Source organism: Cololabis saira, chromosome 8 (genome assembly GCF_033807715.1).
Source record: "Cololabis saira isolate AMF1-May2022 chromosome 8, fColSai1.1, whole genome shotgun sequence".
NCBI lineage: Eukaryota > Metazoa > Chordata > Actinopteri > Beloniformes > Belonidae > Cololabis > Cololabis saira.
Genome location: NC_084594.1, coordinates 8112529 through 8184617, shown reverse-complemented (window position 1 = coordinate 8184617; position 72089 = coordinate 8112529). Strand labels below are relative to the sequence as shown.

At 39.4% G+C, this 72089-nt stretch overlaps 2 protein-coding genes across 6 annotated transcripts in view; both read left to right on the top strand.

Moving 5' to 3' along the window:
- Window positions 1-15156: 15156 nt before the first annotated feature.
- Window positions 15157-49826, top strand: LOC133448281 (rho guanine nucleotide exchange factor 3-like). Of its 4 annotated transcripts, XM_061726662.1 has the most exons (11): window positions 15157-15527; window positions 18156-18218; window positions 38164-38271; window positions 38378-38647; window positions 39654-39716; window positions 39808-39904; window positions 41228-41304; window positions 41388-41645; window positions 44392-44562; window positions 45393-45582; window positions 46384-49826. In XM_061726662.1, the coding sequence occupies exons 1-11, from the start codon at window positions 15495-15497 to the stop codon at window positions 46974-46976; spliced, it is 1923 nt and encodes a 640-aa protein (XP_061582646.1). In that variant the 5' UTR covers window positions 15157-15494; the 3' UTR covers window positions 46977-49826. The 4 variants fall into 4 exon arrangements, with proteins under 4 accessions (XP_061582646.1, XP_061582644.1, XP_061582645.1 ...); XM_061726660.1 differs by lacking the exons at window positions 15157-15527; window positions 18156-18218 and adding an exon at window positions 26656-27387; XM_061726661.1 differs by lacking the exons at window positions 15157-15527; window positions 18156-18218 and adding an exon at window positions 26656-27393 and having other exon boundaries at window positions 38393-38647.
- A 9850-nt stretch (window positions 49827-59676) lies between these two features.
- The window catches only part of LOC133448279 (uncharacterized), a 57536-nt gene continuing 45123 nt past the window's right edge, over window positions 59677-72089 (top strand). For both annotated transcript variants that reach the window (XM_061726657.1, XM_061726656.1), the window contains exon 1: window positions 59677-60024. In XM_061726657.1, the coding sequence (XP_061582641.1) occupies window positions 59808-60024 (217 nt within the window). In that variant the 5' untranslated portion in view covers window positions 59677-59807. The remainder of the gene's footprint in view (window positions 60025-72089) is intronic.

Here is a 72089-nt window from a genome sequence, read left to right as displayed (position 1 = left end):
GTAATTAATTATTTTTCTATCTTTTCCCCATTTTCCTTGCCCTCCCCTTTCTTTTTTCCATCTTATTTTTCTTTTTCCCCCCTCAGGTCGAAGTTGCAGAAGAAACCGTCTTCCTTCTCTCTCCTGTCCCCCGACACCTGGTCGCTCAGAGGGGTAAGAACGAATCCTCCGATAGATACGTGATCAGTCATGTGAAGGGAGAAGGTTCTGTCACGAGGCAATAATCACACCTGGCATAAGAATAAAAAGTAAAGAACAAAGGGATCACAGAGGACTGACGGGGGTTGTGATGATATTTAAGCAAGGGCGTGTATTTGCATGTGTGCATCCCCGATAACAGAGGTGTCCAAAGTCCAGAGGTGTCAAAAGTATTCCCATTCATTACTCAGGTAGAAGTATAGATACTAGAGTTTAAAAATAAAGTTGAAGTATCAACTCAAGTTTTTTACTCAAGTAAAAGTATAAAAGTACTGGTTTCAAAACTACTTAAAGTATAAAAGTAAAAGTAATGTAAGGGGGAAAAAAGCCATTAAGGACAAAAGCCATTGAAAATGAATGCATGTTAGTATAATGTAAATATATTAAAGAACCATATATGTGTACTATTGAGCATTAACATGTTTCAGAGAGCAGGAGATATGATGACTAGTTGCCTATAAGTATTGTAATGGTGCAAAAAGTCAAACTTCAGAGGCGTGTTATCATTTATCCTAACCTTTATTGGAATGTACATCCAAGTTTAGTTGCAGGAATCTGAGGGAACGGATGTAAGAACAAAACTGGACAAGAACATCTGAAACAACCACAACCAAATTCACTCTATCCGGATGGAGCAATTTAACTGGATAGTTTTTTTTTAAAGGCCGAAATGAAATAGAGTAACGAGGCTGTTTTTAAAATGTAAGGAGTAAAAAGTACAGATAATTGCGTGAAAATGTAAGGAGTAAAAGTAAAAAGTCGTCTGAAAAATAATTACTCCAGTGAAGTATAGATAACCAAAATTTCTACTAAAGTAAGGTAACAAAGTATTTGTACTTTGTTACTTGACACCTCTGCCAAAGTCTGCTGTCCTGCATGTTTTAGATGTTTCCCTGCATCAACACACTGGTTTCCACTTAAAGGATCATTAACACTCTGTTCAAGTCTGTTAATGATACAATCGTTTGTATTGGGATTGAGGAGGGAACTAAAACCTGCAGGACACCAGCCCTCGAGGACACATGACATCATAAAGGGATCTCCTTTATCATGTTATAAGGGATAAACGTTAAACTAGTTAACATTAAGGCAAGTTGCCTTCAGGTTGACGGTACTGAGTAATAAAAACAAGCATGACCCGATTCAGAGACAGTTTTTATCCTCCAGCTGTAACAAAACTTAAATCTACTCAAAAAACAAACTTTAAACTGATATAAATGATTGTTTGCATGTGTAGGCTATTTTTAATTATTTATTGGTTTGTTTATTTAGTTTTGTGTGTATATGTTTTATATTTTATAGTTAGTTTTTTAGCACTGACTGATGGCACTTTTAATTTTGTTGTTATATAACAATGACTAATAAAGACGTAATCTAATTATTCCAATTATGAATATAACAATGTTAAAGGATGAATTATGTCATGTTAAGTAAAAATGATGACTGACAGATCAGGAAGATGATATCAGGTCGGTGCCATCAGGAGGAAAAGTTCCTGTTTTTCTGCTGGCTCATCATTTTCTTGGAAATGACTGCAGTTTTTCCGACAGTTTTAACAGAAGTCGCCTCCTGAGGGACTGGAGAGCCCCGTTGCCACTGAGCGCTTCAGTCCGGTCTAGTCCAGCTCAGTACGGTCTAGAATGGTCCAGTCAATTTTAGCTGATCGTTTCCAAAGTGGGGTGAAGGCCAAATGTCGAGAGTGGCGTCATCATAGTGCAACGACAACAAAAGCAAGATTAGATTAATCTTATGATGATTTTTTTTTTCCCACTTTTTGATATAAAACCAAGGCAAAAGTGTAGCATGGCATCATATGGTTTATTCAGAATAATCTCCATCAATCTAAAATAACTAATTCAAAGTGCAAACACTGTTTAAGAGGTCACTTTTCTGTAAAAGTCCGTAATTCTGACACAAATTGTGCCCAAAGTCATGTTGTGGAGCAGAAGCTTCTTATAAATGATCAGAACGTGTGGCTTTAAAAACGGACATTTATTATCCTAGAACAAGTTGTTTACAAAGAAAAACGGGAGAAAACCGATCTTTCTCCGTCAAATCAGCTGTTCGCTGTCAGCTGTCAGTTAGAGTCTAAAGCTTACGGTCGACACACGTTAGACCACTTCCTGTAGACTTCAAAATAAAAGCGAAACCGGAAATAGCGTATTTTCAGTACAATCCATTTAAACGTTTATGTTCATGTTCACTTTACTGTAAATAGCTGTAAATAAACTGTAAATACTAAATGTAAATAAACTGTAAATAATGTAAATAGTGCATCTTACACATTTTAACTTCTAACATTTTAACATTTAACAGCTCTAAGTAAACAGGAATTATCTGTTTAAATCCCTAAAATTAAAACAATTCACAACATTCTCCCGCCCGATGAACAACTGTTCATCACTACTCAGTCCCCTTTAACTTATTTCTAAAGGATATATTAACTGAACAGGTCTCTTCAGCAAACTGCCTGTTGTTGTACGAACAGTGCAGGAACGAATGAGTCCATCTCTCCCTGGAAACAGCTCTATGATCCTGCCCATTTTCCAGATCTGCCTGGGTATGTTGTCCTCTCCGATCAGAACGACCTCTCCCACTTTCAACACAGTGGGTACAGGTAACTCACACCTGTGAGCTGATTTTAAGTCCATCAGGTAGTCCTTTTTCCAGCTGTTCCAGAAGCTGGTTAACAGTCTCTGCCGGTACCTCCATCTCCGGCCGATGTCCTCTCTGCCCACGTTGGTTGCCTGAGATGGTGGAAGCATAGTCTTTGGTGGTAAGGAAGTTAGTCTTTTCCCAACCAGGAAATGAGAGGGTGTAAGTGGCTGGGGCTCTGAAGCATCACTGTCCACATAAGAAAGAGGCCTGGAGTTTAACACAGCCTCTATTTCAGCAAGCATAGTTGTCAACTCCTCGAAGCTTAGTGATGCCCTCCCCATGATCCTCTTCAGACATGTTTTTACAGATCTCACAAGTCTTTCCCAGAAGCCGCCCCACCAAGCAGCTCGCTCTGCAATAAACTTCCAGGTGATCCCTTTGTCAGCGAAAAACTCTGTAAGCTCTGACCCTCTGATAGACTTCCATAGTTCTTTTAGGTCTTGGTCTGCTCTCTTGAATGTTTTAGCATTGTCAGAGTAAATAACTTTACACAGTCCTCGTCTTGCAATAAATCTCTTTAAGGCTAAGAGAAACTTTTCAGTAGTCTGATCTGAGACTAGCTCTAAATGCACGGCTCTAGTGACAGCGCATGTGAATAGTGCAATATATGCCTTTGACTGGCCCCTAGACTTGACATATAATGGTCCTGCAAAATCTACCCCTGTAACTTCAAAGGGTGGTGACTCAGTAACTCTGTCTCTAGGTAGCGGAGCTGTGATTTGCTGTGCTGCTTTCACCTTAAGTCTCTTACAAATGTAACAATGTGAGACTGTTTTCTTCACCAGCTGTCTCCCCTTCAAAACCCAGTATTTTTCCCGCATCTGCACTAGAGTATCTCTGACCCCAGAGTGCATCACTCTCTCATGACAGTACTGAGCTAGTAACTCAGAGTATCTGTGTTTTGTAGGCAGCACCCATGGGTGTTGCTCCCTGAAACTGAGATCTGAGTGCTGTAGTCTACCTCCTACACTAATAAGGTTATTTTCATCCAAGAATGGTTTCAAGTCTCTGATTTTCGAATCTTTCTTAAGCTCTTGTCCGGATTTCAGCTGACTGATTTCTTGGTTAAAGCTATGCTCTTGTGTCACTTTAACCCAGTACACTTCTGCAGCAGTGAGCTCTTCTGCAGTTAGCTCTCCCTGAGTTTTTTGACTAGAACGAACATTAGTTATGAACCTTTTCACCCATGCAGTTGTTCTCAGCACTGTTTTTAACCTGCTGTACTTGTCTAGATCTAACAGTGGCTCAGCTTGTTCTGTGCTGGTAAACTGTACTACAGTCTGATATTTAGACCTAAGCTCAGTGTTTACCTCATTTGCGACACAGTCCTCATCAGTGCTTTCTGTAACATCAGTTGGTGAGAGCGAAGCGGGTCCGCTCCACCACAGCTGGCTCTGGATGAGGGTTTCTACGCTCTGGCCTCTGGTTGGTAGATCAGCAGGATTGGTTTTGCCGCTGCAGTGTGCCCACGACTCAGGATTTGTGAGAGCTTGTATTTCAGTCACTCTGTTAGCCACAAATGGCTTCCACCTTTGTGCTGTGCTGCGTATCCAGTGAAAGACAATCATTGAATCTGTCCACATGTTAAGCTGATTTACTTGCAGGTTCAGCGGCTGGAGAAGATTGTTCCCTAACCTCGCTCCGATCAATGCACCCATCAGCTCCAAGCGTGGTAATGTCATTTTCTTTAATGGAGCCACCTTTGACTTGGATGCTACAAAGCTTGTCACAACTTCTCCTTCTTTGTTCTGTCCTTGCAGATAGGCAACAGCACTGTATGCTTTTTCGCTAGCATCACAATAGACATGTAGCTTGATATTCTTTGAATTTGGTAGAATCTCAATTCGGTACCACCTTGGAATGGCCACCAGGTGGAGCTTTGGCAGCTCTGCACACCACTGATTCCAATTTTCAGCCAGGTCTGGAGGAAGCTGCTCATCCCAACTGACTCCTCTCTCCCACAGTTCTTGAAACAGACACTTTGCACGTATGGTGAATGGAGTCAGGAAGCCAATAGGATCAAAGATACGAGCTGATGTCTGCAGCACATTTCTCTTTGTGTTTTTTTTGCTCTTCAAAATGTCCAACAGTCCTTTCATATCAAACACAAAGTCATCCTTCTCTGGTCTCCACACTAACCCCAACACTTTCAGCACATTTCCAACATTGTCTGTCTCGCTTGCATGCTCCACTCCATTTTCTTTCCACTTGGCTCTCAGGTCCGGTGAATTTGTCACCCATTTACACAGGTTCATGCCCGCATGGGACAGGATCTCTTTTGCTGTCTTGGTGACTGAAAAGGCATCATCCACATCCCTTGAGCTGGAGATAAAATCATCAACGTAGAGCGACTCTCTCAGCGCCTCCACTGTCCTCGGCTGCTCCGTTTCATACTGCTTGATGTGTTTTCTTATTGTCGCAGCTAACAGGAAGGGGCTGGGTGAGACTCCAAATACCACCCTACTCATTCTCATGATGCGCAGCTCATTTTCACAGTCTTTGGCTGGAGGTCCATGTAGCCACAGGAACCTAACAGCATCTTTATCCTTTTCTGCCAGAGCTATCTGCAGGAAAGCCTTGGTAATATCTGCAGTAAAGGCTATCTGGTGGAGTCTGAATTTGATTAGCACATCTAGCAGATTTGGGTTCAGGTTTGGCCCGGTCAGTAAACAGTCATTTAGGGATGGGCAGCCCTCCTCGTGTGATGATGCATCAAAAACTACTCTCAGTTTAGTAGTTACCTTATCCTCTCGAAGAACAGCATGATGCGGCATGTAGTATTCCACTGTGTCAGGTGTCTCTGCCGCTGAAGTGCCCTCTGGTACGTCCTCACAGATGCCTTGCTGCAGGTAATCCTGTATGACATCATTGTACCTCATGTACAGAGTTGCATCCGTCTTGAATTTCCTCTTGAGGCTTTCAAACCGTCTTTTTGCGACTCTGAAGTTGTCTGGAAGATGCGATCTGTCAGGTCGCCACGGTAGCTCAACTTGATAGCGGCCATCTTTGTGTGTGGTAGTCTGTTCAAAGCTCTGAAGAGCCTCGGTTTCGTCTGGGCTCTGAATTTGCTCATTAACAATGCCCAGTGACTCCACCTCCCAGAAGGCATGTAGCTGTTTTGCGATCTGGGTGTCCTCACTTAAGCTGATGTGCATGCAGGTGGCGTTGGTGACACTGGATGTTGAGACTGGCCCTTGCAAAACCCAGCCAAAGATGCTTTCTATGACTACTAGTGTCTCTGTGATTCTATGGACCTTGCCGGACACTGTCTTCCAGTAATAGTCTGCTCCAATTAATACTGACAGTTCTGGATCATCAGCACTTTCTAGTGGAAAATCAGCAAGCTGCAGACCATTTCTCTTTAACTCCTCCTGCATGGGTAAGCCTGGGATCTTTATTACAGCACTGCACACTTGAGGGGTTTCCACAGCTTCGATTTCAACTTTTTGCTGCGTGTTCCACACATTTTCCAGTGAAACTCGCACAATATTGCGCTGTGCCTTTACAGGAGTTGTAGATCCGAATACATGTAGCTGCAGTGTCTCTTGTCTCACCACTGGCAGTCTTAGTGCTTTCACTACACCTTCATGAATGAAGCTTCTCTGGCTGCCTCCATCTAACAGACAGCGCACGATTTTTCTCCCTGCTGGGCCCTCTGTCCATGCCTTAACTGTCTGGAGCAGTACTGTGTTCTGAACATTAGCTTTCAGTTTTACTGTGCTGGACACAGAGGATACCACAGCGTCTGTACTGCCACTATCAGCATCTGCTTTAGCTTCACCTTGTTCACAAACTGACTGGTGATGTCTGCGACTACACAGTGCACATGAAACCCCCTTAGCTTTGCAGAATTTAGCTATGTGTTTTGGGCCTAGGCACACGTAGCATCTTCCCAGTTTTCTCAGTTTCTCCTTACGAGCGGCTACAGAGTTGTCTGGACAATGTTCTGGTTTGTGGTTAGCACTGTCACAATATACACATGTCTGAGGACCAGTACTCATTGTGTGCAATGCAGCTGCTGAGGGCATACTCCATTTTTTAGGTCTGGTTTCACTGAAAGATGCTGGCTTGCTGAATGACCTATTATTTGGCGGAATGTCCCTTTGATCGTTACCTGGTCTTGTAAGCTGAAGTGCTCTCTCTCTGCTTTGGACTTCATTTTGCAGGAACTGGATGAGCTCAAGCACTTTCCATTCACCGCTGGGGTCTGAATTGCGCGTGTAGGCTAATGCAATGTCGTCTGGTATGAGCTGCAGTAGTACTGGGCATAGCAGGCAGCCATATGTGTCACTGTAAACCCCTAAGGATTCCAGACTGCGGATCTGTATTTCACATTCATCGTACAGGTGCCTGAGTGCTACAATATCTGAAGACCTTTTCACAGGTGTCAGGTTCAGCAGTTTGGACATGTGTGCACTGACTACAATGTCTTTTCTCCCAAAGCGGGTTTGAAGCATCTTTATTGCTGCATCATAGTTGCCATCTGTCATAGTTAATCCTGCAATAGCTCTTGCTGCTGCTCCAGTCAAATAGGATTTCAGGTAAGTGAATTTTTCCTTCTTACACAGTGTGTCGTTGTTATGAATAGCCGTTTCATATTGTGACCAGAACTCTTGCCACTGGCTAACTTCTCCACCATATTTCTCTATCACGAGCTTTGGTAGCTTAACAGTCTGTTGATTTAGTGATCTGACTGAGCTTAAACTTGCATTGCTCACCCGCAGACTCACAGTCTCCCGTTCTTTCTGAATAAGCCTGGTGGCACGAGATTTCCATGTGAGAATGCGTTCCTGATAGTCCTGAGCGGCTGCAACTTCTGCTTCCAGGTCATCCAAAGGCATTTCATCCTCAATGCCTTTGTCCAAGTCTGTTAAACTCTCTTCTTTTGTTGATAATACTGAAAGCATTTCACAAAGCTTCTCACAGTCTGGTGGATCCTTGTTAACCTCCTCTTCAAGGCGAGTTAACAACTTTGTTGTGGAGGAGCGGATTGTCCTCCGCTTCAGCTTCATCCGTTGACAGCGTTCGGTCATTTCTGCCGTTAGCATTAGCTACAGTTAGCTTCACACTCCAACTTCGTCTAAAGTCTCTGAATTATCTTGACTTTCCCGGGTTTCGGCACCAAAATGTTGTGGAGCAGAAGCTTCTTATAAATGATCAGAACGTGTGGCTTTAAAAACGGACATTTATTATCCTAGAACAAGTTGTTTACAAAGAAAAACGGGAGAAAACCGATCTTTCTCCGTCAAATCAGCTGTTCGCTGTCAGCTGTCAGTTAGAGTAAAGCTTACGGTCGACACACGTTAGACCACTTCCTGTAGACTTCAAAATAAAAGCGAAACCGGAAATAGCGTATTTTCAGTACAATCCATTTAAACGTTTATGTTCATGTTCACTTTACTGTAAATAGCTGTAAATAAACTGTAAATACTAAATGTAAATAAACTGTAAATAATGTAAATAGTGCAAGTCGTAAGTCTGAATTGTTTTCCATCACAAGCGTTGAATACGTTACTTTTTTAATCCTAAATCCTTTTACTAGCTGACAGCACATAAAGGGATGAATATTTCCCAGCTCTTATTATATTGACAGACGGCACAAACATGACATTAGTAGAAATCAATATTGTTTAGTTTTAAGGGTTCAAAAAGAATGATCAAGCCACGACTTACGATTGAAAACCATAAAATAACAAACTACATCTAATGTATTTACTCTCACTTAATAATGAGGTAAATACTTGTATTGTAGTGTCTCACTCTAAGGTTTGAGGACCGCAGTATTTTTTCTTTTTTAGATGTTGCTGTGATGCGCTAGAGCAACACTTTGTTGGGTTTCTCCCTGAAAAAGTTCCAAACTTGATGCTCGAATCTAGTTTTTTTTTTTTTTTTTTTTTATAACTTTTTATTTTTTCCTTTTTCACAAATAACAGAACATTTCCCCCTACACAGACAATCAAAAAGTGCATATTAAGTCGACATTAATACAGACAGCAAGATTACTTATTAAGACAATTCCCCTTCTTTTACTACAACCCATTTCTATCAGTATCCAAATACAACACAACATCTCCCCATCTTTGGTCAAAAGTGTCCATTTTCATTTGTAGCCTTGCGGTCATCTGTTCCATGATGTAGACCTGCTTCAGTCTCTGCTTCCACTGTGTTACTGTCGGTGATTTACTGTCCTTCCAATTCACAGTAATCATTTTCTTGGCAATCAGTAACAAAATCCGCAGTATATATCGCTGTTCTGCGTTATACGTTTCCTTTGCTACAGCACCCAACAAATACACTATAGGATCCAGAGGAACATTTACCTTGACAATATTTTTTATTTCTGCTTCGACATTTTTCCAAAACGCCTGAATTATTGGACAATCCCAAAAGATATGTGTGTAATCCCCAATTCCTCCACAATTCCTCCAACACATTTCAATCAAAGGTGTCTTGACAAACAAAGAAATATTCAGGGGAGTGTTAAAATATCTCATTTTTAATTTCCAATCAAACTCTTTCCATAATTGACTATTTAATCCCTTGTGACTGTCCATACATAATTCTTCCCACAGACTATCTTCGATTATAATATTTAGTTCCAATTCCCATTTTTCCTTAATATTCAGTGTGTTTTGTGTATCCGTTGAGATTCTTTTATATATCTGAGATACATGCTTTTTATTTGGGATACCCTTCTCTATTATAGAAATAAAATATTGTTCAATTTTATTTGGACTTTTACTAACTGTCTCTCTCTCCGTGTGGCTTGTCAGATAGTGTCTTATTTGGAAATATCTGTATAAATCATTTAATACAAGTCCAAATTGTTCCTGAAGTTGTTTAAATGATTTAATCACTGTACCATCAAATAATTGATTTATTGTGATAAGTCCCCTATTGGCCCATATTCGGTACCCACCATCCCCTATTGAAGGGGGGAACTCTGGATTACCTAAAATCGGCATGGCTCTCGAGATTGAATTTGGGCCCCCTAACCATTTTTTAACTGTATCCCACACTTTCAGGGTGTGTTTGATCCATTCATTCTCAATCTTAAGTCTGTTAATAGATTTAATACTAATAAACGGCAGTACACCTAATGTGATCCCCTTTGTCGTACTTTGCTCTATCTTAACCCAACCCGTTTCCTCGTCTTTCGTTATCCAAGACACTATTGCAGCCACCTGAGCAGCCCAATAATAGTTTTTTAAATCGGGCAAGCCCAAACCCCCCTTATCTTTTGCTAAGGTCAAGGTTTTCAGTCTTATTCTGGGTCTTTTGTTCTGCCAAATGAATTTAGAGATCAATTTATTTAATGTCTTGAAGAAAGAGACTGGAACTTTTACTGGTAAAGCTTGAAATAAAAACAGGAGTCTCGGAAGTATATTCATTTTTGTTGTCTCAACCCTACCAAATAGAGAAAGAGGAAGGATCTCCCAACGTGTCATGTCACCTCTTATTTGTGTAAGTAGTTTATCATAATTGGCTTTGAATAGTTGCGTGGGATGGGGTGTGATGACAATTCCCAAGTATCGAAATCCTTGCTTGGACCAACGAAAAGAGACAACATTATTTAGTTGCACGGGCCAATTTCCCGAGATCATCATTGCCTCTGATTTATTTTGATTAATTTTGTAACCTGAGATTTCCCCATATTCACCAAGACAACGCATGAGTGCTGGAATAGAGTTAAGTGGGTGTTTTATCATAACCAAAATGTCATCCGCAAAAAGTGCTATTTTATGAACCGACCCTTCCTCATCCGTCAGCCCTTGAATCTCTTCATTTTGGCGAATAGCCTCTGCTAGAGGTTCAATGCTAATCGCAAAAAGGATCGGCGACAGCGAGTCTCCCTGTCTCACACCCCTCTCCACCCTGAAGAAATCAGAACAATGACCATTAATCTTCACTCTCGACTTGGGATCTTTATAAAGCAAACGAATCCAACTGGTAAATTTTTCTCCAAAGCCCATTTCCAATAGCGTATGTTCAAGAAATTCCAGATCAATTCTATCAAATGCTTTCTCAGCGTCCAGGCTGAGAAGCATCGAAGACTGTCTATTTTTAATTGCTATTGACTGCATATTTAAAACCCTCCTTATATTACTTGTTCCATGGCGTCCTGTAATAAATCCTGTCTGGTCCGGTTTAATTAATTTCTTTATGTATTTTTGTATTCTGGTTGCTATAATTGACGTTAATATTTTATAGTCCACACACAAAAGGCTTATGGGACGATAACTAGGACACTGCAAGGGATCCTTCCCCTCTTTATGTAGTACTGTGATAATAGCTTCCGACCACGAGTCTGGGGGATCTCCTGATTTCAGAACATAGTTATATACCTTACATAACACCGGGGCGAGGTCACTCACTAAAACTTTATAATATTCTCCCGTAAAACCATCTACTCCCGGTGATTTGTTGTTTTTGAGTTTAGCTATAGTTTCTTTTATTTCATCTTCTCTAATTGGCTCCACTAATTTTGTCGCTTCTTCATCTGTCAATTTGGTCATTTTTAAGGGGCTTAAAAATCCCTTAATTTTCTCTGTCTTTGATTCTAGGATCAGACATTTATATAGTTGTTCATAATATTTTGCAAAAGCTTGTGATATTTCTTTTGGGTGTGTTTCAATCTGATTGTTTTCTGGGTGTCTAATTCTTGGGATTACGCGACTGGACTGGGCCTTTCGAAGCTGAAAAGCCAGTAGTCTACTTGCCTTATTTCCCATTTCGTAATATTTTCTACTCATGTACCTGAAAGCCCCCTCTGCTTTGTATGTTAATACCTCATCCAGTTTCAACCTGACCTCTTTCAACTTTTTGAGCGTCTCCTCTTTTCTATTTTCTTTGTGTTCTCTCTCTAATCTTTTTATCTCATCCTCAAATTCAAGTTGTTTCGCTAGTCTTTGTTTTTTAAGTTGCGACCCTATAGATATAATTTTCCCTCTTATTGTGGCTTTTCCTGCATCCCATAACACCGAAGGAGAGACAGTGTTCGAATCTAGTTTTAAGAGGTAAAAGTTTGATTTGATGAATGTATTGCTACTTATACTTGGTTTTGTCAGGGTGTTGTGTGTGTTGATCGGTGATGAACCAATCATGATACCGCATGTGACCAGCAGGGGGAACTACTGAGTGAATCAGAATCAGAAATCGCTTTATTTCACCAAATGTAAAATGTACACAGGAATTTAACCCAGTAAAAACAGAACCACTGAACAATAAAATAACAAATTAGAAATGATAATAGAAAAATAATTTAATAAGTAAGTAAAAAAATATATAATATGTATTTAATATGTAAAATTACCAGAATAATTTACAGGATGGCAGGAATGAAAAATGAAGTAAAGTGTTATTTAAGTGTCTTTTAGAAGTTGGGAGACAAGAGATGAACAAGAGCAGCTACAGGCGAGGGTTTGCTGGATGATGTTCGTTCATACATTTTAAGTTTGAGAACGAGCTCATTATGAATTAAAATCAAGTCTCATCTTTTAAGACTCAAACAACACGTTGTGTTGTTCTAGTGTTGACCTCTAATCGTTGGCTGGTATTTGAAGGTATTTTCAGATTTACTGCGTGATAATGGTACATACAATCCTGATAAACTCCAGTATTTTGTTATTATTATTATTATTATTATTATTATTATTATTATTATTATTATTATTATTATTATTGCCTTTATTTAAGCAGGTCAGTGCCGTTGGGATACAACAACCTCTTTTCCGAGGGAAGCCTGGCCAAGACAGCCGCATAGAAAAGTTTCAACAATTACAAAACACAAAGGAATCCCAAAGCTGTACAGATATAAAATAATTTACAGAATAAAAGCAACAAGACTACGGCTCCGGATTCACATCAAAACAAGAACAAGTGCGGTATCAAACTGCTCCGATTTCTCTCACGCAGGTTTTTAGAGATACAAGGTTGATGAGCCTCCTTCAACTCCAGTTAGAAGTTAAATTTGTCCCGAAGGCCGAGCTTCACCTCTGAGTACAGTCACTGCTTTTTCTTTGCATCAATGTTGTATAAAACCTCAGCGTTCATGTGCTTAGTGCACAACTTGATGATGCAGATTCTCAGTCACACGCAGTACTCGAGTTGTAAAAGAAAATCAGGGGGGATGGTGGATTTTATCATATGGGGACAGATAATTTGTGCTGATTACAAATAATATAATATATTACAAATAATATAATATATTACAAATAACACCTGCAGAAATACTGAAGGAATGACATAGCAGCAGTTAAATGCAGCCTTCTGTAAGCTTTAAATATCCACTGGGCTTACATCAAATACATCAAAACACAAAAATAAAGAACAGTTTTCTGAACTTATCAATATGACTCTGTCCTTCACAGGATAAGTAAAATGGATCACTGCAAAAACCCAAAATAAGAATATTTGTCCCATTTCTAGTTAAAGGAGCATGAGGCTCCTTTTAAGAAATGAGACTCTCTAGCGCCACCCTTCGCCACGACGGCCGTCAGGGGTACTGCAGCCAACAGTGAAGCCGGCACGGAAGAACGCACATGCAGCGTCATTTGACGTCACATCCGCAGGACAGCGTGGGAAATTCCGGTCACAATTGCAGCACATTTTGCAGCACACAGCCTGTTCAAGGCAACGGAGAGATACGCTGGAGGGCTCATTCTTTTTGGTTTGGAACGCTTCATCTAACATTATTACTAGAAAACTTAAAACGTATACGAATTTTTTTCATAAATCCTGCCTCAATCCTGCCTCATGCTCCTTTAAAATGTCTCATTTTAGTAAAAAAATCTTATTACACTTAAAACAAGACTCATCACTGGAAAAAACAACAATTTTCACCTGTTTCAACTAGATTTTCACTTGAAATGAGTAGAAAAATCTGCCAGTGGGACAAGATTTATCTTCTCATTCCAATCAAAAAATCTTGTTCCACTGGCAGATTTTTTATTTCAATTGAAAATCTACTTGAAACAGGTGAAAATTGTCAAGTTATTTTTCTGGTGATGACTCTAAATGTTGAAATAGCAGTAAAACCACATTCATTGATGAAATGACATAAGGGATGGAAAGGAGGGGTAGCAGTTTTACAGGGGGGATGATTTTGACCGTTTTTATTTCAGGGGGGATGCCGTCCCCCTCATCCCCCCTCAACTCCAGTACTGGTCACACGTCTCATGGTCGTCCCACAAACCTTCGGGGTTGTTGGAGGGTTTCTCTCACCCAGAAAGCTTCTGCAGAAGCTAGCGGGGAGTTTCACGTTCACGAGCCGTCGTAAGTCTGAGTCGTTGAAGTCTGGGCGGGTCGCCGGGTCGTTTGTGACTCCTGCTTCAGCTTCCTTCTATTCAAGCTTCTCTACTCCTGGGGAGTTATTTTGGGAGTTTATATGAAGCGGCTCAGAGGATCAAACTGTGTTCCTCCGACTCGTCTGTTAGTTTTAAACTTCAGCTACTGATTAAAAATAAAAAAGGCTCCCATTCGTCAGCATAGTTAGAGGTGGAAGCAACTATTGTCTGTCAATGATATACAAGGATGGAGAGAAAGATAAATAGGAGATAAACATAAACTTTGTACCACCATCCTCGCGATCTTTAAAGAAATTGTTTTTGTTATATGCCACTGTTTTAATTTTCATAGTTTTTAGTGTTTGTCTTAACTTTGACCTGCAATTAAGTTATTTTATTTCTTTCATTCACGGCATTTTTTTAATCAAATTATGCTTTTATACATCTAGCGACATCTATTGATCGATTTCATAGATATAAATGTTTTATAACATTTGACATTATTGTCCTTATTATTAATTATTACCAGTTATATAGTTGTATTTTACAATAGTGACATTTACTTTGAAGCTCTTCTGCCCAAACTAACTTTATTGTACTGCAACTATAACGTATAACGAAGGATTTAAACGGTTAAATAACAGTTTAATTCAGTTTTCTAAATGCTAACTGGGTTGTGTAACATATTGTGCTTTTTTTTTTTTTTAAATCTAAAAGATAAGAATTTCCTTTTTATCTCGTTAAATATGCCGACAATTACTGAAGTATTGTAGTTTTTCTCTGCATGACCTTTTATAAGACAGATTTATTCCTCTTCTGGTGTCTCAGTGTCTCCTTTAGCTCCTAATTATAGACACTTGTTTGCCCCGACGTCCGTCACTTCCTGTTTGTCCAGTTGAACTGAGTGGACACACACACACACACACACTTTCTCACACACACACACACACACACACACATTGTGAAGGGTTCCTGTTCCTGCGAGTCTGTGGATCCACTCAGGGAGGTGCTGAAGTTGAGGAGGAGAGGGAGCCGAGAGCGGCGGGAGAGCGGACGGCGAGCCAGGACAAGGTTGGAAGGAAAACCGGAGGAGAAAACCAGGAGAGCAAAGTTAAAACGACGCAGACGAGGTGCAACACAATGTGACTGTGAAGGAGGTGGAAGGAGTAAACGAGAGCTTCTTGCAAGAGTTCACTTGCATATATGTAGGAGAAGTGAAAGGGGACCAAATGTGACTTTGGGGCAAGAAGCAGGTGGAGGACGAGGAGAAAAGGAACAAAGAAGAAGAAGAAAAAGAAGAATAGGAGGGAGAGTAAAGACCTGAAGTGTGTTTGAGGAGCAGATCCGATCCAGATGATGGGCTGCTGTCTGTTTGTGTACTACCGGGTGAGTTGGCTCTCCTCTGCACCTCCAGGCGGCATTTCAGCTTTAATCAGAGTCACATTCACTTCAATAAATTCCCGAAGCGTCACGTTTTCACTTCCACGTTCCTCTCACAGTTACCCAAGTCCCCGACCTAATCGCAAAATTGAGTTACTTTTACTTAAGGTGCCTAATTGCATTTTCTGCTGCTCCGCTGCGTTTCTGCTCTTCAGGTCTGTTTTTCTTTTTACTTTTCTGTTTTCTATTCAAGTTTGAGATTTCACACTCGAGGCAAACACTTGTTGGAAAGAAATGGAACCAAAATCTGGGATGAAAATAAGGCTTGGAGGATTTGCAGTCACCCAAAAGTCACATAAAACAACAAACAAAAGAGATCAAATCCATTGAAACATGTACAGACGCCCATCATTCACCAGTTCTGTACAATATTATAAGACCTGCCTCATAGTTTGTAACATTTTACATATGAATAATGTTTTTTTTTCCAAGTTTATGCAAGGACATGATGTGCTTTAACCACGGCGGGTGAGTGGGTTGGGCATCGTCTCCCTGCTTGAGCAGAAAAGAACAGAGGACTTGATGCACAATAGAGAACTTTGATGCAGCTACTCCTCCTCCTCTTCCTTTCCTCCTCCTCCTCCTCCTCCGGTGGACGAGCATCCTTGTTCCCGACCTCGTTGTTCCACCAACAACTGAAGAAATCCCATATTTGCATGCAGCACATCTGAACCTGCTTCCTTTGCAAAATGTTTATTCCATCCATCAGAGAGGAAACAAATGTCCAAAGCTCTTCACCTTGACGCCTAATATTTACTCTCCAGGCACATTTAGAGGAAAATAAACCAACTTTTATCCGTTTCAGATTATGTCAGAGAAGATTGTGGAGTGATTTTTGGAGGACAGAATTCCCAGGAGTTGAAAGAAACCCAGCGTTATTATTAGTTGCACCAGCGGGACCTGATGTTGGGAGGACGTAGACTGACCTTATAAGGCCTGGAGGACCCGGGTCCTCCGGTCCTCTGGTCTCTATAACGTCTCCGACTTAAAGGTGAAGTCTGCCAAGTTGTGTAACGTCCGGACGACGACGACGACAACAAAGTCCTGGCGCGATACTGAACAAACAGCAGGCTTCCTGCTATTGTGGCGCCGTGCAACGCGGATCCCAACATCCTTCTTCTTCTCCTTTATTTTTTGTTCTCCTCTCATTTAATCAAATCAAGAGTCTTTTTGTTGTTTGATTTCTGTTTTTTTCTTCGTTGTCACAGCAACAGACAAAAAAAAAACCAGTCATGTTCATTCTCACATCGCTGCGACTGCGAGGCTGACTGGTGGATAAATAGTCGTTGCCACGGTTACCGGAAGGGTTACCTGGTATAAACAGGCTCATCAGCCAAAAGGGAAATCTTGGGGATCTGAGTCACCGCTGATTGTTGCCTTGTGCTCGGAAAGACGAGCTTATTTCTTGTCAAATGTCCTGGGTTTTGACTTTAAGGGGATTGTAAGCTGAGTCTGATGTTGAATCCGAAGCCTGAGTGAAGTCTTCTTTAATTCATGAGCTCCAAAGTTCAGAAAGCTCTCCAGGTTAAAACAAATGCACTGTAAAAACTCACTTCTAACAAAGAAAGGAAATAAGAAAAGAAAGAAAATTAGAAGACTAGTTTGCTTGTTTTCTTCATTTCTTGTCAATAACATGTTTTCATACCCCTTTTGCAAAGATATTTTTGCTTAAAGTTAGACAATTTTGACAAGATCTATGAACTTCAGCCTTATTTTTAACAGAGGTGTCAAAAGTATTTACATTCATTACTCAGGTAGAAGTATAGATACTAGAGTTTAAAAATACTCCTGTAGAAGTTGAAGTATCAACTCAAGTTTTTTACTCAAGTAAAAGTATAAAAGTACTGGTTTCAAAACTACTTAAAGTGTAAAAATAAAAGTAATGTAAGGGGGAAAAAAAGCCATTAAGGACAAAAGCCATTGAAAATGAATGTATCTTAGTATAATGCAAATATATTAAAGAAGCATATATGTGTACTATTGAGCATTAACATGTGTTTCAGAGAGCAGGAGATATGATGACTAGTTGCCTATAAGTATTGTAATGGTGCAAAAAGTCAAACTTCAGAGGCATGTTATCATTTATCCTAACCTTTATTGGAATGTACATCCAAGTTTAGTTGCAGGAATCTGAGGGAACGGATGTAAGAACAAAACTGGACAAGAACATCTGAAACAACCACAACCAAATTCACTCTATCCGGATGGAGCAATTTAACTGGATAGTTTTTATTAAAGGCCGAAATGAAATAGAGTAACGAGGCTGTTTTTAAAATGTAAGGAGTAAAAAGTACAGATAATTGCGTGAAAATGCAAGGAGTAAAAGTAAAAAGTCGTCTGAAAAATAATTACTCCAGTGAAGTATAGATAACCAAAATTTCTACTTAAGTAAGGTTACGAAGTATTTGTACTTTGTTACTTGACACCTGATTTTTAAAAGGGTTGTTTTTTGCAGTGCAATCCTTGGTGTTCAACTTCATTTGAAATAAAAAAAAGAAAACATTTTAAGGGGTTTTTAGCACTATTTGTTATCCAAATGGAGTTAATGTTTGCTGTTTCTGTTTGTTGTTGCAGAAAAAGAGGAAGCAGGCCAGCAGAGATGCAGACTCCCTCAGCCTCTGCAGTCTGGACATCAACGTAAGTGAAGCTCCTGTGAATTTAGTGTTTAATCATGGAAACGTCTGCAGAGAGACGCAAGGAAACCTGTGGAGTTGAGGGGGATGAACACTTCCTGACTATTTGTGTGTGTGTGTCGGGGGGTCTCTTTCTGAAAAACAGAACAAAAATAGAAACATAGCCATAACTTTCCTGTTGTTTTCGTTCGTTCTCCCAGTGTTGATCTCCTACAAATAGGATCTGTAAAATATGACTTCTTCTTGGAAAAAGGTCACTTACAGGTCAATGTTTGTACTTTCGGTGTCCACTAGGAATAATTTAAAATGATTTAAGTGTACTTTTTCTTCATAACATGTGGAGTTACAGTTTAGTCTTAGAAATGAAGAAGAATCTGATTGAAGGCTGAAAGGCTGCCAGGTACAAGCTCCTCTCTGACAACAGATTTACTGTGATGGTACATTATATTATACTTTATCAGCAAAGACATGAGGCAGGTTTGTCAGCAGGTGGCGTAGTTTTACCATTTAGTAGAATTAAACCCCCCAGAGTTATCTTTTTGTGGAGGTTGAAGTGAAGTTAAATCTGATTAGTCTAAATCTGGTTAATCCTGTGGTGTGTCCAACTTCTTTCTTTTTGGTTGTGCACAGAATTTTTGATATAAGTAATGAACCGTTTTTCGTGCATTTTTACAAAAACTTCTATGTGAGAAAACGTTGCTTTTATACTGAAACACCACGGAAGAAGAGCTGCCAGGGGAACTGGGATGCAGAGGATAACGTGATCTCCTTGATTCAATCATGTGTGTTAGAGATGTTAAAAGAGGACTTCACCGATTTAACACAGGATTCTTTCTTTCTCTATTTTACAAAAAACGTCACCAAAAAAACCTAGAGTAGTATAACTGGTCGCAGCTAGGGGCCTACATTACCCACAATGCAACCCGGCTACAAGCAAATTTCCACGTTTGTGGCTGTGGAGAAAATAAAATCTAATTTCTGGGAGTTTGGGTTGGGCTTTTATTGAAAATCACATTTGTAATTCATCCTTTTAACGACTTAACGGCTAAAATTTGACTAACGAGTAAAATTACCCAGTTTATTCATAGAGTTACAAACAAAGGTACTTTGAAAACTGTTAATCCCTTGAATGCTTTATATGTGAAATAATACACAGATTTATTTATACGTGTGTGTGTGTGTGTGTGTGTATATATATATATATATATATATATATATATATATATATATATATATATATATAAGAAATAATGCACAGAAAATAATAATTTCTTTAAATTTAAGGTGTTAACATTTATTGAAATAAAGAATCCTCCCAATTTTGGTTTTAAAAGTTTTGTAATTTAATCTTTTGCACCTCAATGAACATTTATATTGACTATATCTATTTTCTAGATTTCTAGATTTTTTTAAAATTGCATCAATCTGTTTTGTTATAATTCTGATTGTGGGGGGTGCAAGTTTCCATATACCTCAAATATAAACAAATTTTGATTTTCTGTCTAATATTTCATAATTATGACCTTAAATGCTTAAACATTAATTTAAAAACTGTCCATAATGGCATCATCCAAATACGTATAAAAATGTAGACTGCCTAAGGAAAGTTATCCCAACAATAATTCTGTAATGCGCCATAATTCGTCTATAAACGTTGCATTTCATGATGGAGCAGTTATCTATACTAAAACTATACAAAGAAATAAATACATTTAAAAACGGGTATAACAAACTTTCAGTCATCATTTACATAAAACTGTTTAAGGTATTTATTCATTTTTCAGACTTCAGATTGTAGTTGATACTGACATAACGATGGAAAACCCCTCCTGATATACATGGAAAACTGTGAATCCTGAGTAAGCGAACTTCAAGTCCAGCTCTGCTGATCCTGGTACATTTTGAGACCCTCGGGGGCTCCTGGACCTCGTGTCGGACCCCTCCTCTCGTATTTTTAGCTTTTCTGTCCGCGGCCCGTTCCTTCCCGGGCGTTTCCCTCTCGGCTCGGCCTAACACAGGATGTCCACCCTGTTCAACACACTCCAGCGGGACAAACAGACCAAACACACCATCAGTCTTACTTTGTTCAGGCCGGCGCTGGCAGACATCGACCCTGGAATAAGTGAGGGTATATTGTTTCTGTACTGCAGCTCCGTGAATCATACGCAAACGTATTGTGTTCTTACTGCAACTCCAGGACCAGGAGACGACTTTATCTGATCTCAGTGTCAGAGGAGCCACCACAACTCTCCTGAGCAACGTTGTCTCTGTCTGCAGCCATCAACTACTCTATCCATGTTAAGTGGAGCAAAGTAGATTTAGTCACATATTTACGATTAAATATAAAGGTATTTAACTTATATCAAACATAAAAAGGACAAAAGAAACCAGTGTGTTGGAGGTGGGAAACATCTGAAGCCGAGGACACACCAACCCGACGTCGCCCGTTGTTGGCCGACTGCTGTGTCGCCTCGCGTCGCCTGTGTCGGGCTGGGTCGGGCTCAAAAAGAAGCACTTGAACACACCGCAAAGACGACACCCAACGGCCGACTAGCGCATACGTTCTGCGCAGTCTGCGTTTCAATTTGCTGCGATGTTTTTGGAGAAGAGCCGCCGGTCCGGGGGAGCAGCAGCAGCTCTGTGGAGAATTACCGCTGGCTGAAATAAATCATTTAGGAAGATAAATGTTGGTTTAATAGATGAAATCTAACAGTTGTAGCTACGCCTGTTAAGAAATTTGCTCCGAAAATTTCAAGATTTCTGCCTGCCGGCTCGGAAGCTGATTTATGGTTCCACGTTAAATCGACGCAGAGCCTACGGCGTAGGGGAAGGCGTACGGCACGCGTCGCCGCATAACCTATGCCGTAGGCTCTGCGTTGGTGTAATGCGGAACCATAAATCAGCCTTTATTCTGGCGAGGTTTGAAAAAGACTTTTCAACAACGGGAAAGCGAGTGATTATATACATTCACTGAGTGAATATTATGAAAGTAAAATATATATTTCTCGCTAGAAATGTAATCAAAACGCATTTTTATGCAGAAACTAACTCAAAATATTGATTTTATTCACTAAAAAATAAGAAATGTCCGCCATGTTTTTTTTTTTTATTCAGTCCGCAAATGACGACGAAAAGCATTCTGGGAATTTCTGGGAACAGCCAATCACAGAGTGAGCTGTTTGACCGACCACCGACGCTGATTCGACATGTCGAATCGGCTGAAAAGCTGGCGACGGGCGCCCGACCTGTGGCGACGTGCGGGACACACCGGGGAAACTAGGCCGACAGACGCGCACCGACGCTCAACGACGGCCCGACGGCCGACAGTCGGCTTGGTGTGTCAGGGCCTTAAGGGTCTTGAGTACCGGGACCGGGAAACACTTCTTTAGGATTACTTGTAGTTAGGGATGGGAATCGAGAATCGGTTCTTGTTCAGAACCGGTTCCCAGTGTTTCAATTCCCTTTTCAATTCCAGTCGTTCGTAAGGCAGCAGTCAACAGTAAACATGGCGCCCAAGCGACACAAACGCTAGAAAGTCTTGTTACATTTCAGTAAAAAAGATGCCAACAGGGCAACTTGCAATACTTGCCCAATGAATATTTCGTCAAAGGGAGGAAATACTACCAACATGCAAAAACATTTGTGCACACAGCAGCAATAACAATCAATGAATGTTGTTTTTTAGTAGTAATTCTCAACCCAGCAGCAGCAACATTAGCATGTCCTTGCTAATAATACTGCAGGTAACTAAATAACTGGAGCACTGCCTATCATATTAGTTTCATGTTGTTGTGCTTTTTTTTCTCCAAATGAGAATCGATAAGGGGATCGATAAAGAACCGAATCCTTAAGCGGAAGCAAAAATGGAATTGGAATCATAAAAATCTTATCAATTCCCATCCTTACTTGTAGTTGATGCCACTTATCTACTGAGGAAATTAAAATGTGGCAATCAATCGATCAATAAATCCCACTGTAGTCACAGTTGAAAAATGACATCATCAGCCAACCTGTAAAAAAATGAATTATAGTGCAAAGTATTTTGTTTTTCTACATTAAAAACTAAAATATATGCTGCTGTCAAACTTCTTGTTCGGTTTTATCAACTCTTAAACATGCATTCCGTTGTTAAATCAACTGATCAATTGTGAAAGCAGTTGCCACATCAATAGCTCTTTATCATGCTGAAACTCTTGATGTAAGTAAACCGGTTAAAACTGTCCTCCTGTTGTTTTAAAGATTGTGTTTGGCTGCAAGGTAATTGGCTTTATTTATTTTATTATGGCAGCAGTTCAGTGCCAAATGTTTTGGGAATCAAAATTCGTAATCTGAGAACCAAAATGCAGAATCTGTAACCAAGAAATGATAAATCTCTCTCCGAGAGTGCAATCAGGTCTGAAGCTATCTCTGTTTTTTCAACCAGAGGCGGGACATGGCTGGGATCTCGTAGCTCATTGGCTACTTAATTACTCACGTTACATAGACGGACGTTGTTAATGTCATTTACAACTTACTGTAACAACTGCATTAACAGTTTTATCATATATGATAAAGATGGGACAGATATTACGGTAACATCCTACCTCCACTTGGTCGTTGTCCAGGTAGGTAGTGTTTGGTGCTCTGGCGTTTGCTGCAAGACGCTGATAGAAACATGCTGATCTCTGCTACATGTATGTCCCGCCTCCCCCTCGTAGATTAATGCGGCGCTGATTCGACTTGTTTCACAATTACTAACTCAAAAGAGGAGATGGTTTTGGGACGGAAAATTATAACCCAGAAAGATTATTATTATTTCTTTGTGACAGGTTCTGGGTTTAGTTTCTCAGATTTTAGGTTTGATTTGCAATAATTTTGGCGTTGAATTGACAGTACATAACTGCAACTAGGATGACAAAAACCAAAAAATATTTGGCCCAATCTTGGCCCACATCTGCAGCTTTATTCAGTCCAGATGCGACTTTGACTTTCAAACTGCTGCAGATTCCTAAACCGGCTGAATCTCCATCAAACATCCTAATTTCTTTGGTTCTTTGGACCATGTCTTGTTCCCCACAACAGCCTCATCAAAATCGACCTATGAAATTTGGGTCACATCTGGCCCAGTTCCACACATTCACTTACACACACAGTCACCATACTGCACACACCGCACCCATCACTATCTCTTTGTCCTTCATGTTTTACATTTGTGACTATAAGTCCTATTTGGCAGAAACTGGGATTCATCTGTCAATTAAATATGTTTGATCAGACGGATAAATATAGCTGGTTAAGGACCACTCACTTTCAAACACATCCATTAAAATGCGTATAGCCGATTTTAAAAGGCTTTTGCCAACCACGGCAAGTGCCAAAAGTTGCAAAGATTGGACCCAAATGTTTCTCCTGTCTAGAAAAGATTTGGTTACTGTTCTATGTTGGGTTTTCTTTTTTTTTTTAACCTAAATTAAGTTAAAATCTATTAAATTAAAGATTCTTAAGCAGCAAAACTTATTCTTTTACATTTGAATGGTATAACTAGTTGAAAAAAACCCTAACAGTATTATAATGCTCATTCACTAAAAGTGTTTCTTTTAGTGTTTAAGAGAGTATTTTGGTATTGACCACACACAATTAATTTGCTGACTGGGTGTCGCTTCACTTACATCCACATTTTACCTCTCATCTATTAAAATTAATGCTGCCCCATCATTAATCCGCCGTCAGTGTGTCATGAAATAAAGTGGTTTTCCCTGAAGCCGTCGAGTCGTTCCCCTGTGTCCATTTACTGGACAATGGAGCTTAGTCAGAGGGGGGGGGGGACTTTTGTTAAGTTTAGATGTTCTTACTCCGATACCAGTCATAGCTTTTAAAGGAAATGATGAAAACATTTCTAAAAATGAATCTTCTGGTGCCTCATTACCTGCAGCTGAGTCAGCATGAATGTACTCCCAAGTTTATTCTCTTAGGGTCTTCAGTTTCCTTTATTGTGTGCTATATATTACTACGTTTTCCACAAATCAACAATATAACAGGAAAAGGAGTCCAGGGAGTTCCCTGATTTATTACAGAGACACAAAATAAAAATAAATAAATAAATACAAGTTCAAATGTGCAGAGGTTGAGCCAAACACACAGTACACACAAACATACAGACGGACAGTGATTGACTTAGAAACTGCTGGAAAACCAGGACACAGCTTTGACTGCCTGCAGGCTCCTCTGTTTCTCTGTCGCGCTCTGTTTCTCTTTAGTAATTACAGTAGAGATTTATTTACTTCCCAGCGGCACCAGTAACACCAGTAACCGGAGTGAGGGGCACTGGGTTTTTGTATATTGAGGTCATGATGATGCACAATCACAAACTGCTGAGTAAAGATACTCAAGATTAGACTCAATAATGCATTTTTCTAATGCTCTTGTCAATAATAATCTCAATAATTTAAAGCCAAAGATGAAGACTTGATGGGATTTTTATAAAAACATTCAACAGTTATCAAACATTATGAACAGATATTGTTTCTAGTCATTTGATCCTTAATTGTAGTTAATAAATTAAAACTAAAAGCTAATGAGCACACCGTAGACATGCCATATTTGCATAAACATTGACACATTTGCTGGTGTTTTATTGTGCTCCTTTAGTATTTTGTATATTCGGTTCAAAACTCAAATTAACAGAAAGTTTGCTTATTTTAAATCATTAGCTTTTGAAAAGCTGCATCAACACATTTTCAATACACTCCCGTTAATCGTATCATCATCACTCAGATTTAATTGTACATGAAATGTATAATAGTTGTTTATACGAGCTCCACTTTCAGCATCTACATCATGCTGCTTTTGCCTTGATACCTAAGTATTATCTAGTCAGTGATTCTCAACTGGGGGTCCGCGGACCCTTAGTTGTCCGTGGTGTAATTGCAAGGGGTCCGTGATAATAAAATATATATTTTTTATAAAGATCCTCTGACATTTATATGAATAGATTATTATTTTACTCAAATGTAACCGAGACCTTTATCTACGACGATAAGCACAGTAACTCAAAGAATTAAGAATTTTAGAATGTATTAAAGGATAGCCCTTTGAGATGTAACATCTCATTTTCAAGGGGGTCCCATAAAACATAAAACATTACAATATATCACATTACAGTACAGACATACATGACATAAAACAAACACAGACATCTTGCTCACCCCCTCCCACACACAACCCCTACCCAAATAAGTCTAGTTACAAAGTAGGCTAATTGAATAACCGAAACAATGAGATAAATATAACATAACAGAGAGAAGAGAAAAAAATAAATAAATAAATAAAAATAAATAAATAGAAAAAAGGACAAAAAAATACATAAATAAATTAAAAACATCTCATCTCAATTTGTTTTAAGATGAGAATATAATGCCAACTTAAAACAATGAAAAGAGGTAATAGAACGCAAAAAGAGGGGAAGAATATTCCAATCTGATGGAGCTTTAAAATAAAATGATCCTTTACCAACCTCTTTTAAAATTCTAGGAACAAAGAAAAAAGGAAAATTCATATGTCTGATTGAGTATGGAGAGTGAAATTGCCGTCAAGAAAAAAGAATTAAAAAAGAAGTAGAAGATGATGGCTCGTATTTAAAAAAAGACATCTTGTTTTGGACGTAGCAGACTCTGAGCCACCGGAAAAGAAAAAGGAAAACAGACAGCAAAAAGAGACTAAGAGTTAATCACACCTTTTTCAGGGGGTCCAGGACCCCAAAAAGGTTGAGAACCACAAATCTGAGTAATAATGTTGAATATAGTAAAAGCCTGCGGGAACAAATTCACACTTTCAGTTATTTTTACATGTTCTTTTTTCTACTTTTAGATATTTGCATAAGTAGGATATTAGTTTATCTTTTGCTACTCAGGGTTCACTCCAGCATACAAAGTGATTACCATCAAATTATGTTTTTATTTACTTTTATAATAGAGAGAAACTCTTTTACGTTGGCTGTCTCCAGGCATTTTATCTCTATTTTGGATCCCAGCACACCAACGCATTATTGGAGGGAGAAAACTAATTAGAGCCCTACTGCAGCTGTGTTGAATTAGCTTCTCCTCGTACGGTTCCCACATCTCTCTCAACACCTGAGTACTAATGTACTAATGCTTTTTTAAATATGTGTTGGACAACTGTAGGGTCTCGAGAAAGAGAAGGATAAAATACCCAGAGGAACTCTCGTTATGATGGTGAAAACAATGTTGGGTTCTGACAATTTTATGAGATTTGTTAACAATAGAAAATGTACCTTTTTGAAAAGCCAAAGGAGAAAGAAAAATTAAAAAAGTACAGAAGAAAAGAGCGGAAGGAAGGAAAGCCGTGAGTCAGTAAAACAGAGCGAGAGAGAGGGGGAGAGAGAGAGGGAGCAGTGACCCAACTGTGAGTCCTGAACCAGAGCGAGATGAGGAGGGAAACGCTGAACAGCCATCGCAGAGAGAGGTCAGACACAAAACACAGGATTAAGATTATCAGAGGTCCAGCTCGTCTGCTTTCCAAACCACGCGTTTCCTGGACAGCCTGCAAGGAAAAGAACGTCTTTTCTTTTTTTTTATTTGAACTCTGATCGCCTGACACTCCGCCAGGACTGTGTGTAATTAAGACATGCCCTGCCGAAGTTCAGCTTGTTTTCTGAACCGTTGCCAGCGCAGATCCTGATCCCGATACTGTGATGATCCTGCGATGGTAAAAGTGTTTTTGATGACACTAGCAGAGTCGGTATGTGGAAACGTTGCAGGCTCGATCCAGAAGCTTGATTGACTTTTTGTTTGATCAAACTTTGGATGTTCTTCCTAAAAAAAAAAAGAAACTCTGCTGGTGTTTTACTCTGATGTCTACTGGACTTTTCTGTCGTGACCAGCGATTAAAATCCTCATTAGACCCTCTGGACGGCACATTTTTGGGTTATTCTCTCGGCACCGACGGGGTTTTCTCACCTTTCTGGTTCCAAACCTCGTATGGACTTGAGGGACTGTGATTCCCTCCGGATCCCCCATTCTCCTGGCTGCACCACACTCCCCTCTTGGCTCTGGAAAAGGGGATTTGGGGTGAGCAGTATGGTTGCGGGACAGAGCACGCTCAGCCTGCTGGTGCAGCGGTTTAACTCTGGATGCTCCCTGGAGAGCAGATCACGGAAGAGCAGGATGGCCAAAAAGGTGGAGGTAAGACTCCAATACAGCCTGAATCTTTATGTGCATTGGTAAATGTGGGTTTTTATTGCAGCTTGGCTAGTATTTTCAACCAATGCAGGATTTAAATAGTTTTGTCATGTTTAGGATGCAACATCTGCAGATTACCATTTGAGTTGTAATTCATCATGATGTAGTTTTCCTGAATCCTCTTAAGTGTAATAAGTTGTCATGCAAACTAATCGAAATTACTTTTATCACATTTAGTCTTCAACATCTAATGCAGAACAAAAGACTTTCGAGCAAATAAAAAAATCTGTTGAATTGATCTGGCTGCTTTTTATTGAAAGCATCGACGGGTGATTGGTGCGATCAAAGTACGTTTGCGTTTTACAGCGTTTTACGGCGTTTTATGGCATTTTACAGCATTAACAATGATGTCGAAAGGTACCAGACGTCCAGGCAACTGATTGAAGAAAGTTATTGGGGAAGAAAAAAAAAGGAATGAATGACCGAGAAAAAGATTTTAAAAAAGTAACTTTTCAGCTGTTTTCTTAGTCTGCGTATTTGTTTTCACTTGAAACGTCGTCAGTCACGGCCAACGAACCGTTCCACCTCAAAACACGCTTCTTGACGGGTCCAGAACACCAGATGTAATCTGTCATCACAGGTTTTCTCAAAGATAGCAAGAGATGCTAAAGTATCTCTGAATGCATTTCGGAGAAAAACGGCATGAAACTTAAAAGTTATGACTTTGTTTATGTGTCACAGAATATAATTTTAGGTTGTTTTCATGCGAGAATCTAGTAATTCTATCTTCAAATTCATGGTCAAGTTACCAAGACATAACATATCTGAGAGTTTCCTCCATTTTTGGAGGTCAAATTATGTTCAGGGTATAAAGTAACAGCTATAAACGCTTTTACCAGAAGACTCCTTTCTCCATTTTGAGTTGTACCAGTATTCAGCCTTTATTTTATGTTTAATTAAGCTTTAAACATTTTTAATAAATGGCAAACAAGATAGAGTGGTTCTTCCAAGTATGAACTACCAAGTCCGAGCAGGCGACATTAGACGGTGTTGTAAAAGCCTTTTAACCTCTACAGGGGGACCACAAAATGCTAAAAGTCACAAAAATGCCCTTGTTCTGCAGTAAGTGATTTCATTTCACTTTTCTGACTGATCTTGTCTGGTTTCATCTCATTTATCTGATCTGATTTTATCTAATTTAGATATTTCTGATTCGATCCTCTCATTTCACGTGTCTCTCATCTCCTCAAGAACAAGCTTTTCATTGCATGTCCTCCGTTATGCATCATTTACCGCAAATTTCATGACAGTTTCAGAAATACGTGTGTTCCCTTCAGAACACATCAGGTTAACATATCCGGTTACTCAGATTTGTCTGTGCTTTTCTGAAGGCGTCTAATCTTCTTCTGCTCATTCTGGGATGGATGTTTGTAGTTGTTGCAAAAACCTCAGCTGTCGGTGATCATAGTTCCAGGTTTTATATGGAATAGCCATGAATAGCCATGAAACATGCCATGTTTTTGGTTACAAACCTTGAACTAGTCAAACATCTGCAAAAACTGTTTGGAACCAGCTTCATATAAGGGTGACTTTATTTTTTTTTCTTAACTGATCAACAACAGTATTTTTGCACAGAAAGAGAGAGAGGCAGGATAGTGTGTGCTGAGCTCTAACATTATGGACTTGTGGTATTAATTGTAGTTTGCATAAACACACGCACATGCATGTATGTTATTTCCCCCCCAATTGTGTTGTGATGTGTCGTCACCAACTGAAGTTTATGCAAAATAGGTCCCGATGAACACACTCCACCATCGACCCTCTAATGATGTCATAGTGTCTTAAAAGATGCCTTTACATGGGGAACCAAATTCTTAAACTTAAAAAATGTTTAATTCCGTTGTGCTTTGTTGAATCAAGTTATTGTGCAATCTCTGGAGGAGAAAAAAAGTATATCTCGACCTTTCCAGGTTTCAAATTTAAGCTTGTCTCCAAATCTGCCCTTAAACTTCATCACAGGACTGAAACTTCACTGTTGAGAATTTCTAATGATCTTATCTTAACAGTGGATTCGAGTTATTATAAAGGTCAAGTTTTGTTTTTTAGATGTAACAGCTGCCTTTGATGCTGCAGACCATAAAATTTGCGTCTCATGTTTGAAGAATAAAATAGACAGTAATTTAACTGGTTTAAAAAGTGGTTTCAGTCTTATTTGAGAGATAGATTTTCTGTCTCTTTGGGCGACGGTTCATCATGGTGTCCCACAGGGTTCTATTCTGGGCCCCCCTCTTCTGTCATTGTCTCCCGTGGGGGTCTACTTTAAAGAAACAGAATGTCTTGTTCCATTTTCACTCTGATGTACAGATTTATATCCCCTTAACTTAAAAAAGTGAGGGTTAAAGGATATTATATCCTGGTTGACTTTAATTTTATTTTTGATGCTCTAAATACGGGCTAAACAGATGTGATTGTGTTCGGTTCCTCTGGGCTCCTAGAAGTCTCTCTCCTCATGTGCATTCCTCAGTTAAGACTCTTGACATATTTTTGATTATGATTTTAAATTCGATAAACAGATTTCCTCTGTAGTCGGTCACGTTTCTTTCAGCTGATGCAGTTTTTTTAAAGTCAAGACCTACATCATGTTCTGGGTCTCTGGAAAGCGCCTAGAGACAACTTCTGTTGTAATAGACGATATATAAATAAAGTTGAATTGAAGAATTGAATTAAATGACCTCCCTCTTCATGATCTGGACAGAGTGACCCACTTTTTTAACATCCCTCCTTGACTTTTAAAAAAAAAACTTTTTCTTTCCTTTGGCTTTCAAAACTACGAATGTTTTGGCACCTCCATTATTGACAGCACATTAGTGCCTAATGGTTGTTGTTCCATCTGGTGCAGTTCGTCTGTGTTTTTGGTTCAGATTAGTACAGGAAGCATAGTATGGCATGACTTACCTGTGGAGACACATTTAAAGCTAATTTATAGCCTCGTTCAGCAAGAAACCTTTAATTGATCCAGTATGTGGATCATGGTTTCTGGACAGCGAATGTGGTGTTTTAGTTTTCTTTATTTATACATTTGTTTATTGTCTCTTTTAAAGGAGCATGAGGCTCCTTTTAAGAAATGAGACTCATTAGCGCCACCCTTCGCCACGACGGCTGTCGGGGGTACTGCAGCCAACAGCGAAGCCGGCACGGGAGAACGTGCATGCAGCGTCATGTGACGTCACATCCACAGCCCAGCGCGGGACATTCCGGTCACCATTGCAGCACATTTTGCAGCACACAGCCTGTTCAAGGCAACGGAGAGATACGCTAGGCTAGAGGGCTCATTCGTTTTGGTTTGGAACGCTTCATCTGACATTATTACTAGAAAACTTAAAACATATACAAATTTTTTTCATAAATCCTGCCTCAATCCTGCCTCATGCTCCTTTAAGCACTGTGAACAAATTCCCTTTCTTCAAAATAGCGTATCTTCAACTCCACCAAAATATTGAAATTAGTGTATAAAGCGTACAGTCACAGATCTGGGCCACAAAATTGGTTTTAAAATTCAGCTTGATTGTATGCCAGGTCATAGAAATGAGGAAACAAAAACAACTGCTAAACAGTTTTTTGCTCTGTGACCACATTACTTTCACTTCAGAAAAACTCAAACCCAGTTAAGTTCATCAGAACTCTTATCATCATACAGATTTAATAAAGTGTTTGGATTCAAATTGCATTTAATGTTATTGGGTTATTTAAAAAATAATCAACGTAGAACTATTCAGAGGGAAATGCAACTAAAGGGAGGAATGGTGAGCAGTCTAAATTACTTTTAAAAATAAAATAGAATATCAATTCAAGTAAAAATATGTAATTTGATTAATATGTGAATTAAATTATTTTTGGGTTATCTAGAAACATGACTTGGAAGTCCGTAAGTCCATTTTGAACATGTATTTATGCTGCAGAAACAGCGTATCTAGAAATAACCCCAGTATTCCATGAATGTAGTCAAAATAGCCCTAATTTAAATTCAAAATATCTTTGCCAGTGGGGTAAGAAAAACATTTCCTGGACTAGAATTCTTAAAACTAGCAAAAAAGTCGGAAATTACCTTCTAAGTTTTTTTGAAAGAAGTTTTGATTTCTTACTTAAAAATATTTTTTTACAGAGTTACCCTTGCAAAGCTTCCCCCAGGCCATTTTTGTAGTTCTTTTATTATCTGGTGATCGTTTGGCTGTGTTGCAGCTTATGGCATGAATTTTAACAGGAATGTTTTCTTTTTCTTGCATCTTTTTTTTGTAAATCTGTCAGTTACTCTCACTCTTACTCTTTTCATACCCTCAGGTGACCTCTGGATCCAAACATGTCCCAAAAATACTAATGAAAGGAAATCAGTGGTATTGCTAATCTTTTAGATTTGGATTTCTTTGAGTCTCGTCTCTTGATTTAAAAAAACAAACAAAATCACATGAAAAATATCTCATATTTTGTTGTTTTTTTTCTTCTTTTTTTTTAAGGTAAAACTGGCTTCACGTGTTCAAACTGGCATTTCAATAGTTTTTAACAGTTTTTGACTGGTGGTGTATGATGTTCTAGCAGTTGTTTTTGGGCTGGAGAGGTTTGCAGAGGGAACTAAATCAGAGCGATGCTCAAGGCTTGAACCTGATTATTGTTGACCAACTGCATCACATTGATCTTGTGTCAGACTGAATTAGACGAAGCGCCGTCACACACAGGAATCCATTACAACGTGTCAGATTAAAATCTATTCATTTCTAGTAAATAATTTAATATATGTTTTTAAGCAGAAAAACATTCCATATTCAGGTGAACTTAAATTCACTTTTTAGATTGATCAGATTTCCATTCATGAAGAAATGGTTTGAAAACTCATGAAAACCTTTATTTTTATATATATATAAAAAAAAGTGTAAAAGTTGTGAAAACGTATTTCACTTTAGAAAAAAGAGTCTGAATTTATTTTTGGTAAACTGCTTCCTGATGGTCAGGATGGATGACAGCGAGGATGGTCCCAGTGGGTCAGCTGACACACATACACACACACACACACACACACTGATTTATTGTACAGCTATCTGGGACAGGCAGCCTGATGTTTGTTTACTTGTTTGACTTGTATTAAGGGGAAATACCGTAAACACCAGATCTGGTACTTCAGAACTCTCTCAGTCCTCTGGGTGGAGCTCACAGCTGATTGGTTGAACTCGGCTCACCGCAACTTACACTTTCAAGGAAAAATAAGAAGCCAAAATAAAGAATAAGATAAGCTGTTATTACAAAAACTGCTATTAATCATTAATCGTATTATTATTATTATTATTATTATTATTGCCTCACAAATGCACAGATTCATAAATTATTGTACCGGTAACTTTTTAAGACTTGTGGATCATACACCACACTGGAAACAGGGGTAACATGACTGTAATTTAGTTTATTAGTTTAGTTTAGTTTATTGTTTTGCACAGTTTTTTAAAAATATACAGGAAATATCAAATATAAATACTATAGGTGCAGGAAGAGGCAAAAAACCCAATGAGCTTATTTGAAGCCTCCACCGAAGTTATTAAAATTTCATGTGTTATAAAGAACACAAGATTAACATACAAAAACAAAAAGTATAACTACACAAAAGTGATGGCAAACTAATAATGATCCATCCATCCATTATCTTACCCGCTTTATCCCTTGCGGGGTCACGGGGGTCTGCTGGAGCCTATCCCAGCTCATTTTAGGTGAGAGGCAGGGATTACACCCTGGACAGGTCACCAGTCCATCACAGGGCCACATATAAACACACAAACCGTGCTCACAACCACACTCACACTCACACCTACGGGCAATTTACAATCACCAATTAACCTAATATGCATGTTTTTGGACTGTGGGAGGAAGCCGGAGTACCCGGAGAGAACCCACGCAAGCACGGGGAGAACATGCAAACTCCACACAGAAAGGCCCCTGTCAGGCCTGCGAGGCACGCAGTGGCAGCACGGTGGCTTAGTGGTTAGCACTGTTGCCTCACAGCAAGAAGGTCCTCGGTTCGACTAATAATGATATATAATAATAATGAAGAATAAAGACAAAAAAAAATAAGTGTGTGTGAGTGTGCATGGGATATTGTTTTTACAACTTATATTACTTATATTGACTCCTGAGCAAATAAGACGGTACATGTCACTCTGAGTGAAACACAAAAAAAAAAAAGAACATGGATACATGTACAACCTTACATTGGGAAAACAGTTACAAAACAGCAGTCAAGTGTTCCTTCAAACGTCTTTTGTAACATTTCAAAGAGAAAGAGCTCTTTGTCAAGTGGGAAAAATCATTCCACAATTTAGTCCCTAAATATCACCAAAAATTGACCTCTGCAAGTGAGAAATTTAGGAGGATGAAGATCTGAGGATTGTCGAGTTGAATAAGAATAAAATTTTTTGCTAAAGTTGGGACAATTTCTCAAGTCACATATTTTGGTCAACTCCCTCTCATAAAGCTGCTGGGACGTATTAATATGTCACGTCAAGTTAAATTTACGTCCAACGGTCAGTAGACAGACGGCCAGAAGATTAAATCAGTCTGTGGTTGCAAGAAGACCGGTGTCATGGCATCACTCGCATTGCTTTGGGCCTGAAATGACAGATTTTACCACAACTCCTCCATGACGTCCGTCTTTCATCTGAGACGGACAAAAATCGTGCCGTGTGTTGCAGCTTTACAATGTGGAGGCTGAATTATTATACTCTGACTGCTACTACACAAAACGATAGCAGGTAATACGACTATATATCTGTCCTCAGCACGGATCCAAGACACTTAAGTTAGGATACATTTCATGTATTTCTTAAAGGTGAGGATTCGCTGAGAGCTTTACTACCCCAGTGATGTGTTGACAGTTGTTGAGTTGGAGTTCATTGAACAGCAGCAGCTGAAATTCCTGGTCGCTGTGTTTATTTAAAATGGAATAAAGCCACACTGAGTTATGAGAAAGTGCAGCGCTCTCCAGTTTCCAGAAGGTCACGTCCCTCAGCCAAGTCTTAGCATTTATGACTCTTCAGCGTAAATGTTTGACGCAACACGTTGACCGGTTCATCAGGGAGAGCGTTATGCAACCGGCCTGCCGTAAATCGATGCAATATTCTGGTAAGTGATGGAACACCGGCTGTGTGAGACGGTCAGTCAGAGAACTAAACAGTCTTGAGTCACACTATTGTTTGGTATGGATTATATTAACAAACCAAAATCAACCTTCCTGCAAGTGAAGGAATATTTAGACATTTTGGACTCTTTGTTGAGACTGCACGACGTCTTGGCAAAATGATTCATCCGTCGATTCAGGAGTATATTCACAGTTCACTCAACGGAAGCAAATCTGCTGGTAAATTATATAGTTTTATTGAATAGTTGCATAATTCACGCATAAAGTGCAAAAACTCCTGCGTAACTGTCAGAACACATCACTATTCAAGCTTGTGACGAGACAAAAATGTCATTTCACTGAGCTGGTGGTGGATTCAGAAGGGCAGGGGTTACGTAATCTGAGTGTTGGTACTTACCTGACATCACTTTCAGGTCACCGAGATCTTAATTTTCTTTAAACAACATATATATATATATAAATAATCATAAACAATCTGACACAAGATATATAAATTATAAAAACTTATTACAAAAGTGCAGTGCAGATTATGAAACTTCCAAGTATAAGTAAATGAGTTAACATCTAGTTTATATGAGGTCGTGTCGAAAGAAATAATTGCCACAACATAAATAAAACAATTAAATGGAGGAGATAAATGAACTCACAGTACTCAGTATCAATAACTGGGATTGACCCTTGATCCTCTGTCCTTTCCTTCCTGCTCATGAAAGGCCAGCTGGAGGTGGAACAACAACAACAACAACAACAACAACAGGGCGCACATAGGAATCTTTAACCTCCTGAGACCCGGGCTTTTGTTGGATGTGCATTTTTTATGTCTCCTTACTATTTGGGATCAGTAGGACCTAATTTTTGTTGAAATTAAATTTTTGCTTTCTATGTGCTGTTGAACTATTTCAAATCCAATGGCCTCACATGAGGACAATGGGTTTATTTTTGTTTAAACATTTTTTCCTTGCTATTTGGGATCAGGAGGACCCAACTAACCTAAAAATGAAATTTTAGCTTTCTAAAATAAGTAGTTATCTCAAAAACCACCACAACTCTATTTCCCTTTCTTGGTCCTGCCCTGCATCCTTGCACATCCTGGTCAGGTTCTAATAATAAAAATATGATACATTTTATTTGCAATATACTCAGCATTTTGAATGAAATAAAGTGCTACAGAGTAAAAACATGGGTATTAGGTTATATCTCTATATCATTTATATTTATATACCATTTTCAATTGTTCATTTCCTATTGCAAGGAAATAAAAACTTGCTGCACTGGCAGATTATTCTACTTATTTCTAGTGAAAATGTGCTTTAAACAAGTGGAAATCTAAAAACAAGTATTTTAAGTGTAATGAGACTTATTTTGACTAGAAATTGGACATTTGGGCAAAAAATAAAGACAAATGTTCTTGGAAAGAATTTACGTGTTTGCAGTGAAGATAGACCTCTCCTCAAACGAGTACTTCATGTTTACAGACGTTGTAGCTTGCTAATATTACTCAAATATATAAAAAAAAGCATGCCATGTGAAGCTGCAGACGTTATTGTGCATAAATATACTAGTTTCAATCATAAAATTAGGTTAGGATTTTTACCTTGTCCATGTTTCTGTCGGGAGCTGCCATAGAAGACTTTCATTGTGATCCCAGCCATCTTGTTTTTTCCCAGATGAGTGTAATTTCATTATGAGACCACTAGATGGTGCAGGCGGGGGTCCCGGATGAGGACAATGGGTCAATGTTCGTACAAATTAAGTATCATGGCGCAGAACAGCAGAAATGTAATGTCCTCATATGAGAACGCAGGGTCTCGGGAGTATTTAAGGCAGGGATATGATGATGACTGTGTGTGCACAGCATTTTCTACTACTAATACTCAGAGTTGATGCAACGGGGCAGGGAACCCAGGCAATCGCCTAGACCGCGCGCGGGGGATTTCTGATGCGTGAGGATATCAGCAACACAACTTTGAACCCCCATAGACACTGCAATGACAGTCAGGACCTCCCTAATGGGCCCCCTTATGTAACATTATCTATTAAAGTGGAATACTGAACCTACAGTTTTGTCATCAGTGTTATCCTCCCCTGGGTTAACTGGCTTTAAAAATCTTGAGAATGATCCTGAGGAGAGATAAGAGAGAAACATGTTATCAAGTCAGTTCAAAAAGATTTCACATTTTAATTCAACATGTGTTAAGTTTAAATGTTTATATCATATGTAGCTCCTGCCCAATTCAAATGTCCCGCTCCGGGGACAATGACGTTTATCTCATCATTCATCATTATGCATAGCTTTTCATAAAAGGTGTAATTTATTATTATTATTATTATTATTATTAATAATAATAATATTAATATTAATAATAATAATATGATTTATTATTAATAATAATGATAATAATAATGTTGTTATTATGCTATTATTGTTTTTATTATTATGGCTTAATTGTGAGCTTATCTAGCTATTTTATTATGGAGTTCAACACAGTACACAGTACATGTATAATGATGTGCACTGTCCCTCCTTACAAAATAAATAAAATTGAAATTGAAATTGAAGTCAGTCAAAAATGCAAAAATGCAATTGCCACCATCTTTCTTTCTTTTTTCCTTTTCTTTTCTCTGCTTCTTCTTTTCTGCCCCAGAGTGGTAACTCCTCTTCATGTCTCTGCATTAAACGTAGGAGGGAGGTGGTGGGACTGGGTTTTGTTTTCACGACTTCGGTTATTACAGTGTCAGATGCAGGTACACGGGGCCGGGGCCCCACAAACGGGTTTGCAACTACGGTTCCACTTCATTGCAAAATAAATGACCATATTGTTGCCGTTGCTGTGGAGTGCATATTGCCAGTCCTTGGGGCCCTAGAGGCTGTGTCCTTCATCCGCCCTCTTTGACAGTCTGATTTTTTTATATACTTATCTTTATACACTTAATATACTTCTCAGATGGATGGATGGATGGATATTTTATTAAATAGGAGTATACACTTAATACCATCGTCATGCTATAATTTAAGTGGAACGACATCTTGGAGTCCTGTCAGAGGCTTTAACATTTTTGGTGGTTATTCAACCTGGTTTTATACGCCACACAGCTGTGAATTTATCCTCTTATAAGTTTTTGATGGTCTTTTATTCATTTCTGATGTTGCGTCCTTCTGCTCGTCTGTCTAAATTTCCTCCGTTATCAAGTGGTGTACCTCAAGGATCCATATTAGGACCCCTTTACTTTCCTCCATATGTGAAACGGATGCTGGTGACTTTCAGATTTGCTTACTTTTAAAAAAGGTGACGAAGAGTCGGCGCTAAACTCCTCAGCAAACTTCCTCACTGATAAAGCTGTAATTTGCTGGTTGTGGTATTGTGAACATTGTATTCATGATATTACAGCCTTGTGTAGATATAAATGTTTAATGTTTAATTTTCCTGTGCGTCTGAGGCGCAGGACTGAGCTCATCATCACGATTATGAAATGTGACCTGTAGATAACGGCAGAGCTTCAGCCTGCACGCCTGTGAAAGCGAGGGAGCTTTGAGAGATGAACTGATAAGAGAAATCCTGTTCTTGAATTATATTGAGAGCGATGTCTGCGTCTTCCAGGAGCCCAGCACCAAACGCAGTAAACCTGTGTCCAGGGTGACGTCTCTGGCCAGCCTGCTGCCGCCCGTCAAGACCACGCCGCTGAAGAGGATCGGTCAGACGCTGCAGGTGAGCCGTCAGTCCGCCGTCTCAAGTTTCCATGTTTTACCTGCTCTCAAAACTCCAGTTTAAAACAAGGACAATATTCTGACCTGAAGACCGTGTTTTTTACCAGTCTCTGTCTCTGCAGCGCTCCATCAGTTTCCGTAATGAGAATCGGACGGAGAGACCTGCTCCTGCACCTCCTCTCTCCTCCGCAGCGCCGAAGACGCGGGTTATCTCAGCAACGCTCTCTAACCCTTCCTCCTCCATGACGGCGTCCCGGGTTTCCTCGGCAACAGCCCCGGCATCCAAGCGCCGCGACAGCAAGCTGTGGAGCGAGACGTTCGACGTCCGACTGGGAGCCACGCAACCGCTGAGCCCGAAGGAGATCAAGCGACAAGAGGTGGGGCTCAAATACTGCTGGACGGAAGTCTTAGGGCCAATCCCAATGTTCACCCTACTTTCTACCACTAGCCCTAAAAATGAGTAGGGCCCTTGTAATGTTCCCTAGGGATTGTGACACCACTTGCTACGTCACTGCGTGGTTTACATTCGGGTACATAAGCGACTGCGTAGTTACGTTTGCACATACGTCACACCATATCAGGAAGCTGAGAGATAAAAGCTGTTTTAATTTCCGCTGTAGCGCTGTTAATATGCCACTTTATTAAGTTTTAATATTTTTTCAGGCGTAAAAGTAACCGTTAAGATCCCCAACCTGGGCTCAGTTTATCCAAATAACGCCTGTTAAGAAATTTGCTCCGATGTTTTCGGAGATTATAAGAGCCGCCGGCGATTTATGGTTCTGCGTTAAATCGACGAAGATCCTACGGCGTAGGGAACGCGGCGACGCGTATCCTACGCCGTAGGCTCTGCGTTGGTGTAACGCGGAACCATAAATCAGCCTTTATTCTGGCGAGATCTTCACAACAACGAGCAAGCGAGTGATTATGTACATTCACTGAGAGAATATTATGAAAGTAAAATATATATTTCTCGCCAGAAATGTAATCAAAACGCATTTTTATGCAGAAACTAACTCAAAATATTGATTTTATTCACTTAAAAATAAGAAATGTCTGCCATGTTTTTCTGTTTGATTCAGTATGCAAATGATGACTTTAAGCATTCTGGGAAATTTTCTCAGGCCCTCGGTCGTGAAGTCAGCATCTGAAATCCTTAGCTTTTAAAGGCTAGATTCATACTCCCTAGCCGTCATTATGTCCACTTGCCCTAAATGCAAAGAGGAATTGGGACACCACTAACCTCACGGGAACGCGCAAGATTTAGGGGTAGGGCTGAAAAGTAGGGGTAGGGAGGGGATTGGGACTGGTATTAGTTTCTGAGTTTGCCTCTGATGTCTCTAGACAACCTTCTGTGCAAAATCTCACACTTTTCTTCTTCTGCAGGCCATTTTTGAGCTGGTTCAGGGGGAGCAAGACTTGGTGGAGGATCTCCAGTTGGCAAAGAAGGTAAACAAAAATTGTTGTCTTGTTTTTTTTCTCTTAAAGAAGTGAGATTCTTCAGGTTTTTCTCACACGAGTATTTCCCTGCGTGTCTCAGGCCTATCACGACCCGATGCTGAAGCTGAGCATCATGACTGAGCAGGAACTGAACCAGATCTTTGGTACTCTGGATTCCCTGATACCGCTGCATGAAGGTACGGCCCTGCGTCTGGTTTAGCTGCAGAACATGAAACAAAAAGTGATTCATGGTTTAGTTTACATGTGATGCAGGAGTGTGAGGTTGGAATATTTCTACAAAGTTAGTGATAAAACAGTCAAAGACCATCATATATAAAAGGATGACTGGTCACATGGTGTTACATCAGATACTGTCTCTACTGAATAAATTGATGCCACTTAAACAATAAGCATTCCTCTCTGAAGTAAAGTTGCTTTCGTCAATGAAAATTATGACTAAATATCATCTTCAACGAACCTTTATCACCTGAGGAAAACAAGACGAGACGCAACGAAAATGTTGGTCATGTGACGATAACGATAATTAAATATATAATGCAATATCGTAGAGGAATAAAAACCAGACTTAAATGTAGATTACAAAATAAAAGCTCTGCTAAAATGTGTCTTCATTTTCGTTGACCAAAACGAGACGAAATGTTTTAACAAAGATTCTTAATATGCATTTTTTAGACGTGGAAAAGAAAACCTAATGTAATCGAAAAAAAAAAGATAAGGAGAAATGTGGAAAAATAAATATGTTGTAAACTCAAATTAGAGTCTTCTGTATCTGGAATGAATGTATTCTTGAGTCAATAAGGTAACAATAATAAGATAACCTTGTTTGAATTGCAAAATGGGTTTGGCTAAATACAATCTTTGATTAAAACGAGAATAAAATGGTCCTGGACAATTGTGACTAAAATAAGACTAAAATGCTCAAACTTTTAGTCGACTGAAACATGACACGATTAAAAGGAGAATGAACGTGACTAAAACTAATAAAGACTAAAATGATAGTTTATTTTATTTATTTATTTAAAGGTTTAGATATCGGGGACAATGCACATTAATAATACATTTAAACAAATGTAAAATATGCCAGAATTAGACAAAAAGGCTATTTTGCATCTGTTGTCCCTGGACTGGTGTAAAATAGTCAACCTAAAAGAAAAATTATTAAGATACAATCAATAAAACATTTCCGAATAAGAAGGCTACATCAGAATAAAGATTAAAAGGTAAGAGACTAAGCTAAAATACACACACACAGGTGAACATAAGCTCAACAACAGACAATTGCTACAAACGAAAACAGAAACAACATGAAGCAGCAACAGTAACATCAGCATTAATAACACAAGACACAGTAACACACTAACAGGCCAAAAACAAACAAGACTAAAGCACTAAACACAGAATAAAAAGCCTGACAAAGTTTGACTCAAAGACTAGACTAAAACTAAAATTGAAACAGGCTAACAGAAACAACTCTGAAGCCCGACTTCCTCTCTCCTCAGATCTGCTCAGCCGCCTCCGAGATGCCAGAAAACCCGACGGGTCCACGGAACATGTAGGGCACATTCTGACCGCCTGGGTGAGCGTCCCGTCTAACCGTCAGAGTCCCAACATGAGGTGTTTTTAGAGGCCGCTCCAGTAACCCGGTGTCTCCCCGAACAGCTCCCCTGCCTCTCCTCCTACACGCCGTACTGCAGCAACCAGGTGAAGGCCAAGGCCCTGCTGGACCAGAAGAAGCAGGACCGGCGGGTCCAGGACTTCCTGCAGCGCTGCCTGCAGTCGCCCTTCAGCAGGAAGCTGGACCTGTGGAACTTCCTGGACATCCCCCGCAGCCGGCTGGTCAAGTACCCGCTGCTGCTCAGAGAAATCCTCAAGCACACGCCCGACGAGCATCCGGACCGGCTGCACCTGGACCAAGCGGTGAGTGACATGTCGTTAGAACAGGTGATGGTACCGGTGCATTGACGGATGATGGATTGAGGGGACCGGGCTCTGTGTGAATGTCTGCAGCTACGACGGCAATATGAGTCCCAGTTAGGGCTTGGCGATATGGACCAAAAGTCATATCTCAATATTTTCTAGCTGAACGGCGATACTCGATATATATCGATATTTTTTCTGTGCCATAATTGGGGTTTCCCCCAAAGCATTATAGCATAGTACCTTTATTAACAGAGGTCTGCACAATATCAAAATGTATAAAACAAATGAAATAAAAATAAACTGCCTGCATATATAGAATAAAAATGCTTCTTGAATAAAATAAAACAAATATCCCTTTCCTGCATAACAATTAAATTAAAAAACACTGTGCAATTAATACAATGTATCGTACCATATCGCGTTTGAAAATATATCGATATATATTAAAATCTCGATATATCGCCCAGCCCTAGTCCCAGTCAGCATTTCATTTTCATTTTCATTTTATTCTTTATTTCATTCAAAAAAAATAAAACAATTCAATACAAATCCAAATGTTCATAAATTGTGAATGAAAAGGGAGCAGAAAGAAGAAGAATCTTATCTAATCTGCCCCTTTTTCCAAGAAATAAATTCACAAATGACATAAATTACAAATGAAAAAAAACAACTACTAAGTAAATAAAAAAAAACTAAAATAAAATGAAATTACCGCTGTCTATGGGTATTTTAAACTTAACTAACATATTTCATTATATTATATTATATATATATATATATATTTTATATTATTATTATATTTTTTCGGTCTAGATGTTATTTGTTTATTTGTATATTGGAAACTTTTTTGTAATGTTTTCTTTGAATAGTGTATTCGTTTTATTGTTGTCATTTTTATTCTTTGTTTTTTTTTGTGTCATGACCGAAAATAAACTAAACTAAACTAAAAATAGTTGCTTAACATACAGGCTTTAATTGTTCTTTTGAATGTAATGTTTGATTTGGATTCTTTGTTTTCTTTATTCAGATTGTTCCATAAACTGATTCCTTGCACAGAAACACAACGTTCCATCAATTTTGTCCTGAATCTTGGTTTTTTTTTTAAATCTCTGTTCCTTTTAAGTTATATTTGCTTTCTCTTTTTTCAAATCTTTTCTGAATCATGAAGCATGCAATGAAAGCAAACATCAGGGATGAATGACTGAAATCGAAACAGCTTTTTGGGCTAAAAAGAGGAAATCACTCAGGTTCTCCCTCAGTTGTTGATGAGTTCAGCAGCTACACGTCTTACGTCTGCCAGAATACAACTCAATCTTTATTTATAGAGCAGTTTAAAACAACCGAGGTCAACCAAAGTCCCGTACAGTTAAAAAACAGCTGAATAAAAGGCAGATATTACAAAGATAAAATAAATACATAGAATAAGATGAGTACATATATAATTAAATTAAAATAAAGAGTAAAATAAGTTTGAAATAAAATGTTGCCAGAATCCACTGAAACTAATCAAAAGCAGGGAGAAAAAGTGTGTTTTTAAGCTGATTTAAAAACCTCAAGTGATCGTGCAGATCAAATGTGCAAAAGACAAACTAGTTAAAAAGAACAACCTTGTTAAAACACACCTGGTTGTACTTTCATCAGCTTTTCTACACGGTTGAAGTTTAGAGTTTAGTTGAAACGGAGCCAAAATCCAAACTCAATCTCATCTATCTATGTATCTAGTGAGAAGTCAGGTTGATGAGAAGTGAAACTTTAGTCTCAACTAACAAACCGAATCTTAAAAGCACCTCAGTTGTGTGGAAACCAGAATTTAAAAAATCCTAAAGCTAAAATGATGACAAGGAGATAACAGGACTGTCCTCACGCAGAGCATCACAAAACTGGTACTTTCTTGCAGAATAGCTTTGATTTTATCCTCGTTGTGCAATAAAAATTAGATTTAGATTGTGAATCCAGCCAATTATGCCTTTTTTTAAGGGGTTAGAGGGGTATTGTTGTGTGTGACTGATTCATTATTTTATTTTATGGTATTTCAATAATTTGTTTAATTGTTTTCAACCCTTAGTATCCTGAAGATAAACTATTTTCTCCTCAAAAACTTCTTACTTTTTCCATTTAGATTTATATCTTACTGCAGTGTCTATAAACACATTTGTTTATTCTCAAGATCTCACTTGAGATTAAAACTTGGGCATCTTATAAGACTTTCATAGACCAAATCACAGCATTTCTACCATTAGAAAAGCTAACATTGGAAAAATATAACCGTGGCCATCTTTTTCAAGAATTTTGGTTCCCATTATTCTCTGGTTTACAGAACTTAATTGTACGCTGATTGCTGTTTTACTGCTGTCATTTACTTTATGTATCTTATGTATCTGTAGGTATTCAAGTTTTGATGCCCCTACTGTTACTTACTGATGTTATTTTCCATATTTTTTATTTTTTTCCCCAGTATATTCATTTTTATTTATTTATTTATTTATTTATTTCGTATGTATGTTTTTGTGTTTTTTTTGGGGGGGGGGGGGGGGGGGGGGGATTTGTAGGCGAGATCTGGCATGTGTGCACAAAAGAAAATTGTAAGACCTACTGTCATTAAGGATGTTTCTGATTGCCTTTCTTTTGTGAAATAAAAAGATATTGGGAAAAAAAAAAAACGTGGGCAACGCGTTTAATAGATTTGATGAATGTGTGAGCGACCAGGTGAGTGACCTGTCAACTGCACCGTGTTTCTGCTCAGATGCTGATGGTTCAGAGTGTGGTGGCCGACATCAACAGGCAGACGGGAGAATCCGAGTGTCAGTACTACAAGGACCGTCTGCTTTACTCGGAGGACGGACAGAAGGACGAGCTGATCGATCGGTCCAGGACCCTCAGCTGCCACGGAGAGCTGAAGAACAACAGAGGGCTGGTGAGTAAAAGCTGAACATTTCTGTACCCCTTCATCCTTCCTTCATCTTCATTTACGTAAAATCTACTCTCCCAATTGCAATCTTGCATGTATTTAAGATCTTATGGAGGTTGTTGGAGGTTGGGTGTTTTATTTGTATATGACAGTGCTGAGTGAGTGAGATGGAGATGTCAGTTTCCCCGAGGGATCCTCCCAAAGGGAATCCTAAAGTTGTCTGAATCTGAATCTGAAGGTTGAACATGGTGCCGATGTCCTTTTTCATGGATGCCCCCCCCCACACATCACAAATCAGGATCACGGAGGATGCGTCCATCACCGAGGGTGCGTCCATCACGCAAGCAAATTCTTTTGCTTATGTTCCTCTTCGGAAGTGCACAAACCCTTTTCCTGGAACCTCAATCACGCAACTCTCATGTCTGTGGAAGAACGTTGTGTTTTCTTTCTTTTCTAAAAGCTGCAAATGTTGATGCGAAGATTTTAAAGGACTCAAAGCCTCTCAAAAAGTCCAAGAAATCCCGGAGGATGTGTGCATCACCATCATCGAGGATACATGCATCACCCCATATCATGATGCAGATTATTTTTCATTGATCTCTCCAGATGAACCCAGAAATAAAAGTGAAATGATATTTTAGTTATTTATGGCGATTTGATGGGAATGGGAGTGATCATCTCATATCGATCATCAGCTCCTGAATCCATCTAGATCGTGTCATCGTGATTTTGTGATATTGGCAAGCATAACTGAAACACATGAAACGCATGAAATACTGGTTTACCAAACTGAAAGAAGGATAACCCCCCGCTGCTTCTCTTTGTCGCCCCCGCAGAAGCTCCACGTGTTTCTGTTCCAGGACGTGCTGGTCCTCACCAGGTCCGTCTCGCTGAACAACCAGCCGGTCAGCTTCCAGCTCTGCCGCCAGCCGGTCCCCATCCGTCAGCTGGACCTGGAGGACGTCTCGGACGGAGAGATGAGGGTGGGCGGCTCCATCAGAGGAGCCTTCGGCAACAACGAGCGGAGTCAGTATTTCATGAAAGAAACACGCACAATTTTAATCCTTGGAGAGGAATATGTAGCTTTAACTGCTTGATTTTCAGTTTTTTGATATATTTGCATCTAAAAACCTCTGGAAAAGCTGGAGATGAAGTTTGCCGTCCGCTACGGATAAATACGTCCATATTGTTTTAGCCATAGTGACTGTACAGGACTGTCTCAGAAAATTTGAATATTGTGATAAAGTCCTTTATTTTCTGTAATGCAAAAATGTCATACAATCTGGATTCATTACAAATCAACTGAAATATTGCAAGCCTTTTATTATTTTAATATTGCTGATTATGGCTTACAGTTTAAGATTAAGATTCCCAGAATATTCAAATTTTTTGAGATAGGATATTTGAGTTTTCTTAAGCTGTAAGCCATGATCAGCAATATTAAAATAATAAAAGGCTTGAAATATTTCAGTTGATTTGTAATGAATCCAGAATGTAGGACATTCTTGTTTTTGTAATTGCATTACAGAAAATAAAGAACTTTATCAGAATATTCTAATTTTCTGAGACAGTCCTGTACAGTCACTATGGCTAAAACAATATGGACGTATTTATCCGTAGCGGATGACAAACTTCATCTCCAGCTTTTCCAGACATTTTTAGATGCAAATATATCAAAAAACTGAAAATTAAGCAGTTAAAGTTGTTTTTGTAATTGCATTACAGAAAATCACAATATTCTAATTTTCTGAGACAGTCCTGTATATTGTACTGAATTGATCCACAACAGTATTTTGTCTCCTGATGTCTCACTTTGTCCTCCTACAGCCAAGAACTTCTTCCGGGTGTCGTACCGCACCGGAGGACAGCTGCAGACACACTACTTTCAGGCCAGCGACGCCTTTAACAAGCAGCAGTGGCTCAACTGCATCAGACAAGCCAAAGACGCGGCGGCGCTGACGGAAACCCGGCCGCCGCAGACGGTGGAGCATCCGGAGCCGGGACTGAGCGACGATAACGAGAGGCTTGGGAACGAGAGGGGGATGGGGGGGGATATGGAGACGGGTCTGAGCGGAGGAGAAGATCTCTGCCTGGATAAGGAGGACGGGATGGCTGGAGAGATAATCCCAGGTAGCCGGGGGGAGACGTGTCTCGGTGAGGAGTTGGACCGCGGAGCAGTGAGCGACGGCGAGGCCGAGACCGGCCAGGTGATGGAGTCCAGGTGGGGCGTCTGCGGGAGGATGGGAGCGGATACAGACGCCACCGTAAACTGGAAAATCAATGATACTTACGTTCCTGCCTCCCTCTTCTCCTCACTCCCTCCTGGAGGAGAGAAGGACAGGATGACGGAGGAGAAGCAGGAAGAGCTGCTCATGGACACTGATGCAAGTGGCTCGCTGCAGAGCGAGGACCAGTGCTGATATATGAGAAAGAAACGGGACTGAAGGATCAACCCGCGAACTTACAGACCGAGAGAAACAAAAATGAACCCTCAGACTTGTTCAAGTGAATTTTCCGACAGATTCAAGTGTGTAAAGGTAAATATTAACAACCTCCGGGAGTAGTCACATGACCAACCAGCAGCTACGTTATGCAGGTCTTTGTGATTAACAGCAATATGACGCTCAAACACATAAAATTGGAAGGATGTAAAGCAAAACAGGTTTCCAGATGTTGAGAATAATTTAAAAAAAAATTACAAAAGAGAAGTAAAACAAGCAATTATTATTATTGTAGGAGAATTTGGGGCGAATTTTCCTGAATAGTATGTTGTTTTATTGGTTTAAATCGTTTTTTACATTCATATAATAAATAATTACATAAGTCTTTTTAAAAATTAATATAATTAATATATATAGAGAGAAAATAATCGGTCTTCCGTGGCAGTAGTGGCAACTTAAAAAAAAAAAAAGAAACCATGCACAACTATTTTACTTTACTTTATGAAAGCACTCGTGGGCGAGAAAGCACCAAAAACTGGTGTGGAAGAAGAAAGTCACATAAAGAAAAGACTGGATTCTGCAGGACATAAAATTATAGTTAATGTTGGCAAAGGTTGCAGGTTTAATTATTACCTGTGGTGCAGGTGGACTGACGACACGTCACCTGGATATAATATAAGGAAAACAGTCCAACCATGGCTTAACGATATCTAAAATACTATCTACCTAAATTGTACGCTAAGATGGGAGATTGTGTTAACCCCTGGTGCCTGTGGTACTGCACGTTCATGCATTATGGAGGCATCATTTCAGAAGTGTGGTTTTTGATGGAAATCAGAAGAAACATCTTGGGTTTGCTCTCAATTTTAATCTAGTTCTTGCAGATTTTGCAGGAATAGCCTACTCCGGCTTAAATGGGTGTTAAAACCCATTTACCGGTTCAGAATCTCATCCTGGGCATTCAGGTTAACATGTTTTATTGTTAAAACATTGCATGTATTTTGTTCTCATGCTGTTGCAACCAGAGTTTAAGTGCCCGTTTCTATAGGAGTCCCTGAATAAAGGCTCTGCTGTCTTTGGTCGGCTGATTGGTTTAAAAAATAAATCATAAAGTCCAAGTTTCAAGACAGCTGCTCAGTCTTTGTTGGTGGCGTTTGTACAAATGTCTTTTTTTATTTAACCTTTATTTAACCAGGAAAAGAAACCCATTGAGATTAAAAATCTCTTTTGCAAGGGTGTCCTGGCCAAGATTTCAGATATTAAAATTTACAGAGGTGTGATGTAAAATATTAAAATCAAATGAAACAAAAAATGGAAATCATTTAAAGCAGTTACAAATCAGAGATGCTGTTTCAAGTCCACTCATTCTGGACTTAAAATCACTCAGTGGAGTAAGTTCTGTTATTTTTAGATCCTTTTGAAGTTTGTTCAAAAGGATCTAAAAGATTATGAAATCTTTCATGCCTTTACCATTAGATAAAGGAGAAAAATGTCCAGAGGTTGGTTGGTCTTACACTCATTTTGGTCTGGAGGTTTTTTCTTCTAGTTTTGCAGATTTTTTTAACTGCAAAGAAAAAAGAAAAAGCCACATTAAACATTGAAAATAGGGGAAAATGCCCCACTGAACCTTGTGTGATGTAATTAACCTCCTCTTTTTTTAATCTTATTTGCAAACACAACAAAAAGATAACTTCTCATTCCCATGCTGCTGAAATATCCAGCCTTGGAGCAGATCTGAGGAAAAACGAAGGCAGTGGCTGCTGCTAAACTTTAGTTGTTTTACTATTTATATGAACCATCTGGGATTTTAATGAACTTCAGACCGCAGGGTGTAACATGTTAAATCAATGTATCTGTTATCCTATACAAGTACGTACACTTAGAAACGGACTCCTTTAACTTTACTAAACCGTCGACCTGTCGTAGCTGTAATGTAGGCCTGGGTTGGTCATGTGACTGAAATAACTGTTGTGTCCAGATAAGTGGCGACCATGGTAACGACTGTGTTGTACAACAGCACAGAAATCACATTACGTGTTGGACGTGTTTGCCTCCTGAACCTGAATCAAAGGTTTGTAGTTTGTACAAAGAAGGTCCTCATGTGGTTTGATAAGAGAGCTGATAACGCGGCCCTCCCGCCGCGGCCCACTTTCAGTATACGGCAATAAAACCCTTCTCCATAATTAAAAACAGAGCTGCCAAATATGAAAAGTACAATATGTGCCCTCTTTTGTGACTAATCTCACAAGAGATCTGTGAACTAATGTCGGCAGCACAAAGCCTCTGCAGATTCCCAGTGTCTTATCTAATTTCCTTTTTCTTGAGTCTGATACGTCTTTTACTTTGTTTTGTGTCTCTTCTTTTTTTAAATGTCTGTAAACACTGGAGAAAATTACTTTTTAAAACACTAAAGGTGCAATGACACAAATATTCTGTGGATTTTCGGTCTCGATAATCCGTCAAAACAAAAGTCTGTTGTTGTATATGTACTGTATATATGTAAAGACTGTACAAGGAGTGTGTGTTTTTGTGAATTCTGGAAAAAAGCCAAATATGATTGTTTGTTTGTTTGTTTGTTATACATGTGCTTACTCATTACATATGCAATAGGATTTTAATGTCAAGACAATCTGTTCTGAGATTGCCATGAATGAGGAGGATAATTAACTATTCATTTGGATATTTTTTTATTACAAAGTTTAACTTCTGCACTCCTGAAAACAACTGCTGTGCTGTGTAAAAAATAAACAGGTGATATTTAGTTGAAGTATTAAGCCACGTTTGGATTGTCACAGAACCAAAGAATCAATAAATTTCTAATAAAATGAAGTCTGTCACTGAATGGATTTTTACTGGTAGATAATACATGTGTGAAAATGAGATGAATGGTTGTTTTAACCTATTAAAACAGGTTGCTGGTGCAGATTATCATCCTGGGTCATAGTAATCCTACAAGAGCTTGAAAAGAAGGTAACCGGTTTTCTTTTGTTGGTTCTTGTGAAATGTTGGAGAAATTTGATTCTGCACTCCAACTATGCAGAGGCAAGAATGAGACACAAGACAGAGAGAGGTTAGATTCAACAATCTTATTACTTGTACAAGGAGTAGTCAGGCAGCTTAACAGTGTCAGCTTCCTCCTGGCTACTGAAGTTAATACAGATGTAAGCCATATATATATATATTCCATAGTTACAAATCAATCATATTAAAAGCATTCAGTTGTCTCCAAGGTTTATCTGATTCAATCATGACCACCACTGTGACGATAAATCGCAGTCCCGTAGCCACATTCAATAGGGCAAACCCTCCTCCAGTTTAACTCCATAGGTCAAAAGTTGCTTCCAACACTCACAGTATTTTTCCACTTGTAATGCAGTGAGTATAATGATAGTTACAAACATTATAAAACATAGATAATTTATATACATTTTCATAACATGAAACATCTGAAAACCAATTGCTTCCCAGTTGGCAAGGAAGCAAATGGAAATGGAAGGGGCCCCACAATTAAGCCCTGAGGAACACCTCAACCGTTAAAAACTCAAGATGGCAACTTTTCCACTGTATTACAAGATTTATATATTGTTACTGAAATCTGTTCACTGGATAAGGCGAGACAGTATTTTGTTTTATCTGTTCAACACTATTAGCCCACTTGTTTCATGTTTTGTCTGCAGTGGATGTGAAATCTGCTGCAAACGACTGTAGAAATTGGTCAGTTGCGATTAAGGTAAATCTTCAGGTATATCGATGATATTTTTAGAGAATTTTAATCAAAGGTTGGTTTATTCTGTCATAAAGAAAAATATCCAATTTAAGCGTACCTTTAAAGAGTTATGATGTTACCCTCTATAAACATCCATCCATCCATCCATCCATCCATCCATCCATCCATCCATCCCATCCATCCACCCATCCATCCATCCATTTTCTGCCGCTTATCCGTCACCGGGTCGCGGGGGCAGCAGTCTCAACAGAGATGCCCAGACTTCCTTCACCCCAGACACTTCCTCCAGCTCCTCCGGGGGGAGTCCGAGACGTTCCCAGGCCAGCCGAGAGACATAGTCTCTCCAGCGTGTCCTGGGTCTTCCCCGGGGTCTCCTCCCAGTGGGACATGCCTGGAACACCTCCCTAGGGAGGAGGGACATGCCTGGAACACCTCCCTAGGGAGGAGGGACATGCCTAGAACACCTCCCTAGGGAGGAGGGACATGCCTGGAACACCTCCCTAGGGAGGAGGGACATGCCTGGAACACCTCCCTAGGGAGGAGGGACATGCCTGGAACACCTCCCTAGGGAGGCATCCAGGAGGATCCGGTACAGATGTCCAAGCCACCTCAGCTGACTCCTCTCAATGTGAAGGAGCAGCGGCTCGACTCCGAGCTCCTCCCGGGTGACCGAACTCCTCACCCTATCTCTAAGGGAGCATCCAGCCACCCTGCGGAGGAAACTCATCTCGGCCGCTTGTATCCGCAATCTCATCCTTTCGGTCACTACCCAAAGTTCATGACCATAGGTGAGGGTAGGTGCGTAGATTGACCGGTAAATCGAGAGCTTCGCCTTTCGACTCAGCTCCCTCTTCACCACGACGGTCCGGTACATCGACCGCATAACTGCGGACGCTGCACCGATCCGTCTGTCAATCTCCCGCTCCATTGTTCCCTCACTCGTGAACAAGACCCCGAGATACTTGAACTCCTCCACCTGAGGCCGGACTTCTCCACCCACCCGGAGAAGGCACGCCACCCTTTCCCAGTGGAGAACCATGGCCTCGGTCTTGGAGGTGCTGATTCTCATCCCTGCCACATCGCACTCGGCCTCAAACCGCCCCAGCACATGCTGAAGGTCCCGGTCTGATGAAGCCAACGGGACAACGTCATCCGCAAAAAGCAGATATGAAATCCTGAGGTTCCCGAACCGGATCCCCTCCGGCCCCTGGCTGCGCCTAGAAATCCTGTCCATAAAAATTATGAACAGGACCGGTGACAAAGGGCAGCCCTGCCGGAGTCCAACATGCACCGGGAACAAGTCTGACCTACTGCCAGCAATCCAAACCAAACTCCTGCTCCGATTATACAGAGACCGGACAGCCCTTAATAGAGGGCCCCGGACTCCATACTCACTGAGCACCCCCCACAGAACGGCACGAGGGACACGGTTAAAGGCCTTCTCCAGATCCACAAAACACATGTAGACTGGTTGGGCAAATTCCCATGAAGCCTCAAGCAACCTGTGGAGGGTATAGAGCTGTTCCAGTGTTCCACGGCCGGGACAAGAAGGCCGGGTACTCCGCACAGCTGTCGGCCCGTGGGCACAAACAACGGTGAGAGACCTTTTCCCGACCCGAGGGCGCAGGGAAACTCCAACAAATTGCGACTGAGCTGGGGGGCTATAAACAAGCCCACACCTCTCGCTCGGTCGCCGTATATATATATATATATATATATATATATATATATATATATATATATATATATATATATATATATATATATATTTATATATGTGTGTGTATGTGTATGTGTGTGTGTATATTCCATCCAACTATAATCTCAACTCAATTTAAACTTTATAGATATGTTTATTTATATATGTTCTGTATTTTTCCAGACTATAAGTTACACTCTTTTTCATAATTTATCTGGTTCTGCGAGTAATGATCAGGTGCAATTTATATTTAATTTCACATGATCTTAAATGTTGATCCGACACTGACCGACATGAGCAGGGAGTAAACCAGACCTTCGGCTGCCAGAGGGCGCTCTAGTCTGTGTACAAATACCGGTGGGTGCTGCTGCTGCTGTACCACCGAAAATTCATGTAAACGTTAATTTAAAGACAACTGAGAAAAGGGCTGACCACAAATGCCCCCAAAAAGAAAAGCCTACACTTTACAAGCTGCAGATAGTGAAATATGCAGCCGACAACGGCAATCCGGCCGCAGAGAGAAAGTTTGGAGTGAGTGAGAAACTTGTGAGGGACTGGAGGAAATGTGTGATTCATATATATATATATATATATATATATATATATATATATATATATATATATATATATATATATATATATATATACATATATACTTATATACTTTTTTTTCTTCCTACTGATGCACTTTTTGACTGATGCGACTTACAGTCCAACAAATACAAAAATTACACTGTGAACACAGAAAAGAGATAATTTTGATCTTTGTAAGAGCTGAGAAAGTTTATCTATACACATTATAGATGGCACAGGAGGGGTTATACAACTACAATTTATAAGGAGCTGGAAATATTTTGCAACTAGACAACTGAGGCTGTGCAACTGTGTGCAAATGCCTTTTTGTGTTTCAGTGACTTTGATGCAGTTTGGACACAAACTGTGCAAACTTAGTTTTCAAGACTTGATTTTGACACTACAATTCTCTCATAATACAAGAACAATCACTATTTCGCTCATCCCTTTTGTATATGGTGAAGTAAAAAGAAAACGGTTATAACAAACTCATTGAGATTAATCAGACTTAAACCTCGTGATAATGCAAGTAAACATTAATTGTAGCTATACTGAAACTTTTGGGAAGTAGTGATTCTGAAAAGTTATATTTAATATGTTTTTTTTTTCTTTGCCTGCACACATAGGCCTATTAATGGTTAATACCATGCTGGTAAGAACCTAAGGCATATATATGTGCATTGTTAATATATTTATCTCATTAATATGTATACAAACCCAGGTTTTTTTTTGTGGACACATGGAGGCGCACGTCCAGAACTGGGAATCTGCAAAAAAAAACAAAAAAAAAAACAGAACAGACACGAAACAGGCACGGAAATGGCCAAAACACGAGCAGCAACTGTCCCAAATCTCGAGATCCAATCACAATCTGAGCTAAACTACCGCGATTAACTAACCCCAAAAACTACAGAGCAAGCATGCAGGTGAACAAGCCGGTGTATCTGTATATATATGTGTGTGTGTGTGTGTGTGTGTGTGTGTGTGTGTGTGTGTGTGTGTGTGTGTGTGTGTGTGTGTGTGTGTGTGTGTGTGTGTGTACTCTTTGGCGCGCTATAGTTGTTACTGTTGGAGGGTGAGTGGTCTGTACAGACAAAAATACTCATAACTTGCTGAAATCTTGACGGATTTTCAAACGGTTTGGTTTATTATAAACGTGGGTATGATTCGGGATGCTTGGACATGTTGAAATTGTATCTTTTCTTTTTTTAAAACGACTTAATCATGCAGCACATACAATAGTTGTGTATCACCACTAACTAACGTTAACGTTACTTGCCCAAGTTATCAAGGGTGACCACAATCGAAAATTTCAATTATTATACAGCTTCTACTGCGATAAAATGATGATTTTATGACAACTTACTCTTTTCTCTAAATCTTTGTGGATATGCTTGTATTTATTAGCTAGCTAATATCAAGAAGCTGTGATTGAGACCTAGTACTACAGTTTACCCAACTGTACATCAGTGGGAGAGGCACTTTCCTTTATTTTAAACATAACTTAAGGAGCAGATGATTTCCATTCGGTTTGATTTTTTTTTTTTTAATTTTCCATTATGATATAGGACATTTCTCGCTTTGTGTTTACAGAATCCTGAATATGCCTGACTTTTGTGCAGCTTATGGATGCTCCAGTCATCGCAGTACCCAAACGAAAGCCGTGGGATCACCTTTCACTTGTAAGATGACGATATTACGACTATAATTAGGATAATCGTTAGTTACTTCGTGGATGTATGTAACGTTACAGTACAGATCCTGCTACACAAGAACAGCGGGGGTATATGAGATAATAGTATTGCAAGATTGTTGTTGACCCAAGGCTTTTTAGAATATGTTGCTACCACCTGTCTATACAATCAAGAAATGTTTATTTCGGACACCTTTTTATAACCATTTTAGTGTTGTCTTGATTTTAAAGTACATAAATACATAGGCACTTACATACAATTACCCCAAAAATATGATTCATTTTTTTTGTTCTTACCCTTAATGTTAAAGGAAGAAGGGTGGAAAATATTGACAATACTTTATATATCTGGCACGTCTCATGTTTTTAAGGTTTCCCAAAGCCAGAGAGAGGAGGAGGCAGTGGGAAGTTGCCCTTAGAAGGGATGGTTTTGTGGCCAATAACAGGACGATGATCTGCAGCGAGCACTTTAAGAGTGCAGACTTTGACAGGACGGGGCAGACTGTCCGTCTGAGAGATGGTGTTGTGCCATCAATCTTCAGTTTTCCAGCTCATCTTCAAAGGGTACTTTATGTGTATCATTGTCCAACAAGAATCCAAGGTGTATAAGATTATAAGCCTTTATATTATATCTATGACCAGCAACCCCAGAGAGGGCGAGAAGAGGGCGGGAGGAAACCCACCGCCAGCAAGGCCCACCCCCTCCTAGCGGCAGCCGAGGGGACCCACGGGCGGGGCCCCCACGACACGGGAAGAGGCAGCCAGGGATCCCACGGAGGCGGACCAGGACCCAGGCGAACCCCGACCACCCGGCCCCGGCCGCACATGCGGCCAGGAGGCCCACACCTCCTGGCAGGTAGTTATTTCAAATTTCTCATAAATCTGTCTTATAATGTAAAATACTGGACCTCGGTTGGCGGAAAATTTCCCGTATTTTTAAATCCAAAACTTGACAGGTATGCTGTGCAATAATAATAAAACCGCATTTTCCGCACTATAAGGCGCACCTAAAAGCCTTTAATTTTCTCAAAAACCGGCAGTGCGCCTTATAATGCAGTGCGCCTTATATATGATCATTACGGTAATTTCTGTTACTGTAGTCAGGGGGATTGTGGGTAATGTAGTTGGTGTTGCCGAGTTAACGGTGCTAAAAACGTCAGAAATCGTCACAGACGTTAAAGACAACAGCAGCGATGCTGACTCGCATAATGGCGACTTATACGAGACGGAGCAAAGCTGGTTTTTATTTTGTTAATAAAGTTTGACATACGGTACTTTTCTTCTTGTATTTTTTTTGCATTTGCTGTAGGATTTGTAGCATTTCCTGTAGCGCAGCTCCATCAGGTAGATACGTAACTCAACCCCAGCCACTATAGTACGGTATTTTACCATATATTTAGTGCACCTTATAATGCGGTGCGCCTTATATATGGAAACAGTTTTAAAATACGTAATTCATTGAATGTGCGCCTTATAATTCGGTGCGCCTTATAGTGCGGAAAATACGGTAATAATAATAACCACAATCATATACTGTAACAATGCACCTTTCAATAACCATGTCTACCTCATACTGCTTCACCTTTCACTTTTTTTAAATTGTATATATGTTAGTAAGAGTTGTCATTTGTCTATTTACTGTACAGTGAGTAAAAATAACCGAGTCAAATTCCCTGAAACATATAGCTAATGTCTCCAGGACTGCCTTCTATCATCTTAGAAATATATCAAAAGTAAGATGCTTTCTGTTACAATCAGACTCTGAAATGTTGGTTCATGCTTTTATCTCCAGTAGATTCGATTATTGCAATGCACTTTTTGCAGGACTAACAAAGCAAGTGTTACATAAACTCCAGCTTATTCAAAATGCTGCAGCCAAATTCTAACAAAAACCAAGAGGAAATGAACACATCACGCCTGTTTTATCCTCTCTTCACTGGCTCCCTGTTAAACAAAGAGTAGAGTACAAAGAGAAGTACTTCTTATTGTCTTTAAATCTATGAATGGCTTAGCTCCCTCCTACATGGTTGACATGCTCACTGAATACATACCGGACAGATCCCTTAGATCATCAAATAAGAGTCTTCTCATCATACCTAGAATTCACACTAGATCTGCTCATGGTGCTTTCAGTCACTACTACACTCTCTGGAATTCCTCTCCGCAGGAACTAAGGTCTGCTCCAACAGCCCTCTTTCAAAAGCAGACTAAAAACTAAAAATGTAAGTAAACTCTACATGGTTGGCTGGGTGATCGCACTTTTGTTAAAATGGAATTATGGTTTTTATTGTTGTTTTTCTCTTGACATACTTTTGTATGTTTTGTATACTTTTGTTGAAAAACCTTGTTAAACTCTTCTCTGAACACACTGTCAGAGCCTCAAGGTCTGTCTCAAGTGGAGATTGTAACACCCCGAAGCAGCTCTGCCTTTGCACAATCTGTTTTCTCCTTTAAAGCCATCAAATCATGGAACAATCTTTCTACCTACCTGAAACTTTGCACAGACTTCAACGTTTTTTCTTCTGCAGTCAAAAAGTGGATTTTAAGGAATCAGACTTGTCAACATTAATTTTATATCTAAACTGTTTTACAATTGTTTTTACAACAACGTATTTCCCCCTCTTATGTAATATGTTTTGTACATGAGTGTGTGAGTGATGTGTTGATGTGTGGATTGATTTGTTTTGTATTTGACGCTCTTACCTTTTATTATTCATATACCTGCCCAGGGACTACGGATGGAAAGTAGCTAGTAAGCTAAATCCGGTACAAAGCATCTTTTCTCATCTCTGAGAATAATGTAATTTTGAACATTGTCCCGGACACAAATAAACTTAATAAATACCATATTTTCTGGACTATAAGACGCACCTGCATATAAGCCACATCCTCTATTAAAAAAAAAATGATATGCAAGCCGCAGATATTTATGTTGTTAGATTAGATATTTACTACATGTACAGAAGGATTTTGAACTGTAAATGATGTACATGTTTGTACCTAAATAGATCCTTTCCTAACAGTGTCTTTTAACACGGCAGCAACTTTGCTGATTAAAACGGGACAGAACCAAGAGAAAATAACCGGTATTTATTTATCTATTTATCTGTTTGAAATCTGCTTCTACCTACTTCTATCTGCTAAAGAAGAAGTAGTGAATTCTTCTTTGAATTTATTTTGTCTTAGTTTTGATTCTAATTCCGGTTAGAGTGCCCCGAGCGGTGGAAGAAAAATCGGATGGCAAGCCGCATGGTTCAAAACCTATGAAAAAGGTAGCGGCTTATATTCCAGAAAATACGGTAAATAAATAAATTGTCTGTTTCTGTTATTGTAAACCTGTAATTGTGTTTGTTTATTTGTTTATGTATTTGAGCACATTGAGTCCATGCTCATCATCAGTACTCGAGTTGTAAAAAAAATCAGGGGGGATGGTGGATTTTATCATATGGGGACAGATAATTTGTGCTGATTACAAATAATATAATATATTACAAATAATAGCACTGACCAAAACACCTGCAGAAATACTTCAGGAATGACATAGCAGCAGTTAAATGCAGCCTTCTGTAAGCTTTAAATATCCACTGGGCTAACATCAAATACATAAAAACACAAAAATAAAAACAGTTTTCTGAACTTATCAATATGCCTCTGTCCTTCACAGGATAAGTAAAATGGATCACTGCAAAAACTCAAAATCTTAACAAGAATATTTGTCTTATTTCTAGTTAAAATGTCTAATTTTAGTAAAAAAATCTCATTACACTTAAAACAAGACTCATCACTGGAAAAAGCAACAATTTTTCACCTGTTTCAAGTAGATTTTCACTTGAAATAAGTAGAAAAGTCTACCAGTGGAACAAGATTTTTTTGCTTGTAAAAAGAAGATACATCTTGTCCCACTGGCAGATTTTCCTACTTATTTCAAGTGAAAATTTACTTGAAACAGGTGAAAATTGTCAAATAAGTTATTTTTCTGTGTTATTTTTCTGGGGATGACTCTAAAGGTTAAATAGCAGTAAAACCACATTCATTGATGAAATGACATAAGGGATGGAAAGGGGGATGGCAATTTTACAGGGGGGATGCCATCGGTGTTCTGCCAATCCTTGCTCCCTGCCGAGAAATGCTACTTTGTGGTTCTGCGCATGCGCATAGTAAATTTTCAAAGTTTGCATCGTTTCTTGCACGATGTAAAATGGATAATATGGGATGTTGAGTATTTGATCCTTCAAAATACACTACCCATGACATGAATTCTATTACACTTTGTGAACATTACACGATAAAGAGAAAAAAAAACAATTCTATCACTTTATTTGATATTCATTCAGTCATTCGCCTTTATTTAACCAGGCAGGTCATTAAGAATATTCTTATTTACAATAACGGCCTGGTAAGAGACAAGCACCACTTGGGGGAAAAGGAAGTGGGCTAGGGAGTAAAACACAGTAAAATTGTAGCTCTACAAAGGTGGAAAACCAGTAGGTAGCATTTTTTGGCAAAGCAGCAGAAATTGGCAGAACATCCCCCCTCAACTCGAGTACTATGGAGGATTTTTTGTGCCAAAATTAAATAAATGAATACATCATTAATTAATTAAAATGGGAATGAAATATATCATTAATTAATTAAATGTGTCATTAATTAATTAAATGCTGAAATAATAAATATATTATTTTACTTAAAATGAATTGTATTTTAATGAATCAATGACATATTTCATTCTAATTTTAATTAATTAATGATACATTTAATTAATTAATGATATATTTAATTCCCATTTTAATTAATTAATTATGTATTTATTTATTTATTTATTTAATAACAAAAAATCCTCCATAGAGTAATGCTCATCATGTGCTTTATAAATAAATTTGCCCTGCCTTGATTGTGATTCCGCGCGGATCCGCCAGAGGGCGCCGTGGCGCCGCCCGCCGCGGTGGCAGCTACTACAATTCCATGCCGGAGAAGAAGAGCCAGCATGGCGCTGGCTGTGTATCGGTCGGACTCCCTGCGCGGCGGGTTCGGGAGCTAGCGGCGGGTTTATCTACCAGAGCAGGGGCCGGGACCGGACCGGACCGGGACGGGGGTTATTTCACCGCGGAGACCCCCACCATGGACGACGGTCTCCTCCAGAGAGACACTGGCCGAGCCCGGAGGAGTCTGGCTGCTCCGGAGCTAAGAGCTAACGCTAGCCTGCAAGATGGCGAGATCATCGATCTAACGAGTTCCCCGATGAGGAGCAGGGGCTCGGGGCCGGGGATGCACCAGAGACACATGCCCATGGAGCCCAACAAGTTCCACATCCCCAGGAAAACCAAGGAGAAGAAATGTGGGTGGAATTAACTTACCTGTTTTTACCTGTCAGGTGTTTGGGTTTGAAATAAGGAACATTTCCACCAACCAGGTCCAGTATCTTTACATTTTAAGATGGATTTATTAAGAAATCTGAAATATCTACCCATTAATCACTTATAAACTACAATTATGTGCTCAGAATCTGATAATCCGACCTTTGTTGACACTGAAATGTGTGTATTTCCTGTGTGTGTGATTACTATAATAGAGCCTAAATGAAAACACAAAGGGGAATTAAAGCATATTTTTATATTTTAATTATTTTCAGTTTAAATACACGTTAAATTTTCTTTTAATTTGTCATTTTCACTCATGTTTCTGTGCTGAAATAACTTTCAGAACTCGTAACCTGCTCCTCTTCAGGAAAGTCAATTCGGTTTCCCATTTTTTTAGAGATATTTACTAAGTTTTACAATAAGTTTTCCCTTTTTTTTGAGGAAGAAATGTCTTCTCTCTCGTTACATCCATCCGTCTCTACTTTCACGTTCTGATCCGTTAAGAACCGTTAATTACACGCTCGAAAACGCCCCTTTCCCAAACACCTGTCAGGTGTTTGGGTTAAATAAGGGTGTTTTCCACCAACCAGGTCCAGTATCTTAACATTTTAAGATGGATTTATTAAGAAATCTGAAATATTTACCCGTTAATCACTTATAAACTACAACTATGTGCTCAGAATCTGATAATCCGACCTTTGTTGACACTGAAATGTGTGTATTTCCTGTGTGTAATTCCTATAATAGAGCCTAAATTGAAACATAAAGAGGAATTAAAGCACATTTATATATTTTCAGTTTAAATACACGTTGATTGTCTTCAAGCGAAATTACGTTTTCTTTTAATTTGTCATTTTCACTCATGTTTCTGTGCCTCCCACTGAAATAACTTTCAGAACTCGTAACCTGCTCCTCTTTAGGAAAGTAAATTCGGTTTCCCATTTTTTTTAAGAGATATTTACACTAAGTTTTCCCTTTTTTTTAAAGGAAGAAATGTCTTATCTCTCATTACATCCATCCATCTCTACTTTTACGTTCTGTGTTATAGATCTGTTAAGAACCGTTAATTACACGCTTGGAAACGCCCCTTTCACCTTTTTATAAAACTGTTCTAGGTAACTTTAGTTTGCTTTTTATTGAAATTAATTCCCAATGAGGCCAGGTTTGAGTATAAAATAGTATTTTGACGTTAGTTCCCGCTCGGTAAATGGATGTAAACACTGGGGTGACGCCTCCGTGTTTACGGTACATCGGAAATAAGGGACATTTTCCACCAACCAGGTCCAGTATCTTAACATTTTAACATGGATTTATTAAGAAATCTGAAATGTTTACCCGTTAATCACTTATAAACTACAACTATGTGCTCAGAATCTGGTAATCCGACCTTTGTTGACACTGAAATGTGTGTGTACTTCCTATAATAGAGCCTAAATAAAAACATAAAGGGGAGTTAAAGCACATTTTTATATTTTAAATATTTTCAGTTTAAATACACGTTGTCTTCAAGTGAAACGCTTAAATTTTCTTTTAATTTGTCACTCATGTTTCTTTGCCTCCCACTGAAATAACTTTCAGAACTCGTAACCTGCTCCTCTTTAGGAAAGTCAATTAGTTTTCCCATTTTTTTATAGATATTTACACTAAGTTTTCCCTTTTTTTTAGGAAGAAATGTCTTCTCTCTCATTACATCCATACTTTTACGTTCTTAAAGTTAGAGATCCGTTAATAACCGTTAATTACACGCTTGGAAACGCCCCTTTCACCTTTTATGAAACTGTTCTAGTTAACCTTAGTATGCGTTTTATTTAAATTAATTCCTAATGAGGCCAGGTTTGAGTATAAAATAGTATTTTGGCTTTAGCTTCTGCTCGCTAAATGGATGTAAACACTGAGGTGACGCCTCCGTGTTTACATCGGAGCAGAGCACATGTTTATCATCAGAGACACTAAAACAGGGGTTCAAATGAATAAAAATAGTGTGTGTACTTCCGATGTGTGTAATTCCTATAATAGAGCGTAAATGAAAACATAAAGGGGAATTAAGGCACATTTATATATTTTCAGTTTAAATACACGACGATTGTCTTCAAGTGAAACACTTATTATTATTTTTAATTTATCATTTTCACCCATGACTCTGGCTCAAATAACTTTCAGAACTCGTAACCTGCTCCTCTTTAGGAAAGTAAATCCGGTTTCCCATTTTTTTTAAGAGATATTTACACTAAATCTTCGCTTTTTTTAGGAAGAAATGTCTTCTCTCTCGTTAGATCCATCCATCTCTACTTTCACGTTCTGATCCGTTAAGAACCGTTAATTACACGCTTGGAAACGCCCCTTCTCTGGAACAGCCTACCACCGGATCTCAGGAACACCACCTCACTCCCTCACTTCAAATCCAAACTGAAAACCCACCTTTTCAGAACTGCCTTCTCCCTCTGACCCCACTTGCACTGTGTCGTTGTTGTGGTCTTTTTTTTTAACTTAATCTGAGTATTTGTTTACCCCCTAGCTTTTATTATTGTGTTACACTGTTTTTAACCATTGTACGGCGACCTTGAGTGTTCAGAAAGGCGCCTTCAAATAAAATGTATTATTATTATTATTATTATTATTATTATTATTTCACCTTTTATAAAACTCTTCTAGTTAACTTTAGTTTGCTTTTTATTGAAATTAGTTCCTAATGAGGCCAGGTTTGAGTATAAAATAGTATTTTGGCTTTAGCTTCCGCTCGGTAAATGGATGTAAACACTGAGGTGACGCCTCCGTGTTTACATCGGAGCAGAGCACATTTTTATCATCAGAGACACTAAAACAGGGGTTCAAATGAATAAAAATAGTGTGTGTACTTCCGATGTGTGTAATTACTATAATGGAGCCTAAATGAAAACATAAAGGGGAATTAAAGCACATTTATATATTTTAAATATTTTCAGTTTAAATACACGTTGATTGTCTTCAAGTGAAACACTTACATTTTCTTTTAATTTGTCATATTCACCCATGACTCGGGCTGAAATAACTTTCAGAACTCGTAACCTGCTCTTCTTTAGGAAAGTAAATTTGTTTTCCCATTTTTTTTTAGAGATATTTACACTAAATCTTCACTTTTTCTTTTAGGAAGAAATGTCTTCTCTCTCGTTACATCCATCTCTACTTTCACGTTCTGATCCGTTAAGAACCGTTAATTACACGCTTGGAAACGCCCCTTTCACCTTTTATAAAACTATTCTAGTTAACTTTAGTTTGATTTTTATTGAAATTAATTCCTAATGAGGCCAGGTTTGAGTATAAAATAGTATTTTGACGTTAGCTTCCGCTCGGTAAATGGATGTAAACACGGAGGCGACGCCTCCGTGTTTACATCGGAGCAGAGCACATGTTTATAATCAGAGACACTAAAACAGGGGTTCAAATGAATAAATACATAAGTTGAGGTTAATCTTAACGTTATAGTTCAGGCTGGAGATAAAGTTAAGGGAATATTGTTATTAGGGATAGTCTGTAGATTAAGCTTAACGTCTTATTCACCCTATAAAACATGAGACTGTAGGAGTTTGGGAACAAAAGAGCTGAAAAACGCCTTTTTGTGGACGAAGGAAAAACTTGTGTAGTTTATTTCAGTCTCTCGTTACAACTGCCCGTAACCACGGTAACAGAACACCAACTGAAAAGTCATCGTCATCATTAATAACGGCTAGATTCTTGTGAATTCTAACCTACTGAAACTAAACAGTTAGTCCATGGGCCAGACCAGATATCAGCACCACTCAAGGTGACAAAACTTACTTATGATTTTTGAAAATATCCACGTCTGTAAATGATATTTTGGTATGAAAATCCTTCCCGAGTGGCAGCTGGATCATAGTTATCAGCTCATGAACCCACCCACCCCCTTCAGAAAATTACATTTTAGATGTTGGTGCATATCCTGGTTTAGACTCATGTACAGGATATCTGTCAATGTTTCACAATATTGTCTTTGGTATCGTTTTAAAGGACACCTTTTAAGCATTCATTCAAGCTAAGATGTGACTCTTTCTGACCAACATAGAGGTCACTGCAGCTCTTTAAACTATAGACAACACACATTTTTACACAATTTTCGCCAAAATGATATACTATCCTTTAGCCATGTGTCAACTAGGAACAACAGAGACACAAAATACTAAAACTGGAATACTCACAGAACCATAATGATTCAGGAAATGTATAATATACCCCTACTTTATCATTGTTACAGGTCATTGTGAGCTTTAAACTAGAAGAGCATCATTAGGCTCCTATGAAACTATAACAGCCGCTAGGCTGATGTCACAAACTGGTCTTTATCATGCAAATACACGACATAAAGGACATAACAATGAGATAAGGAACCAGCTTAGGTTTATAAACATAACACTATTGTAAACAAAATTAACATTGTTATTAATGGGAATATGTCAAGATCTGATTATAGTTGGGCTATCAAGTATACTATCAAGTGTACTAAGATAGTGTTAAGAAGGTTAACCAAGTACAGAATCATCACATGTCGTCACTCAAGCTAGGGCTGCACGATTCTGGGCAAAATGAGAATCACGATTTTTTTGCTTAGAATTGAGATCACGATTTTTTTCCAATATAAAATTTATTGCACTTATTACTTTAACTTTGCAACAGCTGAACAAAAATATAATAACAATAAACATCTCTCGTTTTCTTTACACAAACCTTTGAATAATTTAAACAATAATAACAATTTTGAACAATATTTGTTCCTCCCTGAGTTGAACACCCTTTCAGAAAGGGGACTTGTAACAGATCCTGTAGTTCTGAGGCAACAAATGATTCCTCTGGCTGGGATGAACCCCCCATTGCCTTTTGCTGCTATTAAGAAGCTGCCGATACAAAAGGTAAACGTTACAAAAAATATGATTGTGCCTGATAAAAGACTGGCATCAACTTTGTAACAGCTGACATTGAACATAAAAACAATAAACATAAAAAAAAAATATATATATATATATATATTTTTTTTTTTTTAAATCGTCATCATTTGGAAATGAGATTGCGTTCAAGCATGAATCGAGATCGCGATTTTTTTTTTTTAACGATTAATCGTGCAGCCCTAACTCAAGCTATGATCCAGCTGCCACTCAGGAAGGGTTATCATACCAAAATATAATCTACATAGATATCTTCAAAAATCATAAGTAAGTTTTGTCACCTTGAGTGGTACTGACAAGTGAAATTGTGGGCTCTGTCCCATGGACTAAGTGTCCTGCTAGTGAGTGGCCACTACAGGACAACACTTATCTTCCTTATCACTAGTGGTTAGTTTTGTCATTTCTAGTTTACTATGAAAATGATGAAGAGATTTAAAAGGCAGCAGACCACTGTCACCTGTAATTGGAAGTAAATTGTTTTTAAAGTCAAAAATTCTTACTTTTAACACTTGTGGATCAATCTAATTTGAGTTTTGGGGACACACATTTCTTGTGTTTATCTCAGCTTACTACCCTCTTGAGACCATTGAGCCGGGAATGCACATGATTTTAATAAAAATGCAATCAAATCGTCACGTCCAAATATTTTTCTGCATTAAATGACCAAATAATCAATAATTTCCTAGATTTTAAGCCAATAAATGTCAGTTTAAATATGTGATGCCACTTGTTTACACCCCCCCATAAAAGATAAGATATTGTGCATATAATACACGGCATAGATAACTTTTTTTTTTTCTTAGAGTCTTAGAGACGTCAAAGATGTCCAAAAACACTGATTTTATCGTATCAGTACGTTTTGTGCAGTAGTCTTGGTACATTTTTGGCTTGAAGGTCAACAGAGGGTTCAAAATATTAAATTTGATATTACGTTAAAGAATACTGATGCAATGAAATCAGGAAAAATTGTTACTGTTGTACTTCTGCATTTAATTTTGGAAGTTGGGATTTTAATTGACCTTTACTCTTAACTTTCTGACAGTTATACTAAAGAAATGTTATATTTCTGCTTATTTCTTTTTACACTTGAGTAATTTCAGCAGCGGAAGATAGTGGATATTGTCTACAGGAAGCGTGCAGAAACAAAGTAATAGGTGCCGTGTAACAAGAATTTACAAAACACACAGGTTGTCTCATATTTCTCCAGCATCAGTACCAGAAGCTGAACAAACAATGCAAGATTACACCAGTGGGTAGCTGGGATTATTGCAATAGGAGAAGACTATTTCACATTCAAATCGAAGTTTAGTGGATAGAGGGACAACAGTATACATAACATGTGGAAACAGTCACCTTGCTTCGTAGCTCAGATGTAAAGTCAGTATTTGTGAAACCAAAACAAAAGTATGAAAACAAAAGTTGCACCTCAGGAGGAATATTTCCCAGAACTGGGTTGTGTATTTGTTTTTATATGCTATTGTGAGTTTTCTACATAATGATGGGGATGCCTATCTAGAAAGGGAACTATATGTCCTTTACTATGGTGTGAGAAGTGAGATGTCTGTTTTCTACTTCCAAGTTTCTCTGTTTGTTTATATTTCCAACACCAGGATTTCATCTCAGTGAAAATTCTATATATATATATATATATTCACCTACTTTCAATAACAGTCGGTAAATATTCAAATTACGCATTCAATCTCTTTTCTTTGCCGTTCCAGCTGTTACTTTTCGCCAAAAGATGCGTTCAAATTCACGTTATGTAGCATTAAAAGCTTTACTTCTTTTTTTAAAGTGTTTTTTGGGGCTCTAGTGGCCCTTTATTCAAGGTGTAGAGAGAGAGAATAGGGATGACATGCAGCAAAGGTGCACAGGCCAGGATTCAAACCTGCGACCGCTGCAGGGCTGTAGCCTCAGTATATGAGCCGCTGCTTAACCCACTGCACCACGCGACTCGCCTCGCCTCGCCATGCCTCCACTCGCCTCGTCCTCCGCTGTGACATATTTGATTGTGTGATCTAAACGGAGAAGACAACAACAACACTAAAGATGTAGAACCTGGGGCCTGTACTACGAAGCAAGTTCAACATACCCAGGATATCTTTTCCTTATCCAGATTCACTAACCCGGACAATTGCAATCACGCTAAGCGGTCACACGACGGTGGTTATCAACTCGGTATATCAACCCAGGTTTCTCCAATCTGGATATGAGCGCGTGCACATAAAAGGGGCGGTGTTTTCAGCGCATGACCAATCGCAAGCATGGAGAAGTCCGCTGTCAGAGCCGCTTATTTCAGTAGCGAAGAGCAAAGGATAATTTACACTGTGATTTAACTTAATATTTAGACTTGAAATTAAAAGTTCATGTCGTGTTCAAATTAAACGAGGTCTGACATTTCATCCTCTCTCAAATGACTCATACCTTGTTTCTACAGTATATTTACAGTTTGTACATAAAGGTTTATTTGCAAAAGTAGTTTTCTTAGAAAGACGGAGTGAGGGTATCTACAGCAAAGACAAACGTACTCGCATACCTTGTTTGTGTTGAATAAATGGAGAGGAGACATGGAGCGTGTCTATCACTTCAGCAGTATATTTAATTAACGTTCAACAACGGTTAACGTTCGAGACATCAGCTGTTTTAACAGTCGGGGCAAAACGTTACCATGACAACACCGGAGGGGGCGGGGACTCCCACTATAACAGAATCCCATAACATACCTCTCTGTCAGGAGAAAAGAAATGATAAAGTGTTGATACTTGGGTATGAAAGGAATTGCTTAGTTTCTTGACTAATTCAATTTTTGTTGAAAGTCAGCCCACTCTTTTTTTTCTTCCTCTCACGATCCGCGCACCGAGCTCCACTCGATTCTCTTCGAAAGGGCATGCCATTTTCCAAGAGAGCTATTGGTCAGTGGGCGGTGCTTTTATACCCGGCGATCTGTATCTCGAACATAACCTGCTCCGGAGCAGGTTAGCTGTTCAGCATAAGTTACCATGGCGATGTACCCCGGTGAGAAGTGAACCACCGTCATAGTCCTGAAAACCCAGGGTTAAACCGGAAGTTACCTCGCTAACCCCAAATCCCGCTTCGTAGTACAGGCCCCTGGAGGAGATGATAGATGTGCTGCTGGGTCTGTTTATTTATTTATTTTTGTATTTAACCTTTATTTAACCAGGTAATAGCCCATTGAGATCAAGGATCTCTTTCACAAGGGTGACCTGGCCAAGAAGGCAGCAGCGCACATCAAAACAAATAAAATCACAAGGTTAAAAGACAGAATACAAAACAACAACAGAGGAACAAAGTAGCAATAAAATGATAAAACCACGTCTTATAAAGTGCAGATGCATAGGAGGTCACAGCCAGTTAACAGTACATAATCACATCAATCATATAAAGTGCAGATGTTGATGAAGACATAATTACCATCAGGTACTGTGACTTGTGTTTGAGATCAAGTTAAAAAAATGAGAGTGAGAGAAGCTCCAAGCGACGACGCTTTTTGTTTGTCTCGGCGCTGCTGAAAAGTCAGCTGGCAGCTGAGATCAGCTGAGAAGTGACAGAGCTCCTGGTAGATCTGGCCGTTCCTTATCGCCCGTCTAGATCCCTTTTTTAATTCTCTCCTCAGCCACCAGGTTTATGAACATCTGCACCTCAGAGTTGGATCACCAAACAGACAGAAGCCGCAAGCCGCTCTTGCGCTGATTCCCGCTTCCTGATTCAAACGTCTGACGGCCCCTCGACCAATCGGTGGCCTGTAGTGTGATGACGTCAGATCCATCCAGGGTAGGGATGTCCCGATCAGGTTTTTTTGCCCCCAAGTCCGAGTCTGAGTCCTTTGATTTTGAGGACTTGCCGATACCGAGTCCCGATCCGATACTTTTATAAAACAATAAAAAATTAAGAAGAGAAAAGAAAATTATGCAGGATGACCCTTTTATTATATTTTAACATGTGTACTGTAAACTGAGCACATAGGAGGTAGGCAGCTTGAACATTCTTAAGTCAGTATAACATTTTTTTCTTCACATTAGAAGTATAACAACTACTAGTGCAACATTAGAACTAGGTTTGTGGTGTTAAAAGCAGCTTTGTCCTTGCCACCCCTCGAAATCCCCATTTGACAAATCTTACAGTTTGCGACAGCATTGTTCTCCTCGTTCACTCTGAAGTAATTCCACACAACAGACATGATAGCATAGGACTGCTTCAGCTTCAAAACAAACAGGCGTGCTCTGTGCGCATGCGGTGCTCTCCGCGCATGCGCAACGCAGAGCCTTCAACGTAGGGTCTGGCGTAGGGTGCGCGTCGCCGCGAACCCTACGCTGTAGACTCTGCGTCGGTGCGACGCGGAACCATAAATCAACGCGCACGTGGATGTCGGCGCCAGTGAGTATTTTCACCGGACATTTTGACCGGAGAGATTATAAAATACCGGACTTCGGCATATTTTACCGGACAAAGTCCGGCAATTACCGGACAACGGAAACCGTGATATATATATATCCGATTCCTGATCGGCTCATAACGTCCGAGTCCGGATCGAGTCTGCAATCACGTGATCGGCCCCGATTTCCGATCACGTGATCGGATCGGGACAACTCTAATCCAGGGTCGACTCAACACGCTTAGAACCTCGGCAGAATAGATACAGAAAAAGTATCTACTACACAGTATCTGAATGGCAAGCACGCCTCCATCTGCCTCGATCCCTAGTGTAAAGGCGCAAAACCGGGGCGTGGCGATTCGAGTCGCGCTGAGTTGGTACTAGTGTAAAAGCGCCATAAATCTTTGATTTGAGACTGGATACTTTGGGTTTCTCATTTCTTTCATGTGATGTAACACTTGGATAGAATATGTTATGAATCCATACGTCTTTAAGTTCCTGTTTGGACCTGGTATTATGAGGAATTCTTTCTGATCTGATCACAAGTGGACTTTGTTTCTGAATACGTCCTCACCGTCACATCCATATCTAACTGTCACGTTCAGAAGAACGTGTCAGTTGGTCAGTGGGGTTTGAGTCCTCATCTTTATGACAGCGTGAATGCAAATTTATTCTGCCACAATGAGAGACAGCTCACGCGTTTGACGTCCGTTATCTGTGCACGTGTGACGAAAGTGTCATAAACTGTGACTCTGGGGCTGTAAACACGTGTACTGTAGTCGTAGTACACGCCTTTTTAGCTGGACTCGTCCGTGGAGATTGTAAAGTTTCAGAAGTGCAGAAAGGAGTTAAGGAGTGTGTGGAAAAGCTGGAAATACAACAAAGATTGGCCTTTTTTTTTTCCAAATAAAAAATAAATGTTTCTGCCTCCTGCCTGTTGTTAAAAAAAAAAATGATTTTCACACATTTATTTGAATATAGAGCAGTAAAGTACGATCTGAATACAAGTCGTCTCCAGGATGGATGCAAGTTTTTACCCCAAACAGTAGCACAAATCTGCAGAAGCCTTCCTGCTTTCTTGACAGATGATGTGCTTAATCTGTTTTTTGCAACTTAAAGAAAAGTAGAATTTAAATGTTGATGTGTTTTTATTAATTAACGGTGCTTTTAAATATATTTGACCACATCTGCCGGCTTATTTCATCTTGTTCAGCTCCAGTAGTTAAACTTTCATTCTTTCTATGAAAAAGAAATGACATTCTTTTGCTGACTGATGAATTCAATATTATTTTGGTGAAATCACAACATGCTGCTTTATCTCTGCTGTGTTTTGTCGCCCGTGTGTCGTTATGACTGAGCCAGAGCGCCCAGTGGCCTTCTCTACTAAACCTTTGACACACATTAATGTTAGTTTGTGTGTTGTGGGTTTATTTCCTTGACAGCAAAGACAAAACTCTTTATGTTCTGCTCTGTGACCTGTGGACATGGTAGCTCATTAACCTCCTCTCTGAGGTCTTGAGACCCCAGACGAACCTCCAGCACGGAGGGAGGCAGCTGTCGCAGGGTCTGAGGTCTCTGGAGGGTTTGGTGGCAGCGAGGCTGCAGACGCCCTGCAGGGCGGCAGGTGTTTCTGCTTCATTAAGCTCCGAGCTGCAGAGCTTCAGCACTATTAGCCCACTTGTTTCATGTTTTGTCTGCAACGGATGGGAAATCTGCTGCAAACGACTGTAGAAATTGGTCAGTTGCGATTAAGGTAAATCTTCAGGTATATCGATGATATTTTTAGAGAATTTAAATCAGTAGGGCTGGGCGATATATCGAGTATACTTGATGTATCTCGGCTTCTATTCTGTTCGATGTACAAAATGACTATCGTGAATATTCGAGTAACATTGTCACGCATTTGCTTTTAGCCGCGGGCATTAAATTACAGGCTTTTCTCACTCTCTCGTCTCTCCTTCTCTGAGACATAAAACAAGCGCACCCAGTTACCGTACATACGTCAGTCACATGCGTGCACCGTCAAACGACCAGCTGCAGGTGTCAGCGCTGCTGTTCGGGACCGCCAGTCAGTTCCACCTAACTTTCCCAAACTCGGCCTGTTTGCGCCGTGAGTTCATCCGCGCGGTTGCTACGCGCGACGGACTCCTTTCAAAGCAAACTGGTTTAGTAAAGACGGGAGGGGATGTTTTCTCCTCGCACGACGCGCACGGCTCTCTGGAGAACCGAGGAGCCGCTCGGTGCCAGACCGAGCGGCTCCGCGCGCCACCGAGCCTTTCTCTTCCAGAGCTGAGAAAAGTCACCTAGTGTTGCTTAAATGTGGCCACATGAAATCAATCACTATCATCGAAACAAAGTCAAACAAGACTATATGACGTCATATTTCTAAAAGTAAGTGAAAGTGATGCAAAGTAAAGGAGGAGAGGATGAAACATTGCAGTCCCTACACCTACATTAGTCTGAATATAAAGGTGCTCTAAAGGCCTCTCCTGCTCAGAGCAGCTCATCCTGGTAAAACCAGGTAAAACCAGGTAAAACCGGGACCAGAAGATGTTATTAGCAGATTCAGACGAGGAGTCGGACAGATGCAACTTGCACTTTCTGTTTTGAGACGACACTTTTTATGTTTGTGCCACTCACTGCTTAGTAACTGTTTAATTAATACAGTTTTGGTAAATTTGACTTATTCTTCCTTTTTGCATGAAAGTTTAAAATT

What these genes read in the sequence shown, in the direction of transcription:
- LOC133448281 (XM_061726659.1), top strand. Translation starts at nt 27,190, where the DNA reads ATGGACTTGAGGGACTGTGATTCCCTCCGGATCCCCCATTCTCCTGGC. An exon ending in CCTGATACCGCTGCATGAAG is followed by an intron (nt 39,905 to 41,227) that starts GTACGGCCCTGC and finishes CTCTCTCCTCAG; the next exon opens with ATCTGCTCAGCCGCCTCCGA. An exon ending in CTTCGGCAACAACGAGCGGA is followed by an intron (nt 45,583 to 46,383) that starts GTCAGTATTTCA and finishes GTCCTCCTACAG; the next exon opens with CCAAGAACTTCTTCCGGGTG.